Genomic DNA, 70,193 nt, shown 5'->3' on the forward strand with positions numbered 1-70,193 from the left:
GTATGCCTAGGGGCGCCTGGGGGGCTCAGTCAGTTAGGCGTCGAACTCTTGATTTCGGCTCAGGTCATGATCTCAGGGTTGTGAGATTGCGCCCCGCGTTGGGCTCCACGCTGGGCATGGAACCTGCTTGAAATTCTCTCTCTCCCTCTCCCACTGCCCCTCCCCCCTCAAATAAATAAATAAATAAATAAATAAATAAATAACCTCTTTTAAAAACCATATTGGTGTGCCCAATAACAATAGCACAAAAACGGTTAAGGGAAGAACTATATAGAGCTACAGCAAAGTGAAGTTTCTATATCATATTGGAGCCCAGTGAGTAGAAACATAAAATTGTTTCAGATAGGTTATGCCATGTGCGGTAAGCTCTAGTGGGACCTCTGAGCAACCACTGAGAAAAACATAGTAAAAAATCCTTGCATGAATTTAATGATACCCTAAGACACATTCACTTGAAACAAAAGGTGATTCTGAAAGAGGACCAAGGAACAAAACAGTCAGGAGGCATAAAGAGAAAGAAAAGCAAAATAGTTGATGTGATTCCAACTGTATCAATAATTATTAATCAGCATGAACCCTAAAACACATGCAGCAAAAATCGACAGAATCAAAGGCAGGAATAGAAAATGCAACAATAACAGTTGGAAGCTTCCATAACCCACTTGATGTAACAGAGAGAACGCTTAAACTGAATACCAGCGGGAGCATGGAAGACGTAATCCCATAGACCCCCCCGAGTTAACGAATATAGAACACTTTTCCTGACACATCATAATATTCTTCTCATCAAAATGCTTCTCGCATGAAGCGTTCTCCAGAATAGATGACAGATTAGCCCATTAAAGAAGCCTTTAGATATAGTAAAGGACTGAAATAACACAAAGTAAAAAACGCTGTGGAGAGAGAGTGGGGCCAGTTTTCTACCACTTTGATGCAGAGCAGCAGGAGTGTCCTGTGGACCCCCGGTCATGTTTTCACCCGGTGGTCACTTGGCAGTAGGATTACCAGTGAACACATGTCATTTACTTTGTGTTTTATAGTAATTCTATTTTTAAAAAGATTTGATTGATTTATTTGAGAGAGAGAGAGTAAAAGAGAGAGAGAGCACAAGCAGGGGGAGAAGCAGGCAGAGGGAGAGGCAGGCTCCCCGATGAAGAGGGAGCTCAATGCGGGGCTCGATCCCAGGAACTTAGGATCATGACCTGAGCTGAAGGCAGACACTTAACTGACGGAGCCACCCAGGTGCCCCTTGTAGTAATTCTTGAAAGGATTTTTATAAAAAGAAAAACAACTTGGGGAATGGACGGTGACATCAGAAAACAATGGAGAGATGCTAGAAATTATGGCAAATTCTCTGTCCTAATTGTAGTGTTAGAGATTATTCCTGGACATGGTCACAGACAGCCCCCCTTTTTTTTTTTAAAGATTTTATTTATTTATTTATTAGACAGAGATAGAGACAGCCAGCGAGAGAGGGAACACAAGCAGGGGGGAGTGGGAGAGGAAGAAGCAGGCTCATAGCTGAGGAGCCTGACGTGGGGCTCGATCCCATAACACCAGGATCACGCCCTGAGCCAAAGGCAGATGCTTAACTGCTGTGCCACCCAGGCGCCCCCACAGACAGCCCCTTAAAGAAGGTTCTGTCAACCATCTCTTTCCGAGCCACATTCTCATTCCTTTCAAGATTCCCAAAGTCCTCACCCTTATTGTAGCAGTTCAAAGTACCAGTCTTATCTGGAGCATATCTCGAAGGGCAGCCTGGGGAGGGCAAGGCAGGGTGCAGACAGAAAGAGCAACAAGACTTGGGCCCATGCCTTTATTAGGGTGTGTGGGTGGCGTGCTTTGGGGTTCCCTGGGCTAGGGCTGCATTGGTGAATGCAGACCAAAGAGTGGGGTTTTGGTAAGAAGCCCTATGGGGGGGTCTTATTGAAGGGGCGCATAAGGCATGCTGGTGCTGGGAGGCAGGGGAGACCGTGGATGACAAGAGCGGTTGGAAGCCACGGCAGGAACTTGCGTTCGCCTGGACTCTGGGGCTGGGATCTAGACACGCACTTGCGTGAGGGGCTGGCGTCAGCACCCTGCAGGCAGCTCGGCCAAACCCAGTGGGTGACAGGGCGGCATCCAGCCCTGCTGACGGGGGCCGCTGTCTCCTGGAAATCTGTCTTGGATTTCATTTTCTAAGGTGACTGGCATCCACTAGGGGAGGGGCCACTTTTCCTCTCTCTGAGAGCCACACAATTCCACTAGTGGGCCCTGGAGCTCTGATTTGAATCTTCTGCGGAATTTTCAGATGAACTTATTTTAATTAACTAACCTTTGTAACCTGAATAGTGAGGCAAAGCCGGTAGCGTTCGCCCCTTCTAGGCCAATAACATATATGTAATCATGATCTCTAAGCAATGTGGGAGGGCTTCGTCCCCTTGGGCTCTCCATTATAGGAGGGTCATATCGCACACTCTGTCCTCGATCAGGACGCCTGTGTGTGGAAGGTGGCAAGATGGTCAAAAAATCAAAATGGTAAGGGAAACATTCATGGGGTGAGCAGATGTGAACGATGCCTTCTGTGAGGTCAGAGGTGTGGGGGTTACGAACAAGGAGCCTTGGAGGAGATTTGATAGTTTAGGGTGTAGTGCAGGATTTAGGCAGCATTAGAGACTGGGGTAAAATTTCTTATTGTTTAAAAGCTTGAGGACGGACACCTGGATGGCTCAGTCGGTGAAGTGTCTGACTGGCTCAGGTCCTGATCTCAGGGTCCTGGGATTGAGCCCTGTGTCGGGCTCCCTGCTCAGCGGGGAGTCTGCTTCTCCCTCTCCCTCTGCCCTCCCCCCTGCTCATGCTCTCTCTCTTTCTCAAATAAATAAATAAAATCTCTAAAAAAAATAAAATAAAAAGCAAAATCTTGAGGAGCATGTCTCTGAGTAGGCCATTGTGTCTGTCTATGTCTGGCCACAGGGGGCCTGGAAACTAGGTGGAAATTTCATGAGATTCTATGTTCTAGAGCCCACGACTGAACACTTGGCCTAAATCTATAATGTCTGGTGGGTCGAAGGGGATGAACACATATCTGGTGAAGAAGGAGATCACGTGATGGGAGGCAGCATGCTGGAGAGAGGTGCCGCAGGAGTCTGGGTAAGGTATCCGTGATGGTGGGTGCATACCTACCAGGTCCAGCAGGGGGCAGCAGTGGCCCAATGAAGCACCTTTGCCATTTCCAGCAGTGTCTGTTACCCTGGGGCCCAAGTCTCCACTTGGGAGACCTTCAGAGTTTTGTTTGGGAACAAAGGAAGTAATTATCTACCACCACTTTGGCTCTGTACCGGCTGTGTCTGCACACCCAGTCAGTGAGGGCTGTCAGTCCCCAGTGGCCTGATGTAATATGGGCCCACTCCCCTAGCGGGTATGCCAGACTCATGTCTGGGGCAACGTCTGGTACTCTGGGAGGTCGTTCGTGTGGGGTCTGGAAACACGCATATCTTTTGGATAAGGATCTGCAATGTAGTTATAAAATGTTTCTGNAGTTTTGTTTGGGAACAAAGGAAGTAATTATCTACCACCACTTTGGCTCTGTACCGGCTGTGTCTGCACACCCAGTCAGTGAGGGCTGTCAGTCCCCAGTGGCCTGATGTAATAGGGCCCACTCCCCTAGCGGGTATGCCAGACTCATGTCTGGGGCAACGTCTGGTACTCTGGGAGGTCGTTCATGTGGGGTCTGGAAACACGCATATCTTTTGGATAAGGATCTGCAATGTAGTTATAAAATGTTTCTGGGGGTGCCTGGGTGGCAGAGCGGTTAAGCATCTGCCTTCGGCTCAGGGCGTGAACCCGGCATTATGGGATCAAGGCCCACATCAGGCTCCTCTGCTATGAGCCTGCTTCTTCCTCTCCCACTGTCCCTGCTTGTGTTCCCTCTCTCGCTGGCTGTCTCTATCTCTGTCGAATGAATAAATAAAATCTTAAAAAAAAAATGTTTCTGATGTCTGCGACATGTGTGCATGTGTGTGTGCGTGTGTGTGTGCGTGTGCAGACACGAATGACCGTAATCAGCACANAACCCGGCATTATGGGATCAAGGCCCACATCAGGCTCCTCTGCTATGAGCCTGCTTCTTCCTCTCCCACTGTCCCTGCTTGTGTTCCCTCTCTCGCTGGCTGTCTCTATCTCTGTCGAATGAATAAATAAAATCTTTAAAAAAAAATGTTTCTGATGTCTGCGACATGTGTGCATGTGTGTGTGTGTGTGCGTGTGCAGACACGAATGACCGTAATCAGCACGTGTGAATTGGCTCTTTCTCTCCAAATGGAGGCACCCCGCATAGGCTTTCCCTCCATCATGACATTGCCCTTCTGCCATGGTCTAGGCCAGACGATGAGCCCATTGGCTACCGCTCAGAAGTCAGTAAAAAAGAGTGTCCTTGGGAGTCTCATTTTTGTGGCCCGCGTCGAGCCAGGCACATCGTTCCTGGTTCTGCTAGTTGGACCGAGCCAGGACAGCCCTCCTGACTAGGGATCGGCCACTAGCAGGGTGATACGCTGCAGTCTTCCAGCGGCCTGCCTTGCCTACAAGGATGCTGTTACTATCAGTGAAACACGCCAAGTCCCTTTCCGCTTTAGATAGTTGGTGCCAGTGGGCTCCCCAGAGGCTGGCAGTGGGGGTGGCGCTGGCCGCACCTCAGTGCCAGTGGGCAAGGGGCTCAGCATGGGGGAAGCCACATCCGCCTGTAATTTGGAAAGGCCCTTAACATGAGGGTTAGCCCTTTCCTGAAGGGCCCAGTGGGCCGCAGAGGCCGTGCCATGCCTCTGCTGGTTGAGTCTCTGACCCAAAGCAGGGTGGCACCCGTGCGTGAAGCAGTTNAGGATGCTGTTACTATCAGTGAAACACGCCAAGTCCCTTTCCGCTTTAGATAGTTGGTGCCAGTGGGCTCCCCAGAGGCTGGCAGTGGGGGTGGCGCTGGCCGCACCTCAGTGCCAGTGGGCAAGGGGCTCAGCATGGGGGAAGCCACATCCGCCTGTAATTTGGAAAGGCCCTTAACATGAGGGTTAGCCCTTTCCTGAAGGGCCCAGTGGGCTGCAGAGGCCGTGCCATGCCTCTGCTGGTTGAGTCTCTGACCCAAAGCAGGGTGGCACCCGTGCGTGAAACAGTACGAACTGCGAGCACGTTGACGCCTCTGTGACAGGGCCCAGTAGGCTGCCAAGATTTGGTGCTCATGTGGTGCGTGCCAGGCTGCTGTCTAGGGCAGACAGTTGGTCCAGAACCCATGGGCAACCCAGCGGGTATAATCAGGTGTCGCCAGGAATTCAACTCAAAAGTCTGAGCTCAGAGGGACTAATGGCAGGGCCTGTGGTAAGGCAGCTGACTAAGGTTCTCCCCGACGGAAAGAGGCTGATTTGCTTGCAAGGCCATCAATGGGCCTACGTAGAATGGACATGTGTGGAATGTGTGGCCCCCCAAAGGTGAAGAGGCCTCACACGTGTTGTGCTTGCTGAAGCAGGAGGCTTGACAGTGTGGTCTTCCCGAGTGGCATTCTCCAAGCACCCCCATGGGAGAAGGTCATCTATATGACATCGAAGGTGGCAGTGGGTTAGTTAGAGTGGATTTGGATCTTGTCTGCATGGGCTATGGCGATGGAGGGCTATTCAGATCCCCTTGGGCAGCCGAGGAAAGGGATACCGGGTGGCCTCAAAAGTGAAAGCAGGGGCGCCTGGGTGGCACAGTGGTTGGGCGTCTGCCTTCAGCTCAGGGCGTGATCCCGGCGTTATGGGATCGAGCCCCACATCGGNATATGACATCGAAGGTGGCAGTGGGTTAGTTAGAGTGGATTTGGATCTTGTCTGCATGGGCTATGGCGACAGAGGGCTATTCAGATCCCCTTGGGCAGCCGAGGAAAGGGATACCGGGTGGCCTCAAAAGTGAAAGCAAATGGAGACTGCGAGTCTTCGGTAATTGGAACCCGACAAACCATGTTGGCTACAGCTAGGACAGCAGAGAGGCTCTGAGCCTTTGCGTACCAGCTGTTATCTCTGCAACACTGGGAATGGGGCCTTAATGGCAGGAGCCTGTGCGTTTAAGGTTGGATAGTCAATTCTTAGTCTCCATTCAGTGGCGGTCGGTTTTAACAGTGTCCAGGGCTCTTAAAGGGTGAGATGGTAGGCCTGATGACCCCAGGGTCAAGCATATCTCTAATGAAAGGCCAAAGGCCTTCTGTACTTTGCTTCAGCCAATATTTTGGTGTATTTCACATTTTCACTAGACGAGGCAACTGGACGGGTTCTCATTGGGCAGCTTCCAAGAGAAAGGCCAGGAATTTGGGTTTATTCCCAGACATGTCACTGAGTGAGGGCCTTTGTACCTCTCATGGGAAGAAAGAGAGCTAGGGGGCCACCACCACTGGCATCTGTTCTCGAAATATGGTGCCAGTAGACACATGTAGATTAATATTCACTCCCTTCAGAGTTTTACCTGCCGTGCCTTGTAGACGGTAGGAAGTTTGCTTGGGGAATTGAGAAGGGTTATTTGGAATTATCATGACTTGAGCTCCTATGTCTAATAGGATCACCAGAGTTGTAAATGGGTGTTTGTCCCTAGGAGGTGGGGCAAGCTCCAGAGAGCCACTGAGTTCCTAGGGGTAATGCTCTGGGGGACTGCTAAGCCACAGTTGGGGACATTTATTGCGACAGAGGGGACCTTGAGACCTTGGGCCATTGAAATTGGGCTCTGTAGTGAGGTAACTGTTTGTTTTAGGGGGAAGAGTTTGCACCAGGGCCGTCCAGATACAAGGTCATTAGAAACACCAATAAGGCACTCTGCTTTTTAGAATCATCTTAAGTGATTAAGATGCTTCCCAATAGGATAAGCATGGGGCCCTGGGACCAGGAAGTGGGAAGGGTATTCTACAAGGAGCGTTGCAAGACCTCGCACCCAAGGGCTGGCATTGGGGTTGTGGGCTCCCTGTGTGTGCACTGTAAACTCTCGGAGTCTGTGTGTTTCCTTCACAGCAGACCACCATGTATATTTCCTCCAGGACTCCTGAATGGAATAGGAGGCCCTATGAAGTGAAGGAGCCCAGACTTTTAATTGCAGGGGGAGGAGGGGTCCCTGTAAGAAGAATTCTCTGGATTTGGGGTTGATTTGTGGGGCCTTTTTAGAATTAGATGTAAAATCCAGATCAGCTGGGTTGCCATGTTCCAAAAAATGAGAAACCCGCTGGAGCGTACCAATCTTATGGAGTAGGCGTTGGGCCTCCTCTAGTGTCTTCCATTGGCTTTGAGCCTTTGCGGTGACAACCACGACAACGGGGTGGGCCGTGTACATTCTGTGGGGAGCATGGAAACTTCCTTGGGTGTTTTAGATACCAACACCAGGTGTTCAAGCCATTCATAGCGCGGGCCATGAGCTCTTGTGCCACCATGCCCCAGAAGTGGGACCGGTGTTATCCCATAGGGCTGGGGTGGGGACTGAGGTGTGACAGCAGCAAGGTCTACAGCAACGGAGGGACTGCAGACCCAGTCTGCGCTCGCCTTTGCGAGGAGCCATGCCTTCCCCAGCCAGGGTGTCCCTACCATACTGGTCAGGACTCTGAGTCCTCGTGTAGCCTGCCCATACAGCAGTCAGGGAAGAGAGGTCTTCCTCTTCTCCTTCTAAGGGCACTGCCTGGCACATTTATATGGCAGCCCACGCTTGGACGCGGGTTGCTACTCACATGTCCCACCCGTGAACTAATGCAACAGGACCTTGAGAAAAATCATAGTTAATTTACCTAATAGTTGGCTCTGCTTAGAGTTGTGAAATACACTCAAAGTCTATTCCCTGCTGGGGGAATTCGTCCTCTGTGGGCATGAGCAAGCAGAAGACGTATCCACCACCAGGCTCTGAACTGAGTTCAGGGCATTCTCCCCTTTCCTTTAAGTATAATGCATGTTCATAGCCAGAGAGTTTTATTGACCCGTCCTGTAGAATCCCAGAAGTCTAACAGCATTCCTTCTTTTCTCCCTCTTTCTTGTGTCTTCAGTCGAGGCCGGCAATGTTTCTTCCAGCATAACACTCTTTAAAAATGTGTTGGCCTCCCATGCAATTTGCAGGAGCCCAAGCCATTTGACAACCTGTCCTACCCAGATCTTTCCTTGTTAGCCATATCTCCCCTCCTGACTTCTGCAGTGATGGTGATTGATTTTATGGGTCACACTTAAAATCACTTTAGCAAATGGTGGCCCAGCCACACTTCTGATGTTCTTTCCAGAACATTCTTTCTCATTTTTTGCCCTATGTGTATGCTAAGAATTTTCCAAGTAGTCAAGTTCTGGTTACTGTTGGCTTACTACTTCTTCTATGTATCTCTCTCCTCTTCCTTGCATTTCACTATAAGAAGCAAGAAGGAGCCAGGTCACACCTTCAACACTTTGCTTAGAAACCTCCTCAGTTAGGGGCGCCTGGGTGGCACAGTGGTTAAGCGTCTGCTTCGGCTCAGGGCATGATCCCAGCGTTCTGGGATCGAGCCCCACATCAGGCTCCTCCCCTGGGAGCCTGCTTCTCCCTCTCCCACTCCCCCTGCTTGTGTTCCCTCTCTCGCTGGCTGTCTCTCTCTGGCTGTCTCTCTCTGTCAAATAAATAAATAAAATCTTTGAAAAAAAAAAGAAACCTCCTCAGTTAAATATTCAAGTTCATCACTTACTAGTCCTACTTTTCACAGAACACTCGAATACAATACAAATTCATTACTATTTTATAACAAAGGTGTTATTTCTCCTCCAATTTCCAGTAACATGTTCTGTCCATCTGAAACCTCATCAGAAGCATCTTTAACAGTCGTGTGTGTACTGATACTCTATTCATGATGGTGTATGCCTTCTCTAAGATCAAAAAAACTTTCTCGAAAGCTCTCTCTTTTTTTCTTCCTGATGTCTCAAAAGGATTGCCTTTAACATACATATTTCTACCAACAGTGTCTTCAGGGCAATCTAGGCATTTTCTAGCATGTACTCCAAAACCTTTCCAGCTTCTACCCATTACTAGGTTTTAAGACCACTTACTTCTATGTTTTTAGGTATTTGTTACCGAGAGGTAGGACTCCATATAACAGTACCCAAATCTGACCAGTACCCAGGACAAAGAACAGTAGGGATAGAAGTTATACATAAACCCAACAACAGAGGCCCCCACTGACTAAGTCTGAATTAGCTACTGTCACAGCTGAGTGTCAAAATGCTGGATAAACGACACAATGCCATTTCTCCAGGAGACCAACGAGAACATGGACGCCAAATTGGTCACACTAGGTCTCTGTCAAGACCAAAAGGCAGTGATTCATCCTGACTAGAATCAACCCAGACTCTGGCTAAGTATTTCTCTTCCATGCCTTTACAACTCAGCTAGAGGAAATGTTCAAAGGCCCAGAGAAGCACTTGATTCACCAGCATAAACTTATTCACAGCGCTTCGTTGAGCCACAGAAGACATGTGGTGTGAAGAAAAGGCATGGAAGTGGGTTCATGACTGCCAGATCCCCTTGTTGAAATTCACACTCTGCCACGCAAAAGCTGCCACGATCATCGAGCAGTGGGTTGGCTTTGTTCAATTTAAAGGGCACTGAGGAGCCAGCTAGGAGATGATAGTACGCAAAAACTGGAAATTATTTCCAAATTGAATTACATCCTCTAAATCAATAACCACCCTATGGTTCTTCATCCCCCACAGGTAGAATAAATAGTTCTGGGAACAAAAGGGTATGAGTTGAAATAGACCCATTTACTAAACCCCTAGTACTGCACTTGGGGATTTTGTTCCCTTGGTCCCCACAAATCAGGCTATGTATATGAGCATGGAAGTCCTGGTATCCAGAATGGGAACCTTTCCACCAGGAAACACAGGAAGAGCATCATATATTAAATTATGCCTACCCCACTGTCACGTCCATTTCCTGGGCTAAGAGGCCAGAAGTCAAAGAAAGGAATCATCAACTGATTAATAAACCCTCAACATCAGCAGGAGGTACAGCTGATCTTTCTAGAATGCCTACATATTCTTTTCCTCCAGAGTTGTTCCATTGCGGTGTATGTCGTGGTACCTCTCTGCCCAGCTTTGATGGTAAAGGGACATGGGAACTTGCCAGCCCCTGGAAAGAGCATGGTGTGTAGAAAGTCTGACCTCTCAAAGATTAGGCCACTGTTCCTGGTATGACTCGTAGGCCAGGACTGTAAGGAGTACCTAGAATATGTTATAGCAGAGAGAGAGAGACAAATAACACTCACAGACCCGAGATTAGCTGTAATGATGGGATCTGTAGTTCACATCTGTAATTCACAGATGGGATCTGTAGTTCATAGACTAATTTCCTTTTTTTTTTTTTATAGATTTTATTTATTTATTTGACAGAGACAGAGACAGCCAGAGAGAGAGGGAACACAAGCATGGGGAGTGGGAGAGGAAGAAGCAGGCTAATAGCAGAGGAGCCTGATGTGGGGCTCGATCCCACAATGCCAGGATCACGCCCTGAGCCGAAGGCAGACGCTTAACCGCTGCGCCACCCAGGCGCCCCATAGACTAATTTCCTTTTGTAAGTTTTCCCTGAAGTTATTCCATGGTGATTGAATTTATTATATAATGAATTGACCCAGCACAAGAGATAGACTGTGTGGGTAGTTACGGTACATCACCTAGATACCCCCAACCGCGGGGAGTTTGGGCAGGTGACGACTCGTGCTAGGATTCAGCCCCTGGAATTGCCCTCGGTCAAAGCAAGGTGTATCGTTCAACGTTACACCCCAGGGGCACTGCCTGCATCCAATAATCAGTCAATGTGGGGTTCCAATGGCTTATTCTGTGCCTCAATTACAGACATTTGTGAAAAGTCTAGCTTGCCTTAAAAAGCGCAAACTTCTAGCTATAAAATAAGTAAGCAATAAATAAAGAAAATAAACCTCCAGCTGTAAAATATTTTTTAAATATAACTGGTGGCAGCTGAACAGAATCTAATCTTTGGTTCACAAATTAATGGTGTCAAAGGAATGAATAAAGTAGAAAGTACCTTTGAATAACACAATTTCATTCTATGTATTGTGGTGTGATCTCTTATGACCATCCAGAGATTTTCTAGTTTTCTTTGCACAGAATGTTATGTATTCTGGCTAATTTTCTAAAAGTGCGCATTTAAATCTTACAAACTGAAGTTACATATCAATTTCTAATGCACTACGATTTTTTCTCAGTTATCTATTAAGATGACTTAATCATATCCTTACATGGTAGAGAAACTGGATTGTTTCTGTATAGAAGACTATTTTCACGTGGATGCTATTACAGGCATTTGGGAGTTTATGTTGTAGGAGGTATTCTTAGAGGTAATAATGAATCATCTAATATTACAAACTTACGAACTATTTGACTTTTCAAATACATACCGCACTGACGTTAATCATTTCTAAAAAGCTAGTAGAAACATTTTGTCTAAATAGGGCGATTAGCGTCAGATTTATTTCAATGCCACTGAGCAAACAATTGCATTTACTTTAAATAAATTGCAAAATTACCAAATCTATTATTTGTGTTGTTGAACAAAATACATTACAGTTGTCAACTCTGAATTTCACACAGGCTGGTGTGTTTTTTTGTTTCGTTTTTTGCTTTGTTTTTTACTATGCTTTTGGAACTCAGTCTAGCAAAATTAGAGGAAAGGACTTCAGATTTCTGCTCTGGCTTATAAAGGGTACGAAAGATGCCATTTGTATCTTCACAAAAAGGAAAAGAAAAACTGCATAAACAAAAAAAAAACCTATTCTCAGATCCATGTGAGTGTTGAAGTCCAAGGGCACCCACCATTTGCCCAAACTGGAGAGAAAGAAAGCTACATAGAATCACAACCTGTCGGGAGCAGGAGCTCCCTGCTGGAGTTGGTAGGAACATTTACACCCTAATTGAAAAATCACCACAGTGTAAAACCAATTTGGGATTTAAATGCTCTGGGGCTGCGAGGCTCCCACAGATTCATGGAGCCCCACCAAGTTCTCCTTGTGCAGATCAAATAAAATGGCTTTTCTTTCCAAGAGGAAGAGAAACAAAGTAAACATTTTGAAATCTACCCAGAGCCAGAGTGACTGCTCTTGGCTCTACTCTCAGTGAAGAAGGAGGGTTCCAAAGAGAAACTAGGTTACCAAAGATTTATCTGATGTGGCGAAAGGCCATCAATCCGCTTCAGCCCTTCTAGCCTTTCTATCTCATATAAAAGGAGAGAAAAAGGAAAAAAACAACAACAACCAATAATGAAACTCATCTGAAGATCACAGCACAAGGACTCTTACTGCCCTCCCCCCGAAGAAAAATAAATAAATAAATGTATTCATAATATTATATAATGTTCTCCCTCCCCAGCATCCAACCAACATCAACAGGGCTCTGGGCCAAGAAACAGTGGATTACTGGGGAGAGAGCTGCATGACACAGATTCCATATAAGGAGTTTCTAGGAGATTCCATATAAGAAGACCCAAAGGCAATAAGAGAGAAGAACAAAGCTGAAAAAAAACCACGTACACTAGAGGAGATTGAAGCCTTAGGCACATAAGATACAGAAAACACTAAACACAGCCTATCATCTAGCCAGATTGACATTAAACCTCACACTGAAAGCCTATTTTTCTCAATCTGACCACCTGATGGATCAGAGAAACAGCGAACCTCAGAGACAGTCTCAGATAGGGCATAGATTTTTGGAATGATCAGACCAGGAATGTAAAATAACTGAGATTAACATGCTAAGGGCTCTAATCAAAAAAGCAGGCAATATGCTAGAACAGACAGGTAATATCAGCAGAGAGCTGGAAACTCTAAGAAGCAATGGAATGGAAATGCTAGAAATCAGAAACTCTGTAATGGAAAAGATGAATGCCTTTGATGGGCTCAACAGCAGCCTAGACACGGCGAAGTGAAGAATGAAATAAGATGAAATCAGAGAGGAAAGCAAACCATAAGAGACTCTTTTTTTTTTTTAAGATTTTATTTATTTATCATTATTATTTTATTTATTTGACAGAGAGAGACAGCCAGCGAGAGAGGGAACACAAGCAGGGGGAGTGGGAGAGGAAGAAGCAGGCTCCCAGCAGAGCAAGGAGCCCGATGCAGGGCTCGATCCCAGGACCCTGGGATCACGTGCTGGACCAAAGGCAGACGCTTACGACTGAGCCACCCAGGCGCCCCAGCCCTGAGAGACTCTTAACTCTAGGAAACAAACTGAAGGTTGCTGAAGGGGAGGTAGGTGGGGGAGGGGGTAACCGGGTGATGGGCATTAAGGAGGGCACGTGATGGAATGAGCACTGGGTGTTATATGCAACTGATGAATCACTGAAAAGTAATAATACCTCTGAAAGTAATAATACACTATATGTTAATTAATTGATTAAAAAAAAAGAATCCATAAGCTTGAAGGCTGGTTAGTGGAAACGTTCCAAACTTAAAGGCAAAGTGAAGATAGAACTTTAAAATATAACAAAATAGGTAACTGTGAGACAGCAGCAAACAGTATAATATTCTTGTAATGGGAATGTCAGGGAGAAGAATGAGGGAAAGGACAAGGAGAAACTTGAAAGTAATCGTGGCTGAACATGTTCCCAAATTAAGGACAAACACCATATCAAAAACAGTGGAAAGGCCTTAAGGAGATTGATTTCTTTCAAAAAGAGACACACACATCCAGGCAGAAATTATACCATTGTTGCCAGAGTTTGGGTGCTGGTAATTGGGATTGCATGTTAATAGTCAATAGAACTATTTCTTTTGGGAGGTGATGAAAATGTTCTAAAATGAGGTAATCGTTATGGTTTCTGAGTTTTCCCAGATATTAGACTTAGCAGAAAAAAATACTCCAAAGCAGCTATTAAATATGTTCACAAAATACGTCTGAGAATGAAAGACAGACATGGGAACAATGACTTCTTTAAGAGGATATCTCAGTAGAGAGAACGCGTGACTTGGAATGTACAGTTGCTGAAGTGTTAAACCCACCAAGTATCTCAATGGTAGATTTGAAATGGCAGCAAAACGGAATCCTCGACCGTGAAGCTGGGGCATGAGGGTTTATGCCACACGACGAGCAGAAAGAAAACACGCTGGCGGATTCTCCAAGACAGCGCAACGGCCTTTAAGGAACAGGATGTAGCCTTTCCAGATTGGCTTCTTTGATGTAATAATTTACATTGAGGGCTCATCCATGTCTTTCCCTCTCTTCCCCCCCCAAAATTGTATTATTTATTTATTATTTTTAAAAATATTTTTTTTTCAAAAATTTTTTTATTATATTATGTTATTCACCATACAGTACATCCCTGGTTTTTGATGTAAAGTTCGATGATTGATTAGTTGCGTATAACACCCAGTGCACCATGCAATACGTGCCCTCCTTACTACCCATCAGCAGCCTATCCCATTCCCCCACCCTCCTCCCCCCCGAAGCCCTCAGTTTGTTTTTTTAGAGTCCATAGTCTCTCATGCTTCATTCCCCCTTCTGATTACCCCCCTTTCTTTCTTTTTTTTTTTTTTTTAAAGATTTTATTTATTTATTTGACAGAGAGAGACAGCCAGCGAGAGAGGGAACACAAGCAGGGGGAGTGGGAGAGGAAGAAGCAGGCTCATAGCGGAGGAGCCCGATGTGGGGCTCGATCCCAGGCCTCTGGGATCACACCCTGAGCCAAAGGCAGACGCTTAATGACTGAGCCACCCATGCGCCCCTTCCCCCCCTTTCTTTGTCCCTTTCTTCTCCTACCAATCTTCCTAGTTCTTATGTTCCATAGATGAAAGAAACCATATGATAATTGTCTTTTTCTGCTTGACGTCTTTCCCTCTCTTGATAGCTCATTTTTTTTTTCCTTTTCTTCTCTTTTAGGGTGATAGCCACTTGTCTGGATGGACCACAGTTTATTTACCCCTTCATCCACTGGAGGACGTCTTGGTTGAGTCCGGATTTTGGCAGTGAGGAAGAAAGCTGCTATGCACATCCGTGTGCAGGGTTTTGGGCGGACATAAGTTTCCACCTTATCTGGGTAAATACCAAGAAGCATGACTGTTGCGGTATTTTCTCCTCAATTCCTCCAGAGTCCAATAGCCACGTGTAGGTTTCATAATGTCTGTTGGAAGGTCATTATTTCTGTTCCTCTGTCATCCACCGCAGGATAAGACCCTTAGAGACCTGGTCTTATCCACTGCTGGATTCCTAGCACAGAAAAGGTCCTCACAAATGTTATCTGAAGGAATCAATAAGTCTGTGAAAGTCAACTTCTTTGGGAGCTTGCCACTGGCTTAGCCTCTGTCCTCTGTCACGCCCCACTCTGCCCACATTTCGAGTTAACTTATTTTTAGTGTGAATTTGTGGTCTGATTTGAGGTGAAGCAGAATGCCACTTTCCACAAGGGAAGGATTGCACCATACGTCACGTGCTTTAGTTTACTCAGGGTAACTTTCATGAACTCTTTCCATCAAAATTCAGCACTACACAAGCCAAGAACTGAACCTTCAGTACTTTTCACAGGAAAATCAAAAAATGGTTCCCTTTTGAGTCTCACAAGCAACACGGTCTGCAAAGAACTGGGAGGTTTATTTTATGTTATTTACAGATGTGGGGATCAAAGTCCAGTGCCATTTCAGGGCACTGCTGACGAAAAGAATTTTCACAAAGTACACCTTTAAACAGTGCTGCTGGTCAACTGCTGGAAACATCTCAGCAAAATACTTCTCTGGGACTTTAAAGAAAACGGCTACCCACCTGATCCACAAACAATTTGGAGAATCAGCTTCCGTGGTCCTGGTGGAGGTGAAGCGGGGTCCATTGAGGAAAAAGTGGGGTCAGGATCAACACACGCTTGGTGTGACGTAGTGAATGGAGACCCTTCTCCCTTTGAATTGTTCTAAATAAAGTCATTTCACCTTTCACTGGGGATCACCTGTCCAGCCTCGATGGCCTTTCAGGACCTCCTGGAACAAGTTGGAGGCCTGGGAAGATTCCAGATCCTTCAGATGGTTTTCCTTTGTCTCTCCAACCTCTTAGTGTACCCTCATATTTCACTGGAGAACTTCACGGCAGCCGTCCCTGGTCACCGCTGCTGGGTCCACATCCTCGACAATGACACTGTCTCTGCTAATGGCACTGGGATCCTCCGCCAAGATGCCCTCCTGAGAATCTCCATCCCACTGGACTCACACCTGAGGCCAGAGAAATGCCGTCGTTTCATCCATCCCCAGTGGCAGCTCCTTCACCTGAATGGGACCTTCCCCAACACAAGTGAGCTGGACACGGAGCTCTGTGTGGACGGCTGGGTATACGACCAAAGCTCCTTTCCTTCCACCATCGTGACTAAGGTAACAGGTCCTGTTTACCTCTTGTGAGTCCACAGTCTGGGTGTTTAGAGGCAAACAAATCATGAATATGCTTCAAGGCTTTAATCACTATATAGGTGGTCATTTTTCATTATTTCAGAAAGTGTTCTCTATGTCTTTATTAAATGCCATTAATCTATGTATTTAATGAGTCGAAGAACTAAAAGATGTGGCCTTGCAATTATATGGCTTTTATTCTTAGGAAGACCAAAGTTTAAGCAAGTAATTTATGTAATGTGTTAAAAATGTTACGCTTGTGAATTAGAAACATCAGGATACTGATCAAAACCTCCTAGCACAGACTGTGCCCCTGAGCAGCCGTAGGACATCTGCGGTAAGACTCTGCCATCAGGAAATGTTTAAAGCTTCTCAGATGATTGCATTCTGTGGCCAAGGTTGAGAATCACTTCATACGAAATAAAACAAGGCATTAATGTAGCCAACAGGTTTAGATGAGTCTTCCTGGAGGAAGTTGTATTTAAGCTGATAGCTGAATGATAAAGGTCAGCTAATGCAAAAAAAAAAAAGAAAGAAGAAAGAAAGAAAGAAAGAAAGAAAGAAAGAAAGAAAGAAAGAAAAAAAGAAAAGAAAGAAAAGAAAAGAAAAGAAAAGAAAAGAAAAAGAAAAGAAAAGAAAAGAAAGGAAAGGAAGCTGGAGAGGAAGAAGGGGGCCTGACATAAAGAAACTTGAAAGTCATTCAAGTTCTTTCAATCAGATTTCCACTGAGGGGTTATAAGCCGCTATGCAGTGTTCCTTTGGTGGTTTCCTTCTCTTCCAGTGGGACCTGATATGTGAATCTCAGTCACTGAAATCAATGACCAAATTCTTATTCATGGCTGGAATGCTGGTGGGAGGCATCATATTTGGCCATTTATCAGACAGGTGAGTATCTCTGGATCACTGGGGTGTTTTGCTGAACTAACAGATCATTCTTCCATAAAGACACACTTATTGTCAATTACACTGTCTTGGGGCTTCCTTGGTCCCCAGGGATCTAGAAACGCAAGGATATCATTGTCAGTGTAGCGAGCGCTGTTTTGTCAGCTGTGAGTGCCATCCGTGTACAGGACACAGAAACAGCATCTCCATCAGACATGCGGACATTTTAGGAGAGGGTTTAGAGAGGAGGTGACACAGCATGCCGTTTAGGAAGATGGGGAAAAGTCACCTATGGGAACAGAGAGTAGGTTTCACGACATAAGATTCAGTGTATTTGAAGACGGAGATACGTAAAATGGTGTTTCAGACTTTGGCCAGGGGGCTGTGTTCCGTCCCTCCTGGCCTCTGTGAGCTGAATGCTTATGGATTTCCAGAGCCTGGTCACCATGTCCCTGTTTCCCAAGTGTGATGGGCAGACATTCCTACTAAACTGTTGTGTCCATAGCAATGTGTCGTGATGGTGTATAGAAAACATGTTTCCAGTGACCTTGATTTTTGTTTTCATCAAAACAGTGCTTTGAAGGTAAGTTTTCAACCATGTAATTAATCTAATGACGACTGCTGTCACCATTTGTGGTGTTAGAAATTGGAGTATTTTGTGCCCGACAATACCACTTCCGAATTAGAAAGCCAATTGCTAACACCAGGCATGTCTCCTCTGGGGGTTATGGAGAATTAAGGTTCCCTTACCACCTACCAGCACAATGCCATCTGTTATGTCAGCTCAAAACTGAACTCTGAAGGTATGACAGTAAATGTAGCTTATAAAATTGTTCCGAGTCAGAGTGTCCATTTCTAACAGTTCCATAACACAGAACCACCCACTTACAGAAATAAAAATAAAGCCATATCATATCTCCGTGGCTGATTCATTTTTTGAAAAGGGTGCCAAGATCTTTCAGTTGGTAAAATATAGCCCTTTCCACAAATGACAATGTGATAACTGGGTATCCACATGCAAAATAATAAAGTTGGATCCTTACCTAAAGCCATAATAAATATTAACAAAAAATGGGTTAATGACTTAAATACAAGAGCTAAAACCATAAAACTCTGAAAAGAAAATGGAGGGGGGGGTGAATCTATATGACTTTGCGTTTGGCAATGAATTCTTTGATATGTTACCAAAAGCACAAGTGATGAAAAAATTGATAGATAGATTAGTCTTCATCAAAAATTAAAAACTTTGTACCTCAAAGCACATTATCAAGAAAGAGAAATGATAACTTATGTAATGGGAGAAAATATTTGTAAATTATATATAAGCCAAAAAATAGGAAAATAGACCAATGGAATGGGTTTAATATTCAGTATATATGAAGAACTCCCACTCTCAACAACAAAAAGACAAAAACCCAATTTTTAAATGAACAAAGGACTTAAATATACATTTCTTTTAAAAAGATGGACAAATGGTGCCTGAGCACATGAAAAAAATGTTCAACATGATATTGAAAACAATGTAAGCCAAAGCCACAGTCAAATACACTTCATACCTACTAGAATGGCCATAATACAATAAAACAAGATGGGGGGGGCACCTGGGAGGCTCAGTTGGTTAAGCGTCTGCCTTCAGCTTAGTTTATGATCCCAGGGTCCTGGGATTGAGCCCCATGTCGGGCTCTCTGCTCGGTGGGGAATCTGCTTCTCGCTCTCCCTCTGTGCTCTCTTTTCTCTCTCTCTCTCTCTCTCAAATAAATAAATAAGTAAAATATTAAAACAACAATAAACAAACAAGTAAACAAAAAACAGCAACACAAAAACAAGACAGAAAATAACATGCATCCACAAGGATGTAGAGAAATTGGAAGTCTACTGACAGGAAGGTAAGATGGTGCAATCACCGTGAAAAATAATTTGGAAATTCTTTAAAAAGTTAAATGTAGAGTAACCATATGACCTAGCAATTCCATTGCTAGGTATAAAGCCAAAAGAATTGAAAAAGGCACTCAAACAGATATTTATCCAACAATGTTATTGCAGCACTGTTGACAACAGCTGGAAAGTAGAAACAACCCAGGTATCCATCAATGGATGGAGGGATAAAATGGGATCTGTACATCCAATGGAATGCTTTTCAGCCATAAAAAGAAATAGAGATTTGGCCCATACTATAATATGGATGAGCCATGAAAATGTTAGGCAAAGTAAAATAAGACAGGTAAAAGAGGACAGATATTGTATTCACTTGTATGAAATATCTAGTTGACCTAATTTGTTGGTATATAGTTGCTCACAATATGTTCTTAACATTGTTTGTATTTCTTTGGTGTTGGTCATGATCTCTCCTCTTTCATTCATGATTTTGTTAATTTGGGTCCTTTCTCTTTTCTTTTTGATAAGTCTGGCTAGAGGTTTATTGATCTTATTAATTCAGAGAACCAGCTTCTAGTTTCATTGGTCTGTTCTAGCGGTCTTATGGTTTCTGTTTCATTGATGTCTGCTCAATCTTTATTATTTCTCTTCTCCTGCTGGGTTTAGGCTTTATTTGCTGTTCTTTCTCCAGCTCCTTTAGGAGTAGGGTTAGGTTGCGTATTTGAGACCTTTCTTATTTCTTGAGAAAGGCTTGTAGTGTTAGATACTTCCATCTTAGGACCACTTTTGCTGTATCCCAAACATTTTGAACAGTTGTGTTTTTCATTTTAATTTGTTTCCATGAATTTAAAAAAAAAATTCTTCTTTAATTTCCTGGTTGACCCATTCATTCTTTAGTAAGATGCTCTTTAACCTCCAAGTGTTTGTGTTCTTTCCAAATTTCCTCTTGTGATTGAGTTCAAGTTTCAAAGCATTGTGGTCTGAAAATATGCAGGGAATAATCCCAATCTTTTGGTACCAGTTGAGACCTGATTTGTGACTCAGTATGTGATCTAGTCTGGGGGATCTTTCATGTGCACTTGAGAAGAATGTGTATTCTGTTGCTTTGGGATGGAATGTTCTGTATATATCTGTGAAGTCCATCTGGTCTGGTGTGTCATTCAAACCCCTTGTTTCCTTATTCATCTTCTGCTTAGATGATCTGTCCATTGCTGTGAGTGGAGTAGTAAAGCCCCCTACTATTTTTGTATTATTATCAATGTATTTCTTTAATTTGGTTATTAATTGGTTTATATAATTGGCTGCTCCCAATTTAGGAGCATAAATATTTATAATTGTTAAAGCTTGTTGGATAGACCCTTTAGTATGAGATAGAGTCCCAATTCATCCCTTACTACAGTCTTTGGTTTAAAATCTAATTTGTCTGATATGAGGATTTCTACCTCAGCTTTCTTTTGATGTCCATTGGCATGATAAATGGATTTCCACCCCCTCACTTTCAATCTGGAGGTGTATTTAGGTCTAAAATGAGTCTCTTGTAGACAGCATATGGCTAGGTCTTGCTCTTTTATCCAATCTGATATCCTGTGTCTTTTGATTGGAGCATTTAGCACATTTACATTCAGAGTAACTATTGAAAGATAAGAATTTAGTGCCATTGTATTACCTGTAAAGTCTCTGTTTCTGTAGATTGTTTCTGTTTCTGGTCTATGTTACTTTGGGACTCTCTTCGTCTACAGGATCCCCTTTAATATTTATTGTGTGTCTGTGTAGTTTCTTTTTTCTTTTTTCTATTTTTCTATTTTTATTGATTTTATTGATTTGGCAGGCGTTCTCTCTACCTCTTGGACTTGAATGCCTGTTTCCTTCCCCAGATTAAGGAAGTCCTTAGCTATGATTTGCTCAAAGATACCTTCACCTCCTCTCTTCTTCCTCTGGGACCCCAATAATTCTAATATTCTTTCGCTTTATGGTATTGCTGGTTTCTCAAAGCCTCCCCTCATGGTCCATTAGTTGTTTTTCTGTATTTTCCTCAGCTTTGTTCCTTTTCATTATCTTGTCTTCTATGTCACTGACTCTCTCTTCTGCCTCATTTACCCTAGCTGTTAGAGCATCCAATTTAGACTGCATCTCAGTTAAATCACTTTAAATTTTGGCCTGATTAGATTTTACTTCTGCACTAAGAGATTCTCTAATGTCTTTTATGCTTTTTTCATATCCAGATAGTAACTTTATAACTGTTATCCTGAATTCCAGCTCTGACATTTTACTTATATCTATATCAATTACATCTGTGGCAGAGAGTATTACCTCTGGTTCTTTCTTTTGTTGCGAATTCCTCCTAGTCATTTTGCCCAGAGAAGAATGGATCAATGAGAGAACAAAATCAAAAATATCAACCACAACCCTAGCAAAATATACACTAGACAAACCCGAAGAGATCAGAAACAAACAAATAAACAAAGGGAAAAAAGAGAGAATATAATCTCCCAGGTGGACAAAACAGGGTTATCTGGTCCTGGGTGTATTTTGGTCTGTTTGTTAGAAGACCTAAACCCCAAAATTGTAAAGAAAGCAAAATTTATATATAGATATAGATATAGATATATATATATATAATACATATAAAATATATACATATATACAAAAATAAAATTGAATACAGTGAAAGGAAGCCAAAAATGAAAAATATATCTATAAGATGTAAATGTAAAAATGAAAGTCAAAAAGGACTTAAAACAAAGAGTTGATAAAATAAGAAAGTAGTTGAAAAGGCAGCTTTCTTCATAATTGCCAAACCTTGGAAGCAACCAACATTTCCTTCAATAGGTGAATGCATAAGTAAACCATGATACATCCAGACAATGGAATATTGTTCAGTGCTAAAAATAAATGAACAATATAGCTATGAAAAGGCATGGGGGAATCTTGGATGCATACCAAGCAAAAGCCAATCGGAAAAGGCTACACACTGCGTGATTCCAACTATATGACATTCTGGAAAAGGAAAAACTGTGCAGACCGTAAAAAGATGAGTGGTGGGCAGGGAGAGAGAAATTAATAGGCACATCACAGAGATTTTAGGGCAGTGAAACTACTCTGCAGGATACTGTAATGGTGGGTACATGTTATTATACATTTGTCAAAAACCATAGAATGTACAACACCAAGAATGTACCCCAATGTAAACTATGGCCTTTGGGGGATAATGATGCATCACTGTAGGCTCCATTGTATCAAATGTCTCACTTGGTGCAGGATATTGATAGGTAGGGATGCTATGTGTACACGGGAGCAGGATATACGGGAAATCTCTGTACTTTCTGCTCAATGCTGCAGCCAACTTAAAACTGCTCTAATAATAGTCTATTTGAAAAAAAGAAATACAAAAAGTAGTTTAAAAAAAGAAAGAAAAATAAGAAAACGTGGGTTACAAATTCTAAAATGCTAATTACCTGGCTCTTTACAGGAACTATGTCCTGCCTCCTGGTATAACAGCACTCTGAGGCTCTTTTTTCACTTTCTTCAATCATTATTTCTTTCTGTTCTTTACCTTCTATGACCTCTATTGATCTTCAAGTAGTCTCTCTCGTGTCCACATGATTGTTAACTCCATCCAGTAAATTTTTGTATTAGAAACTGCTTTTTCAGCTCTTGAATTTCAGTAACTTTAGCTTACCTGTGTTGCTGTCTCTCTGAGAAGGCCCATTTCTAAGCTTTGAATTTCATATGTTAAAATCATAGTTGATTTCTCTCTTTGAGGGTAGTTATAGTACCACTTTAAAATCCTTGCTGCTTAGTCCCAAACTTTGTCTACTTTTGGCCGAGATCCAAAAGATTTCCATTCTCTAGGAAATGGAGTTCCATTTTCTTGGTCCTTCACATAGCGGGATATTACGAATTATATCTTGAATATTATAAATATGAAGTTGTGAAGATTCCATTTTCCATTATTACTCATCAGTCATACTGATTCCTCTATTTTAGCAGATATTTTTCAAGCCTCGGGCTGAACTAAAATCTATTTTTTTAAAAGATTTTATTTATTTATTTATTTATTTATTTATTTATTTATTTAAGAGAAGTGGGGGGAGAGGGAGAGGGAGAAGCAGGCTCCCTGCTGAACAAGGAGCCTGATGCGGGACTTGATGCGAGGACCCTGAGATCATGACCTGAACCGAAGGCAGACACTTAACCGACTGAGCCACCCAGGCGCCCCTGGAATCTATTTCTTATGCAGAAGCTCCAAGCTCAGTTCAGATCTTTGTCTATATTGACCTGTTTTCTGCACATGCATGCTCCAGGGGCTATTTAGGGGATGTGTGGTAGATACGGTTTAAGGATCCTCTCTTTGTCACTTTCCCTTGCTGGGACCCTCACTCTCTTTGATGTTCCCAGTTTACCACCATCTGTAACCTGGTTCCCCAGGTCACAAGGTATATGCCACTCACTTCACTTACCGTGTGGATTGCACCTCACTTCAGGATAATAGCTGTGGAAATAGGATCTTCCTTGTATTGGTCTCCATCTGCCCTCTTTGGAGAGAGAGAAAACACTCCCCACCACAATCTATCTTCACTCTCAACTGAGCTCAGCTAGTTGCTTTTTGCGTTCTGTACACATGTCTTTGCTGATGGAGTGAAAGGCAAGCAGTAGGGTTTAAGACCTTACTCCTGGAACCTGAGATGTACCCACCCGAGCCTTTTAAGATGATTATTATGATAGGATCTTTTAAACCTCATTCTTGATGCTTCATTGATGATTAAGTGGGAGAGCCAGAGTGGTGGTAGGGAAAGCATCTAAGAGGCTATCAAAAGAATCCTTAGGAAAGATGATGGGAGTTTAAATTAGGAAGGTGTCTTAGAAGGGGTAACAAGTAGCTTCTTCGGAACATAATTTGTAGCTAGATGCAACAGAGTTTCCTGATGGTTTCTGATTTTTAAGAAAGAGGCTTTGGTGTGGCAAGTAGAGGATCAAGGATCGTATCTGTATCTTCATCCAGAGCAAATGGATACACACTGATACCATTTAGGGAAATGAAGGAAAATAGGAAATGAAGCACATACAGAGGAGAAAGTCAAGACTTCTGTTTTCGGTGTAATAAACTGGAAGTGCCTGTTAGTCAGGCAGCAGGAGATTTCAAGTAGAGGAAAACAACCTTGAGTATGGACCTGCTTGAAAGCAATCTGTCCCAAATATAACCCCCTAGCCAAGATTATGCTCAGCTAATGAATATCCAAGCTGCCTTCTTCCCATGACCCTCCCATTAAAGGGTAATATATGGCCAAGCAAGGAGGTTCTAAATATTTATTTATTTATTTATTTATTTATTTATTTATTTATTTGGGGGGGAGGGGCAGGCGGAGAGGGAAATAGAGAATCTCAAGCAGACTCCCCGATGAGCACAGAGACTGCCACGGGGCTTGATCTCAAGAACCTGAAATCATGAGCTGAGCCAATATCAAGAGTCGAACACTTAACCAACTGAGCCAGCCAGGCACCCCTAGAAACTATTTGTATTTTTTATACATGCATGCTAAAAAAAAAAAAATTAGAAGTGATGTGTCACGTGATTTGTAGCTGCCATTCAGATGGTTCAACAGAAAAGAGTTCGTGTGTGGTGTGTGTGTGTGTGTGTGGTGTGTGTGTGTGTATTCACAAAGGCAAAGAAATAAAGCAAATATAGCAAAATGCTATCTAGTGTTGCATCTGCTTGAGATTTACAGCAGTGTCCATTATAGTTTTCATTTAAACTTTCATATTCGACAACTTTCAAAATAGAGCTAAGAACAAGTCCACTCAAGTGGGAGCCACATACATCAGAAATATGTGTTTTAAATAAAACTGGTAAAAGTCCATATGTAATTTTGTAACCTCTTTTTATACATATGTTTACAGTTCTACATGATGTTTTCTTTTCCAATTAAAAAAAATTTTTTTTTAGACAGAGTCTCAGGAGGAGGGGCAGAGGAAGAGGGAGAAAAAGAATCTTAAGCAGACTCCACACCCAGCGGAGAGCCTGACTTGGGGCTCAATGTCACGACTCTGAGATCATGACCTGAGCCAAAATCAAGAGTGGGACACTTAACTGCCTAAGCCATCCAGGCACCCCTCAAGTAAAATATTTTTTATTTTTATTCTCAAAATAAATTTGAGAAACCTATACCAAAAAAGAAAACATATGAAGCTTCTCCAGTTATCTTCACCAAACACAATTATTCAAACATTCTCGTGTTGGCCGAGGTAGCTAGTTACAGTAAGAACCCCAGACACAAAATTGGGATTTTAATTAAATCATGATTCTCACTGTCCTCACAGTGTGGTGTGGGTCATGTGGCCCCCATCCTCTGAGCAGTGGCTCAGAGAACCAGAATCTTCCATTGTGTGACTTTTTCATCTGCACTTTTTTTGTTTCCAGCCATGTTGTCAGAGAGAATGAGCAGGACCCAAGTGGACCTTGTATGGACAGGCCTGGAAGTGGCCTTGGTCACTTCTGTCCTCAATCCATGGTCAGAATGCGGATGTATGACTCTGACTTAAATATAAGGCTGGGAAGAGTCATCTTCCTCTGCATCTGGACAAAGAAAAAAAAAAGCAATGGTGAACATACAGCCAAATTGCACAATTAATGATTGATGGAACAATAGTCTTAATATTTTGCACAGCACAAATTTCTCTTCCTTTGACTATAAACCACAGATGGTTGAACTATACTCATTTCATGAGACAGCGTCCTCATTAGTTTGGCCACGAATTCCTTTCATGTATGTTTGTATCTGTTTCATTTTTTCCTTATGCCCCAATCCCAGTTCCTTCTTCCCAATAGGGGTCATTATAACGCATTAGCTATATTTCTTTAAATTCATATGTGTTTTTTCAAAATAAATGACATTGGCTTACCTATATTTTAATTCACATATGTATGTACATGTGTTATTATCTCATTCTTTTTCTTTGGTACACCCAATGCTATGTTTTTTGAGGTGCATATACATTCCTATGTGTACTTCTTGTTCATTCTTCTAATGCTACATGGTGTCCACAGTGAAGATCCATGACAAAGCTCTTCATCCATTTTTTGGTGATGGACAACCAGATTGCTACCAAATGCCTGTGGCTCTAAATATCACTATGTTTTAAACATTTTTATTTTGTTTATTTATTTGAGGGAGAGAGAGAAAGCACCAGCAGGGGTGAGGGAAAAGCAGACTCCCTGCTGAGCAGGGAGCCCGATGGCAGGGCTCGATCCCAGGACCCCAAGATCATGATCTGGAGCTGAAGGCAGACGCTTAACTGACTGATCCACCCAGGCGCCCCCAAGATATCAGCGCATGATACATCTTTAATACAGCTGCCTTTCATTTTGATGGACCAGACTTTCCAATAATTGTTATTACATCATTTCATTAATCATAGCATTTCTTTACCTAGATTTTATTCCATTTTGAGTGGAAATACAAATGTATCTAATATAAATACTCAGAATATAAAAGATTTAACACTGCATTATAATGGAAATATTCTGCAAGCATAGCAAGGATTGCAGGGTTTTTGTCCCATCCCACTGTTTGTCTACTACTGGTCAAACAGAATTGGCACAGGTGTCTCATCCTCGTCGTCCAGAGAAAGGTCCTCTATTCCAGAAAACTGTGAAACACAGGATTCTCCTTCCTCTTCAAAAATACCTTCTCGCTGGGGCACCTGGGTGGCTCAGCCAGTTAAGCATCTGCCTTTGGCTCAGGTCATGATCCCGGGGTCCTAGACTTGAGCCCCATGTCTGCTTCTCCTTTCTCCTCCACCTGCCACTTCCCCTGCTTGCTCTCTCTCTCTCTCAAATAAATAAATAAAATCTTTTAAAAAATAAAATAAAAATACCCTCTCCTTCTCTGTTTCTTTATGCTCATCTTACCTAATCCTCTCCTCTGAGAACTCACTCAAAGTTCTCCAAGTTGTGGTTCCATTCTTATTTTAGGGAAATGTGTTGTTCAAGGCCTATAAAGCCAGACATCTCAGAGAGGGGCTCTAATGTAACCCAACAGCAACTTTGCTGTAGTGTTCCTTGGATGTCCCTTTCATATCGCTTATCCAGGACCCGCATGGGCCCAGAGTCCCAAGTGCAGAGTTAGAGCTTATCTTAGTCAGCTCAGGCTACCACAATGAAACACCGGAGACCAGATGGCTTAAACAACTGAAGTTTCTTTTCTCAAGTTCTGGAAGCTGGGAGGTCCACGATCTAGGTGCAGAGAGATTTGGTGTCTGGTGAGAGCTGTCCTGGCTTCAAGGCAGCTGTTTTTTTGCGATAGCCTCACATGGCAGAAAGAGGAGAGCAATTTTGCTTCGTAAAAGGGCGCTAACCCCATCATAAGGACCCCACCCTGATGACCTCATCAAAACCAAATTAGCTTCCTTGAAGCCCATCTCCAAAGACCATTTCACTGGGTATTAGATCTTCAATATATGAATTGGGGTGGGGGCAGGGGATGCAGCTCAGCCCATAGCAGCTCCCTCGTGTTCTAGACACTGCACAGACTCTGCTGTGTTAAGTGCCTGTGATGTGTTCAACTTTCCAGAATTGCAACCCATCTCATATGGCTTCCGTTGGTCTCAAAGATCTGGTAACAGGCTGGGGCAGAAGTATTGTCATACTTGTATCTATTTACAAACAGGGAGGGTTGCTTCGGGGAAGATCTCCTGTTGACTAGCTGTCGATTCTTTCAAATGTCAAGGTCAAAGTTCCCTCATTGAAACACGTGCTAACTTTCACAGAGTGCCTTCTTTTTGTTAATTTTCCTATCAGGTTGCTCTTACCCCCCATCTAACCTGTTCCCGTTCCTCAGGTTTGGGAGGAAGTTCATTCTCAGTTGGTGTTTCCTCCAGCTGGCCGTTGCTGACACCTGCACAGTCCTTGCTCCCACCTTCGTCATTTACTGTGTGCTACGTTTCTTGGCTGGCTGCTCCGCCATGAACATCATTACGAACACTATTATGCTGCGTAAGCAAGCGTTTTGCATCTTTGACATTTTCCAAGCCGTGACTTTGACTTTGAGATTCCAACTTTTTAAAAAATTTTTTACAATAATTTTTTATTATATTATGTTAGTCACTGTACAGTACATCCCTAGTTTTTGATGTAAAGTTCCATGATTCGTTACTTGCATATAACACCCAGTGCACCACGCAATACGTGCCCTCCTTACTACCCATCACCAGCCTATCCCATTCCCCCACCCCCCTCCCCTCTGAAGCCCTCAGTTTGTTTCCCAGAGTCCATAGTCTCTCATGGATCATTCCCCCTTCTGTTTACCCCCCCTTCTTCTTCCTTTTCTTCTTCTATCAATCTTCCTACTTCTTATGTTCCATAAATGAGTGAAACCTTATGATAATTGTCTTTTTCTGCTTGACTTATTTCGCTTAGCATTATGAGATTCCAACTTTGACGCCAAAATCCTGTTTGTGTTTTCCTTCAGTTGTGGAATGGACCGTGCCCCGATTCCAAGCCTTGGGAATAACAGTGGCAGTCTGTACTGCTTGCGTAGGACAGATGATCCTGGGAGGACTGGCTTTTGCCATTCGAGACTGGCGCACCCTTCAGCTGGTGGTTTCTGTACCATTATTTGTCTCTTTTCTTTTCTCAAGGTATAAGCTTTCTTTTGTCCTTTATCTTAGCGGATCCTGGGATGCAAGGTCCATGGAGTCAGGTCCTAAGAACTCTGTTTGGTTCTTAGTGAAGAACTTGAACACATGCTCTCCTAATAAGTGTCCTATGTACAATTCGAGAAGCTGAACAGGTAGGGTTGCCAGATAATATCAAGGACACTCAGTTAAGTTTGAATTTCAGGTAAACAACATTTTTTGGTGTATATTATTCCAAATATTGCATGGTGCATAGTTACAGTAAAAATTATTCATAGTTTATAGGAAATTTCTATTTATCTGAGAGTTCTGTATTTTTATTTACTAGCCTTAGAGAACACAGGGTGTCTCATGCAAGTAAAATTTCAAAGAAACAACAAATACTTTTTCAGTGGGAGAAGGTCCAAAATATCGCACGGGACATAGTTACACTCAAGAATTACTCCTATTCACTGCTTATTTAAATTCAGATTTAACTGGGCACATTATTTTTATTTGCCAAACCTGGAAATATTCTCCAGGATAAGACTGAAGGGGCAATGTGACTCCTGCTTTATATTGCCAGTAGTGGAAATGTACTGCATGGGGAGAGGTCATCCTCCCGGTTTTCTAGTTAGGGTACAAGAGATCATAAGTTTGTATTTTCTGGTATATCAGAACAAGAGGTAGGTATTAGATGGGAGGGGAAAGGCATTTCGGGAAAAGAATATGGACTCATGAGAGATTTGGCTGCACCTCTGTCTTCTTTGATCAGGTGGCTGGTGGAGTCTGCTCGATGGCTGGTTATCACCAACAAATTTGAGGAGGGCTTAAAGGTCCTGAGAAAAGCTGCACACAGGAATGGAAGGAAGAATGCTGGAGAAGCCCTCACCGTGGAGGTGAACAGGAATGGGAGTGGGTTATGGGATGTAGGGAACCTGTGACCTGACATAGGCATTAGTTGGTGTCCATAAGGTGAATAAAGGGTGGGGACACGAGTCTGGCTATGGGTCTTCTTACTTCATTGTTCTGGTTGTCAACAGCTGTCCACGTTGTCTGAGCTAATATAAAGAGAGGATATCCTGTTGCTGGGAACTGAACACAGATATTTTTACTCAACAGGAGCAGATAGCTCTTAGGGTTTACGATTGTAGAGATTGTGTATGGATTCCGGGAAACAAACTGAGGGTTTCAGAGGGGAGGGGGTGGAGGAGGGGCTAGCCCAGTGATGGGTATTAAGGAGGGCACGTATTGCATGGAGCACTGGGTGTTATACGCAAACAATGAATCATGGAACACTACATCAAAAAAAAAATTGTGTATGTGTTAGAGGAAGTAATCCAAAAGAAGCCATTTCTTTCCATTCATATTCTGATGGCCTTTTTCAAGGATAGTAAGACCAGTAGAAGGGCGGCTTAGTGACCCTGCAGAATAGAGCATGTTAACTTGGTCATACAGTCTTCCGTTAATGGTATTTACCGCGTGACTCCCGGGGCCCCTTCTGTTCTCTCCGGGAAATACTGTATTGGCCACAAGAGTCCAAATCTCTGCTTTGTGGAGTTTACATTCTACTTATTACAAGTTCCAAGAGCATGACTGAGTGGAAATGCCTCTCCCCACCCCCACCCCCACCCCCCGGGGTCTGGAAGGCAGATACTGCCATGGATCATTAAGTAAACCATTCATCATGTCATGAACTTATACATTATTTATCAAAAAATTATAATGTGTCAGTCATGGTGCTTGACCGTGCATGGCAGTATGGGTCAGAATTCCACATTTCAAGGAACTTTAGTATTAATAAGAGAAAAATCAAGACATCTTAAAATTAACACATGAGCTCTATCTTCTTAAATTTTTTAAAAAGATTATTTATTTATTTATTAGACAGAGATAGAGACAGCCAGCGAGAGAGGGAACACAAGCAGGGGGAGTGGGAGAGGAAGAAGCAGGCTCCTAGCGGAGGAGCCTGATGTGGGGCTCGATCCCATAACGCCGGGATCACGCCCTGAGCCGAAGGCAGACACTTAACCGCTGTGCCACCCAGGCGCCCCTACCTTCTTAAATTTTTAACTGTATGATACAGTATCATTAACTCTAAGTACAATGATCTCTAAAACTTTTTCATCTTGCATGACTAAAACTCTATACCCATTGAACAGCAATCTCCCATATTCCTTCTCCCTGGTCCCTGGTAACCACCATTCGATTTATTGTTTTATTATTTTATATACTCTATATAAATGGAATCATGCAATACTTGTCCTTCTGTGACTGCCTTATTTCATATAACAAAATGTCCTCAAGATTCATCTGTTGTAACATCTAGCAGGATTTCCTCTGTTTATGGATGAACCATATCCTGTTGTATGTATATGCCGCTTTTTCTTTACACATTCATCCACTGATGGACATTTAGTTTGTGTCCATGGTTTGGCTATTGTGAATCGTGCTGCAGTGAACACGCGGGTGCAAATATCTCAAGATCCTGTTTATAATTCTTGGGGGTTTAACTTTTCTGTTTGCAATGATAGGGAGATGGAAAGGATTCTCATAGAGACAAGGAAAAATCATCTCCCCTTGTTTAATTGAAAAAGGAGAGGATTAGGGTCTAGACAGTCAAGGAGGAGCAATAAAACATCGCTGGAAACATGTTCAATGGCACATCTGAAGGATTTTTCTTGAAACAACTTTATGCAAGTGATGAATCACGAAATGCTACCGTTGATACTAATAATACAGTATATGTTAACTAACTTGAATTTAAATAAAATCTAAAAATTTTTTTATTGAAGTATGATTAACATACAAAGAACTGTACATATTTAATACAGATAATTTGATGAATCTGATAAGTACCCATCCAAACATCAGCACCACAACCGACGCTGTAAAACATATCCGTCATCTCCTAAAACCTCCTCCTGCCCTCTTTATTCATTATTTTTGTGATAACACTCAATTGAAAACCCACTAATGGCAAATTTTCAATATATAGTACAGTATTCTAACTATAGACAGCGTGCTATACAGTAGATCCCTAGGACTGATTGACCTCATATAACTGAAACTTCATACTCTTTGACAAATATGTCTCCATTTCCCCCACCCCCCAGCATCTGGCAGATACCATTCTGTTCTCTGCTTGTTTCAGGTGTTACATCTTAGTCTTTAACCCTTTGTGAGTTGATTTTTGTGTACAGCATAAGTTTCCGGTTTCATTCGTTTTACATGTCAATATCTAGTTTTCCAAAACACCACTCATGGAAGACACTATCCTGTCCCCACTGTGACTTCTTGGCACCACTGTCCAAGATCAAGTGACTGTGTGTGCTGCGCTTATTGCTATTCTGTTCCATTGGGCTATGTCTGTTTTTATACCAGTACCATACTGTAGCTTTGTAATATATTTTGCCATCAAAACATGTGATGCCTCCAGCTTTGTTTCTGTTCAAAAATTCTTTGATTGTAAGGGTCTTCTGTGTTTCCATAAGAACTTTAGGATTGCTTTTTCTTTCTTTTTTAATTTCTTTTTTTAAATTTTTTATAATAATATTTTTATTATATTATGTTAGTCACCATACAGTACATCCCTAGTTTTTGATGTAAAGTTCCATGATTCATTACTTGCGTATAACACCCAGTGCACCATGCAATACATGCCCTCCTTAATACCCATCACCAGCCTATCCCATTCTCCCACCCCCCTCCCCTCTGAAGCCCTCAGTTTGTTTCTCAGAGTCCATAGTCTCTCATGGTCTTTTTTTAATTTAAATTCAATTAGCTAACATATAGTACATCATTAGTTTCAGATGTAGTCAATAATTTATCAGTTGCGTATAACAACCAGTGCTTGCTTTTTCTTTCTTTTATTGAGGACTATTTGACACACAACGTTACATTAGTTTCAGGTATACAACATAGTGAATCAACAACTCTATACATTATGCTATGTTCACGAGTGTAGCTACCGTCCCCACACAATGCTAGTACACCACCATTGACTATATTCCCCATGTTGTAGTTTTCTACTTCATGACTTATTCATTCCATAACTGGAAACCTATACCTCCCACTCCCCTTCTTCCATTTTGCCCATCCCCCCACCTCTCACTCCTCTGACAACCACCAGTTTTTTCTCTGTATTTATTGATCTGTTTCTCTTTTTGTTTTGTTATTTAGATTTCACATGTAAGTGAAAGTGTATGGTATTTGTCTTTGTCTGACTTATTTCACTTAGCACAATATCCTCTAGGTCCATCCAGATTGCCACAATGGCAAGATCTCATTCTTCTTTTATGGCTGAGTAATATCCCATTATATATATACATCATATACATACATATATTATACACATACCACATCTTCCTTATCCATTCATCTATCAGTGGATATTATGTTGCTTCCATGTCATGGCTATTGTAAATAATGCTACAATAAACATAGGGGTGCATATCCTTTTGAATTAGTGTTTTTGTTTTCTTTGGATAAATATCTAGTAGTAGAATTACTGGATCCTATGGTATTTCTACTTTTAATTTTTTTAAAAAGATTTATTTATTTATTTATTTATTTATTTGAGAGAGAGAGAGAGAGTGCACGTGAATGAGAGCAGGGGCAGAGGGAGAGGGAGGGAAATCTCAAGCAGACTCCCTGCTGAACATGGAGCCAAATGTGGGGCTTAATCCCAGGACTCTGAAATCATGATCTGAACTGAAATCAGGAGTCGGATGCTCTACTGACTGAGTCACCCAGGTGCCCTTCTATTTTTAATTTGTGAGGAACCTCTATGCTGTTTTCTGCACCAATTTACATTCCCACTAACAGTGTTATATCCTCTTATTGAACTCCTTTTACCATTAGGTCATGCTCTTCTCTGTCTCTTGGTACGTCTTTGTTTTTAAGTCTGTTTTGTTTGATATAAGTATTGCTACCCCAGCTTTTTTTTTTTTTCTTCCATTTCCATGGAATATCTTTTCCGTCCTTTCACTTTCATGTGTATGCTTCTTTAGGTCTGAAGTGAGTCTCTAGTAAGCAACATATGGATGGGCCTTTTTAAAATTTTTTCCTTAATCCATTCTGCCATCCTCTGTCTTTTGATTGGAGCATTTAGATCATTTACATTTAAAGTAATTATCGATAGGTATGTACTTATTGCCATTTTGTTCATTGTTTTCTGGTTGTTTTGTAGTCCTTCTCTGTTCCTTTCTCCTTCTTTGGTTCTCTTTCCTTGTAATAGATGACTTTTTTAATGTGCTTGGCTTTCTTTCTCTTTATTTTTTGTGTATCTATTACAGGTTTTTGGTTTATGGTTTTTGTGAGGTTCGTGTATAACACCTAAAGATACAGTAGTCTGTATTAAGTTGATGATCACTTACGTTTGAACACATTCTAAAAGAACTTCATTTTTATTTACCTCTCCACATTTTATGTACATATTGCTGTATTTTACATCTAATTACCGTGTGAGCCCCCGTAACTAATTCTTTACATACAATTGATTTTACTACTTTTATCTTTTAACCTTCACACTAACTTCGTAAGTGATTGCTCCACTGCCTTTACTGTATGTTTGTTTTTACTCATGAAATTTTTTTCCTTCCAGAATTTTCTCACCTCTATGGCCTTTCCTTTTCCACTTAAAGAAGTCCCTTTAACATATATCAGAAGGCCAGTTTAATGGTGATGAACTTTTTAAAAAAAGATTAATTAATTAATTTTGGAGAGAGAGAGTGCGTGCACATGTGCAGGGGAGGGCAGAAGGAGAGGAAGGGAGAATTTTTTTTTTAAAGGTTTTATTTATTTATTTGACAGAGATAGAGACAGCCAGCGAGAGAGGGAACACAAGCAGGGGGAGTGGGAGAGGAAGAAGCAGGCTCACAGCGGAGGAGACTGATGTGGGGCTCGATCCCATAACGCCGGGATCACGCCCTGAGCCGAAGGCAGATGCTTAACCGCTGTGCCACCCAGGCGCCCCAGAAGGGAGAATCTTAAGCAGACTCTGCACTGAGCCTCACACAGGGCTCGATCTCATGACCCTGAGATCATGACCTGAGCTGAAACCAAGAGCCAGACACTTAACTGACTGTGCCACCCAGGTGCCCCTAGTGCTGATGAACTTTTAAAGCTTTGTTTGTCTGGGAAACTTGAATATAGGCCTCCTCTTCCTTGAATAATAATTTTAGCAGGTAGGGGGAGCTCCTTGAGTTCCCATAAATGACCTGGTATCACCTCGCTAAATTCCTCTGGAAATGCAACTCACATCCCTGCTTACCAAGAATGAATGGCCAGTGTGAAATAACCTCAGCATCTCCCAAATGTTCCCCTGATATTGGATGTGATTTGAGGCCAGTCTCATAGGCATGGGAGACCTCCTCTGGCCCGTATTTAAGGTAGCCTTGGAGCCCGTTCTTAGAATACTGCCCATAACAATGGCCCCTGGTCATGGGTTTCTGGTGTTAGTTTTAGGAAGGAGATGCTATCTTGACTCTTCTCTTCCAAAAAAAATAAGTCCAGCATTTTGCTGCTTGAGCAAGCTCTGCACCTGTAAAGGACATTGGTGATCTGGTAGGTCCTCACTTAGGTGACCTTACATTTCTCTGAAGTCCCTTCCTCATGGAATTTTTCCAATGGACTTCATGGTGTTGTTTCATTTGTAGAGGTGGGATGAGAATTAAGTCAATATTATTGGAATAATTAATAAGTATCTGAGGTGTGCTGGATATAACTCCATCTGCGTATTTATGACCTCATGTATGGCTAGAAGGTCTTCATGAAAAAGGTGCTATTATTTTTCTCTATGTATTTCTTCTCCCTCTCCATCTCCTCCTCCCCCACCTTCCTCCTCTTCCTCCTCCTCCTCCTTCTTCTATGACGGGGAAATTGGGGTTTAGAAATAATCACCATCCGCAAGGTATGCGCCTAGCATGTTGCAGGACCATTAAGTAACTCCAGATTGTAACCAACTTGGACATAAATTATTCCACATCAAGATCCCACCCTGGGTTATCTTCAGATTGAATTCTAGGCATCTCCATGGAGGCACAATATGCCAGGATTTCCCTCAAAAAGATTGAATGAAGAGCCAAAATAAAGGCTCTCAGGAGATGTCTTTTGTCCTGAGATGAACAGTTTCTTTGCAAAGGACGGCCGGCTGGGAACCAAGCTTAGCTGCCGGGTCTCTCTAGCATAAATGGGGCTTTGGACCTGAATCCAAGTAACTCACGTTTGATTCCCTTCCTGACCTGAATATCGAACATACACACCCTTTCTGATGCCCTGCAGCCCACTCAGATCTTGTGTTTAAAAAGTCCTTGCTGCTACATAATTTTCCTGAGGCTCCTTTATCTCCCTAATTCACCTTTCACATGTCAGGGCATTTTTGCTGTCTCGATTTGCTACTAACTATGACAGCAAGTGGTCTAGCGCATCCTCCGTGGGGACCTCCCAGTGCGCACATCACGTGACAACAGTTTCTTGTGGCGGTTGCTGTTGAAGGTTTTGAGAGCCGTCATGCAGGAGGAGCTGGAGGCAGCACAGAAAAAACCTTCCGTGCCTGACTTGTTCCGCACACCCGTCCTGCGCGGAAGGATCTGCTTACTGTCCTTTGTGAGGTAGGCTTCACACCGTGCGTGAAGAATATTAAAATCGTGGAGACATGAATCTATTCCTGTCAAAGGATACACCGTGTTGTAGGGACAGATTTGGAGACGCAACATGAGGAATCCAGAAAGATAATTGCGTTTTTTTTCATTACAGAAAGACTGACCCAGAACTAATTGTGCAATGAGTTTTGTTTATTATGTCACCTTACCAGGCTCAGCACCAGGAAATGGAGGCTGTGAACTTCAATCACAGTAGATATTTTCTCTTTAAGTTTCTTGTTTGTTTCCACTTCAATTGAGATAAAATTACAAACAGTTGGGATGCCTGACTGGTTCAGTCAGACGGGCATGTGACTCTTGATCTCAGGGTTGTGAGTTCCAGCCCCACATTGGGTGTGGAGATCACGTAAATAAATTTAAAAAAAATTTTTTTTAAGCGCACCAACGTATATAGCTTGATGAATATTTACATATGTAAATATGCAACCATCACCCAAATCAGGGTATAGAAAAAACTCTAAAACCCTAGATGGCCTCAGTATATTCTTTTTTTTTTTTTTTAAAGATTTTATTTATTTGAGAGAGAAATCGAGAGAGAGAGAGGGAGGGAGCACAAACAGGGTAAGGGGCAGAGGGAGAAGCAGACTCCCTGCTGAGCATGGAGCCTGATGCAGGCTCGATCCCGATCCTGGGACTCCAGGATCATGACCTGAGCTGAAGGCAGATGCTTAACTGACTGAGCCACCCAGGCGCCCCCCTCATTATGTATTCTTAAGAACAATACCCCCCACCCACCAAAGAAAGGTAACCATTATGACCTCCATCATTATGCAATATTTAGTGACAGTTTTTAAATCATCACCAGGTAGAATATTCCACAAAACAGATCACGCCTATTGTACTTGAACACCAACCACTGGCTGCCTGTCTGACGATATTTATGATTGTCGTTTAGAGCAGCTAGGATCTAAATGTAATGACATGTATCCTTCTTTTGTTCACTGCAGATTTGCAACCTACATGCCTTTTTATGGCCTGCTTCTCCACCTCCAGCACATTGGGAACAATGTTTTCTTGTTCCAGTTTCTCTTTAACATGGTCAACCTCCCCGCCAATTATGTTGCACTTTTGGCACTGAATCATATGGGCCGTCGAGTAAGCCAGATGATTTTCGTGTCCTTACTTGGAATCTCCATTCTGACCACCACATTTCTGCCTGAAGGTGAGAAAAGAGCACAGGTTGAAAAAAAGGAAATATCTCAGGGACTCGGGGACTGGACTCACACAAGGAAAGTAAGAATATGGTTCTAATGATTCCCCAAAACTGATCTGAAGATTTAGGACAGATTTTACCACTAAGCAGCTGGGAAAGAGTCCAAGCTTAGTAAAAGCTTGTTCAGCTATAGGGCTTTGCTCATCACATCTGAGAAGTACCTCGTGCTGTTTCTTCCTAAAAGTTTGTCTAGGAGAGCAATTGATCACTTGCCCTTTTGGCTTTGCCCCACCGCACTTGTAAATGACAGTATTGTGTCCAATATATATTAATTGCATCTCACCTGAGAACACAATACCGTCATTTCCTCGGTCCATTTGCTTTCTTATTACTACACCTTCAGGGACAATTTACTCCTGATGTCTACATATATTCTTGTATTAGGTCACCATAACTGGAATTGTGGTTTAGGGAAGACTTTTTGATTTCCAGAAAATAAAACTATCTTGTCTTCAAGCAGAAAAGTATGCAATAGGAACAAGGAGTGAAGGAGTTAAAGCCTCTCTTAGAATCAGTTTTACTAAATTAAATGATCCTACGTAATGAAGAGGTTGTCCCGTGCTTCGCTTAACTCCCAGCATAGCTGTGTCTCTTACAGTATCCCAGATTGGTAGCTCTGCCCTCATCTTGGATGTCAGAAATGATGCATGTTTTCTCCTTTACCACAGAGCGTACCCCAATGTTGCAACGCTCTCGTGAGATTTTTTTTTTTAATTATTGGGTAGAAAACTGACTCTGAGATTTCCTTCAGAGGTTTCCGAAGTCCAACAAGGTCTTTATTCTTAGATCTTCAAATATTACTCTAGATCAAGCTACTGTCCAGCTTACCCAAAACCTAAGACAACAGTTTTATTACTCTCTGCCACAGTACTAGCCCCACGTCAATATCGTGTACGCACCCAGGTTTTAAACTTCTCAAGGGCATCAGTGAGTTACAGCCCCCGGTAACTGTTCATATGGAGTCCTACTTTATACATGAAAAGCAGAGGAGACACTGGACAAAATAAATGAAAGCAAACTCAAGTTCCCCTCTTCGCCTGCGGCAAACCTCTGCTGTATAAGGGAGAGGTAATAAAATGACTCGGGTTTTTTATTCTCTGTTAAGTTGTAACATACAGGTAAGTCACATTTCTCAGCTACTCGTCACTACACTGTTCTCTGCCTCTGTGCATGTTCTCTACAATGTTAACACATGCAAACATCTCCAATTCTTCTTTTTCACCTGTATTTTGGCGGATGGTGATTCCTTTAGCTCTGATTTCCTGAGTCCCACTGGTCTTCCTTTCCAGAAATGCAGACCCTGCGTGTTACTTTGTCCGCTTTGGGAGTAGGACTTTGTTCTGCAGCGATCATGTGTTCTTCTGCCCATGGAAATGAGCTAATCCCTACCATAATCAGGTATGAATCGCATGGAAGCTCTAGGAGGGTCAAAACAGACCTTTCCCAGCTAATTAACACTCACAGTGGGAGGAACACTGAGGAGTTATATCAAAAGCACCAATTATAATAGTATTAATAGTAACAAAAATTAGAGCCAGATTTATTAAAATCTGACTTTGGCAAGGCACTGTGTTATTTTTTAACATATCACCTCACATAATCTACAGAACCACTCAATGGTAGGTGCTAGGGATAAGAGTATTTTTTTAAATAACGAAAGTATGTCTTTTTTTTTTAATTTAATTTTATTATATTATGTTAATCACCATACAGTACATCCCCAGATTCCGATGTAAAGTTTGATGCTTCATTAGTTGCATATAACACCCAGTGCACCATGAAATACGTGCCCTCCTTACTACCCATCACCAGTCTATCCCCTTCCCCCACCCCCTCCCCTCTGAAGTCTTCAGTTTGTTTCTCATAGTCCATAGTCTCTCATGTTTCATTCCCCCTTCTGATTACCCCCCTTTTCTTTATCCCTTTCTTCCCCTACCGATCATCCTAGTTCTTATGTTCCATAGATGAGAGAAATCATATGATAATTGTCTTTCTCTGCTTGACTTATTTCACTTAGCATTATCTCCTCCAGTGCCGTCCATGTTGCAGCAAATGTTGAGAATTCGTTCTTTCTGATAGCTGAGTAATATTCCATTGTATATATGGACCACAGCTTCTTAATCCAGTCATCTGTTGAAGGGCATCTCGGCTCCTTCCATGATTTGGCTATTGTGGACAATGCAGCTATGAACATTGGGGTGCATATGGCCCTTCTCTTTACTACGTCTGTATCTTTGGGGTAAACACCCAGTAGTGCAATGGCTGGGTCATAGGGTAGTTCAATTTTTAACTTTTTAAGGGACCTCCACACTGTTTTCCAGAGTGGCTGTACCAACTTGCATTCCCACCAACAATGTAGGAGGGATCCCCTTTCTCCACATCCTCTCCAACAATTGTTGTTTCTTGCCTTGTCTATCTTTGCCATTCTAACTGGCGTAAGGTGGTATCTCAGTGTGGTTTTGATTTGAATTTCCCTGATGGCTAATGATTTTGAACATTTTTTCATGTGTCTGTTAGCCATTTGTATGTCTTCATTGGAAAAGTGTCTGTTCATATCTTCTGCCCATTTTATGATTTGTTTATTTGTTTCTCGTGTATTGAGTTTGAGAAGTTCTTTGTAGATCTTGGATACCAGTCCTTTATCTGTGGTGTCCTTTGCAAATATATTCTCCCATTCCGTGGGCTGTCTCTTAGTTTTTTTGACTGTTTCCTTGGCTGTGCAGAAGCTCTTTATCCTGATAAAGTCCCATAAGTTCATTTTATCTTTTATTTCTCTTGCCTTTGGAGATGTGTCGTGAAAAAGGTTGCTCTGGCCGATGTCATAGAAGTTGTTGCCTATGTTCTCCTCTAGAATTTTGATGGATTCCTGTCTCACATTGAGGTCTTTCATCCATTTGGAGTTTATTTTTGTGTATGGTGTGAGAGAGTGGTCAAGTTTCATTCTTTTGCATGTAGCTGTCCAATTTTCCCAGCACCATTTATTGAAGAGACTGTCTTTTTTCCACCGGATGTTTTTTCCTGCTTTATCAAAGATTAGTTGCCCAAAGAGCCGAGGGTCCATTTCTGGGTTCTCTATTCTGTTCCATTGGTCGATGTGTCTGTTTTTGTGCCAGTACCATGCTGTCTTTGTGATCACAGCTTTGTAGTACAGCTCGAAATCCGGCATTGTGATGCCCCCAGCTTTGTTTTTCCTTTTCAACAGTTCCTTGGAGATTCGGGGCCTTTTCTGGTTCCATACAAATTTAAGGACTATTTGTTCCAGTTCTTTGAAAAATGTCCTCGGTATTTTGATCGGGATAGCATTGAAAGTGTAGATTGCTCTGGGTAGTATGGACATTTTAACTATGTTAATTCTTCCAATCCATGAGCATGGAATATTTTTCCATCTTTTTATGTCTTCCTCAATATCTTTCAAAAGTGATCTATAGTTTCTAGGATATAGGTCCTTTACGTCTCTGGTTAAGTTAATTCCAAGGTAACGTATGGTTTTTGGTGTTATTGTAAATGGGATGGATTCCCTAATTTCTCTTTCTTCAGTCTCGTTATTCGTGTATAGAAATGCAACTGATTTCTGGGCATTGATTTTGTATCCTGCCACCTTACTGAATTGTTCTATAACTTCTAATAGTTTGGGAGTGGATTCCTTTGGGTTTTCCATATAGAGTATCATGTCATCTGCAAAGAGAGACAGTTTGACTTCTTCTTTGCCGATTTGGATACCTTTGATCCCTTTTTGTCTTCTGATTGCTGTTGCAAGGACTTCTAGTACTATGTTGAATAATAGTGGCGAGAGTGGGCATCCTTGTCGTGTTCCTGATCTTAAGGGAAAGGCTTCCAGCTTTTCCCCATTGAGAATAATGCTTGCAGTAGGCTTTTCATAGATGGCTTTTATGAGATTGAGAAATGTACCCTCTATTCCTACACTCTGAAGGGTTTTAATCAGGAAAGGATGCTGTATTTTGTCAAATGCTTTTTCTGCATCAATTGAGAGGATCATATGGTTCTTGAGTCTTTTCTTGTTGATATGATGTATCACATTGATTGATTTGCGAGTGTTGAACCATGCTTGCATCCCAGGTATGAATCCCACTTGGTCATGATGGATAATCCTTTTAATGTACTGTTGGATTCTATTAGCAAGGATCTTGTTGAGGATTTTGGCATCCATATTCATTAGAGAAATCGGTCTGTAATTCTCCTTTTTGAGGGGGTCTTTGCCTGGTTTGGGGATCAAGGTAATATTAGCCTCATAGAATGAGTTTGGTAGCTTTCCTTCTGTTTCTATTTTTTGAAATAGCTTTAGGAGAATAGGTATTATTTCTTCTTTGAATGTTTGGTAGAATTCCCCAGGAAAACCGTCTGGGCCTGGAGTTTTATTATTTGGAAGGTTGTTTATCACTGACTCAATTTCTTCATAGTTAATTGGCCTATTTAAGAAATCTATTTCTTCCTGTTTCAGTCTTGGTAGTTTATAGGTTTCCAGGAAGGCCTCCATCTCTTCCAGATTGTTTAGTTTTTTGGCATATAGCTGTTGATAAAAGTTTCTAATAATCCTTGCAATTTCAATGGTGCTGGTAAGTATGTCTTAATGCACTTGTGCACTTGAAAGAAATTGCCAGCAAATAAGAGAGCACATTTGAAATGTAAGAGTATATGGTCAACCTTCATGGATCTAAACACTGTTGTGATATCTCCCATAATCGAAGAAAAATAATAAATCACAAATTACCTGTGTGGATTTAGACCAAATTATTTTTGTATTGTTTGCACTCCAAGGGCAACAGCTGCAGGAATCCTGGGAATCGCTGCTAATACTGGGGCAGCCCTGGCCCCGCTCTTGATGATTCTAACCGTGTATTCTCCCCACCTGCCCTGGATCATGTATGGCGTCTTCCCCATCCTCTCTGGCCTTGCTGTTCTCCTCCTTCCTGAAACCCGGAATCAGCCTCTGCCTGACTTCATCCAGGATGTGGAAAAGGAGTGAGTAAACCCTCTGATGAAGAAAGCAAGACACCATTCCCCTGGGAAAGATTAATGAATTTTTAAAATTTTTTATTTATTCATTTGAGAGAGAGAGAGCAAGAGAGCATCAGCAGGGGGAGAGGCAGAGGGAGAGGGAAAAGCGGACTTCCCGCCCAGCCGGAAACCGGACGTGGGGCTCGATCCCAGGACTCTGAGATGATGACCGGAGCTGAAAGCAGACGTCCAGCCATCTGAGCCACCCAGGCGCCCNCCCCTTTTTTTTTTTTTTTTTTTTTTTTGTGAGCTATATGCCCAATGTGGGGCTTGAACTCATGACCCAAGACCAAGTCGCCCTCCCTATGGATGGAGCCACCCACCGCCCCTCCCAGGGAAAGATTTAGACCTAGACATAGGCTACGTGGTCAGGGCATGGTTTAGCTACAGCCTCACCTCTCCTCCCACCGACCTCAGACTCCCCCGCGTCTCCCTAGGTCACACAAACCGGCTCGCCCAGCCCTCATCAGGTTAGTGAAAAAAATAGGTGCCTTCATGTGACAAACACACCCTGGAGGTATTTCACAGACACATCCAGACCCAGACACCAGACTGTCACCCCTCAGATCCCGGCAGCCCCCAGCTGGGGGAGTGCAGTAAGTTCCCCAGAGTGGCGGAGGACTTCCCTGGTCACTGAAGGATCTGAACGGGATCAGGGAGTCGACAGGAGCCCCTCCCCCAGATGGCAGTGTGTCTCATCTGCCTTCATCTCGGTCATCATCCTGGAGTCCTGGGATCGATGCACAATGCAGTCCCTTTGGGCTGCCTCTGAGATCCAGACCGGCTGGTTCCCACTGGGAATGCAACTGCTGAGAAAAGAGGGAAAGGAGGAGTAAATATAGGTTGGTTGGTTTTACACAGAACAGGAAATTTTATTATCTTGAATCCTCGTGCATTCAAACAAATAGCAAGCTTAATCAAGAGGAGGCAGAGGGAAACCTCACATAGTGAGGTGGATTTCTGGGCAGGTTTAAAACCTTTAAGGTTGAGGGCATCATTGTTCAGTCTTTTTTCAGATGGAGGGCTTCCCTTTTACTTGGCATTTTCACTTTAACAGTCGTTATGTTATGAAGTTCAACCAAAGTCTTTCACCTGTAAGGTTAAATGGAAACCAGAGAGTGAGAGAAACAATTTCTCCAGTATATTAAGAGTGTTAGAAAGAGTTTGTTTTCTTGTTCTTTCATATACATGGTAATATCTAACTTTGAAATTTTCTTCTGGACATCTTAATTTTTGAGTTTTTAAAAATGGTAAGACCATGAATTTTCTTGATTTGTAGATCAATGGTAGGTGCTAGATGACCAAGATACATGTACAAACAAGATCTCAGATGCTCTCGAAAACATATTTTGTGATATAGCACACATGATACACATTTCTTTTTGGGTTTGCTTAACCTTTTGGGATGCTGAAGAATGCCCAATTTAAAATATAGGTATTTGGGGGCGCCTGGGTGGCTCAGTCACTAAGCGTCTGCCTTCGGCTCAGGGCGTGATCCCAGAATCCTGGGATCGAGCCCCACATCAGGCTCCTCTGCTGGGAGCCTGCTTCTTCCTCTCCCACTCCCCCTGCTTGTGTTCCCTCTCTCGCTGGCTGTCTCTCTCTCTGTCGAATAAATAAATAAAATTTAAAAAAATAATAAAATATAGGTACTTTGGGGGCATGGAGACTACTCCAGAAAAAAAGGAAGGAAGGAAGGAAGGAAGAAAGGAAGGAAGGAAGGAAGGAAGGAAGGAAGGGTGCCTGGGTGGCTCAATCAGTTAAACATCCACTCCTGATCTCAGCTCAGGTCTTGATCTCAGGGTCATGAGTTCAAGCTCCACATTGGGCTCCATGTTGGGCATGGAGCCTAGTCAAAAAGAAAAGAAAGAAAGAAAGAAAATATAGGCATTTTTAAATGATTAAGAATTGGAAAGAATTTTTAAACTTTTTTGTACCGCCTTTGCCTCTTCCAAATCCTTTGGCATCCAGATCCCTTGACCTCCAAACATGAGAGTGAGAGTTGAAACTATGGAAGCTGCCTTCCCAAAACTAACTCAAATCCTTGGGGCAGGGGTTATGGTTTTTATCAAAACTGATGGGTCAAGAATCAGTTTTCTCTAAAGAGTGCGGGACGCAGATGCCGATTTGATGTCCTCTCATTTTTGTGCTTGTTTGCTGGTCTCATTGTATTTTACCAGGAGAGAAGGTCTAAGAAAAGCAAAGAAAGAAGATACCTTCATGAAAGTGACCCAGTTTTAAGGAGTTCCAGGAACTAACTGCTAATCAAAGAGCAAGATGGAGGAAGGAAAATCAGGATCATCCCCAGATATTAGAAAGATCTGTAAAATAAATAAAATAAAAAGATATAATGGAATCATGGATCTTATTCACAATTGCAGTACTAAGTAATATATATATATATATATATATATATATATATATATAAATATCTACAATTAATCATAATGAGAAGTTTGAGAAAAGCCATAATACTTGAAAACATTTTTTTATTCTCGAAGTCTCTTTGACGTACAATGTTATATTAGTTTCAGGTGTACCACATAGTGATTTGACAATTTTATACATTAAAAGTCCTAATATTTTAAAAGGAATCAGCCAGTAAAATATGTGTAAAATTGTAGACCTCTAGCATGTTTTTGGATAGAAAGGTAGAATAGTATTAAAAAACTTTGATTCTGCCCCAATTAATTGGTAGAGTAATTGATGGAGTAATTACAATGGAAAACTCCATTCTTTTGGGACAACTTGAAAAAGAGTGCCACATGTATCTACAAATTAATGATAGACAAAATGATTCAGAAAAATGAGGTTCATGGGGGGAGTGTGGGGCAGGTTTTTGGGGCAGCATATGCTAGAATGAGAGACAATGGGTCTAAAACACGAAGAGCAGATGTATTTACAAATCCAAATAAGTCCAGAATGATACGGTTGGGGCGCCTGGGTGGCGCAGTTGTGAAGCATCTGCCTTCAGCTCAGGGCGTGATCCCAGCGTTATGGGATCAAGCCCCGCATCAGGTTCCTCTGCTGGGAGCCTGCTTCTTCCTCTCCCACTCCCCCTTTGTGTTCCCTCTCTCTCTGGCTGTCTCTCTCTGTCAAATAAATAAATAAAATCTTAAAAAAAAAAAGAATGATATGGTAGCATGTTGGGCACTTGAAGTTTGATAATTAGGGCATCATAAATCAGTGGTAGAAATAAATAATTACATAATAAGTACCATTTACTGACTATAAATAAATGCCTAATAATTTAACTTCATTCTCTGAACCAAAAAAAAAAATACTTCATGTGATTGAAAAGATATATAGAACAATTAAACCATGTTATTCAATATGAAACCTGGCTATAAAATCTTGGAATTACAAAACTGTTCTGAATAGTAAAGCAAATGCCAGAAATGTAAGTAGAGACAGATTGGACTAAATGCTCATTTAAAACCTCTGTTGGACCAGCCCTAGAGAAATAGGAGAAATCTAGACTAATATTCATAAAAATGATTAAAGCTGTTAACTTCTAATGGTGTACCTTTATGAGATTTTTATTTGCTTTTTTTATAAGTCTCTGTATTCTAAGTTTAAAAAGGATAATGCAACATTTTTTTAATGATTTTTTATTATATTATGTTAGTCACCATACAGTACATCCCTGGCTTCTGATGCAAATGCAACATTTTAAAACATGATAAGGAATCATCAAAAATAAATTGCAGGGCACCTGGGTAGCCCAGTTAGTTAAGCATCCGACTCTTGATTTCAGCTCAGGTTATGATCTCAGGGTTGTGAGATTGAGCCTTGCGTCAGGCTCTGAGCTAGGCGTGGAGCCTGCTTAAGATTCTCCCTCTCCTTCTGCCCCTTCTCTACTCTAAAAAATTGCAAAAGCCAAATTAAAAATTTTCAAAATGGCCCTATATTAATATGTATATCTAATAAACATTCATGAAAAGAATACATAATTCAATATTAAATAGTCAAAAGACAGGAGCATATAATTTTCAAAAGAAAAGTCTCATAATAATGCAAAACTGTACAAAACCACTGGAATTTAAAGACATTCAAACCAAAATAAAATACCAACTTTTATTTTCCAAAAGAGCAAAGATTTGTAAATAGAAGTTTGTTATTAATGGCAGAATTATAGCATAACACATGCTATAGAACTGCTTAAAACATTGAATGGTGTCATTATAAAGAGCTCTAAAAATCTTTAATTCAGCAATCATTTATTCAGCATATAACAGTTATGAAGCAGTCGCTGGTAACCTGGGCTACAAAGAGGAAATGAGGGGTGCCTGGATGGCTCAGGACGGTAAGTGTCAGACTCTTGGTTTTGGCTCCGATGGTGATCTTAGGGCCCTGAGATCGAACCCAGCATGGGGCTTCACGATGGGCATGGTGCCTGCTTAAGATTCTCTCTCCCTCTGTCCCTCCCCCCTCAAAAAAAAAAAGACAAGATCATGACATCAAAAATATAAAAGAGGAAGGGTGAAGGGAAGGAAACTTGATAAGTAAATGAAGATAAATTGCTATCAACAGAAAAAGGATTATTTTATGAGATGTTTTATGTGGACTTTGCGGTAACCACAGCACAAAAATCTAGAGCGGAGACCCAAAGCATAAATAAAAGGGGAGACTGAGCAAATCGCCATGGAAAACCGCGAACTTACTAAAGTAGACAAAAACAAGAAAAAGAAACATGGGAGAAACAAAATAACCAGAAAGCAAAAGATGAAATGGCAGTAGTAAATTCTTACCTATTGATAATTACCTTAGATGAAATGGATTGAACTCACAAATCAAAAGGCACAGAGTGGCTGAATGGATTTAAAAGAATAATACCCAAATGTATACTGGCTGCAAGAGCGGAAGTGTGGAAGATGATGCTCCGAGCAAGTGGAAAGCAGAAGGCAGGTGTAGCCACGGTTATATCAAACAAAATAGAATTCAAGCCAAAAAGGTAAAAAAAAAGACCCACAAAATGCTATTATATGATATCAAAGGGATCAATACATCAAGAAGATATAATAATCATAAATATATATGCTTCCAACACCTAAGCATTGAAATACATGAAGCAATTAATAACGGATCTTAAGGGAGAAACAGACAATAATACAGTAACTATAGATTTCAATAACCCACTATCAGCAATAGACGGATCAACCAGACAGAAAATCAACAAGAAAATATTGGAATTGAACCGTACTCTACAACAAATGGACTGAGTAGACTAGAACATTCCACCGAACAGCAGCATAATACGTCCCCTTCATCCAACATTCAAAAATGTGTAGTCTCATACTTCTCTCATTTCTTTAAAATGTTGAATAGTTAAATGTTTAGATAGAAACAAAGCAATTAAAAATTTCATGGTTTAAATCCCTCAAACAAGTCAGACCCCACCTTCACTCCATTGCCGGAACTAGACGCATGCCGGTGCCCTTGTAGAAACAAGTTTTAAAACACCCTGGTGAGGGTGACTCAGGGTGTGGACATGGGCTTCTGGGACTCAGACAACTACTCTAGCTATCTCAGTTTTGTGCCAATTAAACACTAGTCTGAACCTAGACAAACCCACTCAGCATCGGTTCCTTGAATCCTTTCTCTTTGCATATCTAATGCAATAGCCCGAATTCCTTTATTCCTTGAGTGATCAGTAATCCTGTTTGCCTAATTATTTGCCTAGTAATTAATAACATCCCCTTTTGATGTCAAAAGTATCCCACTGAGCGGGGTGCCTGGGTGGCACAGCGGTTAAGCGTCTGCCTTTGGCTCAGGGCGTGATCCCGGCGTTCTGGGATCGAGCCCCACATCAGGCTCCTCCGCTATGAGCCTGCTTCTTCCTCTCCCACTCCTCCTGCTTGTGTTCCCTCTCTCGCTGACTGCCTCTGTCTCTGTCAAATAAATAAATAAAATCTTAAAAAAAAAAAGTATCCCACTGAGGATGAAAATTTTATGGTCACTCTACATATTCCTGACTGGAAAGAGACTTCATCTCGGAGGTTGGAGAAAGGAAATCATTGGTGATGCATTCAAGCCTTTTGATGATGATTAAAAATTTTATTATGAACCCCGATCAGAGACATTGACCTTGAGTCATATACAATATCATCCAGATTATTATTTGCCACACCCCCTTTAGGATCATAGAAGCAATAAATAATTGGGTAAAGAGAAGAAAATAATGAGCCATGCTCACTGTCACAGACTAGAAACAGTTTACTGGAGACTGCATAATGTCTGTCACAACAGCCCTTCCCTATTCCTACACAATATTAAAAGGACCCTCAAGATGTCAGTTCTTCCCAACTTCAACTATAAACCCAACGCATCAAAATCAAAATCTACGCCAATTATTTTGTAAATATCAACACTAATTCTAAGGTTTATACGGAGAGGCAAAAGAGATTCCTCAAAAAGTTAAAAATAAAACTACCATATGATCCAAATATTCTACTTCTGGGTATATAGCCGAAGGAAACAAAAACACGATAAATGGATGAAAGGATAAAGAAGTTGAATGGAATACCATTCAGCCGGAAAAAAAGGAAACCCCGCCATTTACCACAATGTAAATGGACATTGAGAGCATTATGTTAAGTGAAATAAGTCAAACAGGGAAAGACCAATACTGTATGATCTCACTTAATGTGGGCTCTAAACAAAACTAAACAAAACAGAAAAGCACCCATAGAAAAAGAAATCAGATTTGTGGTTATTAGATGTGGGGCAGTGGGGGGGATTGGATGGAGGTGGTCAAAGGGAACAATTTCCTGTTATAAGATAAATAAGTACTGGGGATACGTAAGTACAACAGGATGACTGTAGTTAACGCTGCTATATGATATATTTGAAAGTTGCTAAGAAAATAGATCTTAAATGTTCTCAACACAAGAAAATTTTTTTCTTTTTGTATCTGTATGAAATGATTGCTGTTAACTAAATTTATTGTGGCAATCATTTCACAATATATGAAATTCAAGTCTTTATGCTATATACCTTAAACTTATACAGTGCTGTTTGTCAATTAAATCTCAATAAAACTAGGAAAAAAATATGCACCGATCATCATAGTACCTAAATATCTTAAGCAAATACTAACAAATACAAAGGGAGAAGAAGACAGCAATACCATAATAGCAGGGGGTTAAAATACCCCATTTTCAACAATGGATTGATCATCCAGATTGAAAATCAATAAAGAAATATTGAACTTAGAGTATACTTTATACAAAATGGACCTAAGTATTTTATAGACATATGGAGAACATTCCATCAACAGCAGCAGAAAACACATTCTTCTCAAGCACATACGGAATGCTCTCCAGCATAGATCACATGTTAGGACACAAAACAAGTATGAGAAGATCGAATTCATATCAAGTATCTTTTCCGACCACAGTGGTGTGAGACTAGAAATCAGTAACAGAAGGAAACTGTTTGCATCAGCTTAGCCCCTAGCTTGCGGGGTCCCAGAGACCCCAGTACAGATATGGATCGGCTGTGTGCCAGCCACTGTACAGACTTTGTCCTGTGCTAAATGCATCTCTTCATACAAGGAGTATTTACTATGGGCTAAAATTCCATTATTGCAGCTTATTTCTTATTTGGTTTCAACTGGTGTCAAAGGTCTCCTGGTAACAGATTGGGGAAGAAACTTTTTTTTTTAAAGATTTTATTTATTTATTCGAAAGAGACAGAGACAGCCAGTGAGAGAGGGAGCACAAGCAGGGGGAGTGGGAGAGGAAGAAGCAGGCTCATAGCGGAGGAGCCTGATGTGGGGCTTCCCAGATTGCCGGGATCAAGCCCTGAGCCTAAGGCAGACGCCTAACCGCTGTGCCACCCAGGCGCCCCGGGGAAGAAACTTTTTATACTCAGTATCTCTATGAACAGGAGGGTTGCTTCTGGGAAGATTGGCTGCTGATTCACTGTTGATTCTTTAAAGTTTCAAGCGTCAAATTTTACTGGATAAAACATTACCTAAATTCCAAAGCCTGCCCTTTCTTCACACTTATTTTTTGCCAAAGGCTGTTATTATTCCCATAATCTAACTTGTACCTGTTCCCCAGGTTGGGGAGGTTACTTCTCATGCGATGTTTCCCCCAGCTCGCCTTCCTCATTTCCTGCTCACTGCAGTTCTTGGCTGGACTTTCTATCATGACCGTTTTTGCAAACAGTGTTATGCTCGGTAAGTCAACACTTTTGGCCTTGTACACTTTCCAAGCCTTGACTCTGACTTTGACATCCCGCCTTTGTTTGAACTTCCAGTCCTGTTTGTGTTTTTGTGTGGTTTTTTTTTTTTTTTTTCAGTTGTAGAACGGACAGTGCCCCGATTCCAAGCCCTGGGAATGACTCCGGTAATCTGTGTCAGTATTTTCGGACATTTAAACTTACGAGGTCTGGCTTTTGCCATTCAAGGCTGGTGTACTTTTCAGCTGGTGGTTTCTGTGACATTATTTGTCATCTTTCTGTCTTTAAGGAATGAACTCTGTCTTAGTCTTAGAGGACCCTGGGATGAAAGATGCATGGAGCCAGGGTATGTGGATTCTGTTTTGTTCTTGGTCAACACTAGAGCGTTAGCTTTACTAATCTGTGTGATTTGAGAAGCCAAACGGACAGGGTTGCCAGGTAATATCTCTGGACACTAAATTAAATTTGAATTTCAGGCAAACAATAATTTTTTATAATAATATCTCAAATGTTTCATGGCACATAGTCACTCTGAAAATTTTTCTTTGTTTGTGTGACATTTCTACTTGTTTGAGGTTCCGTATTTTTATGTGCTACCTGGATAAAATACAGGATGTCCCATTAAATTCAAATTTCTGATACATAACAAATGATATTTTATTATAAGTATGTCCAAAGTATTGCATAGAACATTGTTATACTAAATTTGAATACAAATTAATCTGGGCACACTGTACTTACATTTGCTAAAATTGGCACCTCCCCCAAATAAAAGGGGAACCAATATAACTCCAAGTCTGTACTCCAGGCAGTGAAGGTGCACTGCACGGAGGGGGTCATCCTCATATTTTCCTAGTTATGGTACAAGAAAAAGAAGATTAAATGTTTTCTGGTACAACTGAACAGCAATGGGTATTAGATGGGAGAGGAAAGGCATCTATCTGCAGGGGAAGAAAATTTCCTTCTACTCTTTTAGGTTCTATGGATAGCCTAAGAATTAAACTGACATATGATAGATGAGCAGGAGAAATACATACAAATTCATTTCATATTTTTACAAGTGCACGGGAGTCTTCAGAAGGAAAATGAAAAAAAGAAAAAATTAAGGAAAAAAAGAGAGAAAAGAAGAAGAAAGCGAAAAAAAAAAAGAAGAAGAAGAAAAAAGGGAAATGAAAATGCAAAGAAGCCATTAGCCCTAAAGGCTTATATACCTTTTTCACACACACACACACACACACGCACACATGCACACACACATAAACAAACAGTAAATTGTAAGGGATGAGACAAAACAAAGGGCCTGGGACTGGGGGCAGCAATTTGTGAGACAGCGAGTAGAAAATGTATGGGAAAACTAAGGGGAAAAGTTATTTTATTATGACTTATTTTATTAAGTTTGTACAGGTCCTTTTCAGCATCAACTCCCAGTCTCTACTGATAAGAATGTTCTTCTTTTTCTAACACAGAAAGGACATCTTTGTCATGGGAAATTTCATGACCTACTTTGAGGTAGAAAGAGGGAGGTTGGAGCTCTTCCTGCATCTGCTGTTTCTCACGTGCCTTCAGCTCAAAATAATCAATAAGCCAGAGCAGCATATTTGGGGTGGTGTGTTCTGAGGGCCTCTACATCTCAAGACATAGAATACGTGAAAAATGGGCACATGAGAATTGGCTGCACCTCTGTCTTCTTTGATCAGGTGGGTGACAGAGTCTGCTCTGTGGCTGATGATCGCCAAAGAACCTGAGGAGGGCTTAAAGAAACTTAGAAAAGCTGCACACAGGAATGGAAGGTAGAATGCTGGTGATGCCCTGGCCATGGGCATGAGGAGGAAGAGAGCTGGATATGGGTTATGGGAAGACATAACCTGATGTCTATATTAGTTATTATCCATAAGGGGAATGGAAGGTCTTCCTTGGACCTTCACAGGTCTTCCAAGCTCACTTTACTGGTTCTCAATGGGTGTCAACATCGTGTGGGTTAATGTTAGAAGGGAATACTCTGTTGCTGAAAGTATTGAACACACATCTGGCTCAATGGAGGCAGGAAGCACTGAGTATTAACAATTCTAAAGAGTGTATATTGGTCTCACTATGTGTAAGAAAAAGTAATAAAAACTAATCCATGCCTTTCCAACTAATGTTATGGCAGCCATTTTTTCAGAACAGTAAAGCCAGTAGAAGGAAGAATTAGTGACTGCATAGAAGAGAGCATAAGAGGGTTCCCTATTTGTTCATTCATCCACACACTCTCGTTTATGGTATATGTAGTGAGTGTCTACCTGTGGCAGGTTTTGTTCTATCTCTGGAAATATGTAATATTCCATAATTCACATATATCACATCTTCTTTATTCATTCATTTATCGATGGACACTTGGGCTGCTTCTATACCTTGCCTGTTGTAAATAATGCTTCAATGAGCATAGGAGTGCATATATCTTTTGAAATTACTGTTTTTGTTTTCTTTGGGTAAATACCCAGTAGGTGGAATTACTGGAGCATACGGTATTTCTATTTTTAATTTTTTGAGGAAACTTCACACTGTCTCCCACAGTGGTTGCACTGATTGACATTCCCACCAAGAGTGCATGGAGTTCTGTTTTCTCTACGTCCTCGCCAACACTTGTTATTTCTTATCTTTTTGATGCTAGCCTTTCTGACAGGTGTGAGCTGATATCTCACTGTGATTTTGATTTGCATTTCCCCAGTGACGAGTGGTGTTGAGCATCTTGTCATGTGTCTTTTGGCCATCTGGATGTCTTCTTTGGAGAAATGTCTGTTCATGTTTTCTGCCCATTTTTAATTGGATTATTTGGGGGCTTTTTTGATGTTGAGTTGTATGAGTTCTTTATATATTTTCCCAACACCATTTATTGAAAAGACTATCTTTTCCCCACTGTATATTCTTGCTTCATCTGTCATAGATGAATTCACCAGACAAGCATGGGTTTATTTCTAGTTCTCTATTCTGTTCTATTGATCTATGTGTCTATTTTTGTGCTATACTGTTTTGATTACTATATCTTTGTACTATATCTTGAAATCCGAGATTGTGATATCTCCAGCTTTGTTCTTCTTTCTCAAGATTGCTTTGGCTATTCGGGGTCGTTTGTGGTTCCATACAAATTTTAGGATTATTTGTTCTAGTTCTGTGAAAAATGGTTGGTGTTTTGACAGGGATTGCATTGAATCTGTGGATTGCTTTGGGTAGTACGGACATTTTAACAATATTAATTCTTCCAATCTGTGAGCATGATACATCTTTCCATTTGTTTATGTCATCTTCAATTTCTTTCATCAATGTCCTGTAGATTTCAGAGTATAAGCTTTTCACTTCCTTTGTTAAATTTATTCCAAGGTATTTTATTCTTTTTGGTACAATTGTAAATGGGTTGTTTTTAAATAACTCCTTCTGCGACTTCATTATTAGTGCACAGAAATGCAGCAGATGTTAGCTGTGAATTTGTTTGCTGAGAGTGTTTATCGTGAAAGAATGTTGAATTCTGTCAAGTGTTTCTGCATCTACTGAGATGATCATATGGTTTTTATCTTTCACTTTGTTAAAGTGATGCATCATGCTGATTGATTTGGCGATATGAAAGCATTCTCGCATCCCTTCTTATTCATCTTTTTAGTGACAAGGAAGTTGAGGCTTAGAGATGTCCTGTTACTTTCCTCAAGGTATATACCTAGCATGTTATAGAGCCATCATATGAGGCCGGGTTATAAAATCTGGGTGTAAATCATACTACACCTAGCTCTCCCCTGATCTCATTCTCAGATTTAATTCTAGCCATCTCATTCATGGAGCACAGCATGCCAAGATTTCTCTGCAAGTGGTAGACCCAAGAACCAAAATATAGGCTCTAGGGAAATTATCCTCTTTCCCGAAATGAACTTTTTTTTAAATTTTTTTACTAAAAGCAGCTAACTGAGAGCCAAGCCCAGTTGTCACGCCCATCTGATAAAAATGAAGCATTGGACCATATCCTAGTTACTCTTCATTTGGACCCATCCCGATCTAAATCTCTAGCCTATACACCCATTCTGAGGCCCTGCAGCCCACCTGAGTCTCACGTTAAAATGTCATTGTCACTACATAATTTCCCTCAGTCCCCTCTAACCCCCCAATTCACCTTTCATAGCACTTTCACACTTATCAATGCATGTTTAATGGCTGTATTTTGCAGGATACAGAAAAATAAGCCATCTGTCTTATCCTCCATTATGGACCTCATGATGCCTACCTTTTGTGAAAACTGAGTGATTTCTTCCTGTTGTTGAAGGTTGTGAGATGCAGAAGGACCTGGAGGCAGCAAAGATAAAACCTTCCATGTGTGACTCGGTTCACGCATTCAACCTGCATAAAGGAATCTGTGCCCTGTCCTCTGTGAGGTAGGCTTTGCAGGAATGTTCAAATACTGGGGATATTTTTCTGTCTGTTATTTCAGAGGATACAACACGCTCTAGAGACAGATTTGAAATAAAATGTGAGGAAGCCGCAAAGATAATTGCTGTTTGGAGGGAGCAAACAGGTTATGAAAAGACCAACACAAAACAAATTGCATAATGAGGAGTTTTATCACATGGCCCTATGAGACTCATCACCGGAGATGATGCTGAGATCTTCAATCAAGGACAGACCTTGCTTTAAGTTCCTTCCCTTGTTCATTTTCATTTCAACTGAGGTACAATTATAAACAGTAAAGTGCAGCTCAATTAATATTTCCATATGTGACTACATAACCATCGCCCAGAGGAAAATATCGGAAAAAACTCTAAAACTCTAGAAGGTCCCATTATGTATCCTGCACCACAAAACTCCCCACCCCTCCAATAAGCTTATCAACAATTATAACCTCCATGATCATACCATTATTTTATGATAACTTTTAAATCATTACCTTGCAAAGAAAGTGTGTTTAAAATGTACCCAGAGATTAGTTTTAATCAGGTATGGCAAGACAGGCACTCTTGGAAATGATTGTCATGAAGGAAGTTTATACCCACAGATCCCTAGAAAGAGAAGGCATGACAGTCCAGACAGGGCCACGTGGAGAGCACCAGGGTCATTCAGGAAGCAGAGAGGTGAATGCGTGGCCCGGCATCTTTACTGCAGTTTTGGTGGGAACACAAGAGGGTAGGTCCCCCAGTAAGGTTAGGACTGAATGGTTTGAAGAATTCTGATGGGCTCTGGGCTAAAGTGGTGGTCCCCAGTTGTCCAGTACCTTGTCCTGGGGTTTTAGAGAGGGGGAATATTGACATAGTGTGTGAGCTTGGTAAAGGAGATGGTTGGAGCGTGGGCTCGGGGTGGGTGGTTTGTGTATCAAAGATGGACTTACAAGGGGGTCTTTTGCTCTCTATGAATTAGCCAACCCTGGGAGAGGCAGTCTCTCCAGGATCAAGACTGAAAATGGCAGAGTTTCAAAAATACAGAAAATAAGAAAACACAATCAATGTGAATACGCTGCAAAGCAGACCATGCCTTTATATGTTAACACCCACCGCGGCTTCCTAGCTCAAATTACCGTTTTTTAGGACAGAGCATCTAAACCTTATGACATCTGTCTTTCCTCTTTTGTTTACCACAGACTCGCAACTGCCGTACTCTCTTATGGCCTGACTCTCCACCTCCGGCACGTGCGGGAAATTATTTGCCTGTTCCAGATTCTCTCTGGCTTCGTCAACCTTCCAGGCAACTGGGCTGGATTTTTGGCAATGAATCACCTGGGCCGACGAGTGAGCCAGATGATTTTTATGTTCCTGCTGGGAATCTCCATTCTAGCCATCACATTTGTGCCCTGAGGTGAGAAGAGAGCACGGGGTAGAAAATAGATTCTCGGCATTCCGCAGGGATTGCACGGACCACCAATCTGAAGCCAGAAGGGAAGCGAGGATGGTGTTCCAAGGATTTCCCGAAACCAGTCAGGGGGTGAGCACAGTTTCTGCTGTTACGTTGCCAGGACGAGAAACCCAGGTGAGCAAAGGTCAGCTTAGCTCTATGATTGACTTCAACACATCTTGGAAGTGTCTGGAAACTGATGCCACCTCTTGCCGGTGGGTTCTCCATGACAGTAATTGATCACTTGTATTTTGGCCGGTAACACTTTATATAGAAAGTGTGGAGGGTCTGGAGCTTGTCATTGGATCCCACGGGAGAACACAATACTGTCTTTCTCGGTTTGGGCTCTATTTTGTTACTATAGCTTCAGCGAACATTTACTCTCTGGTAAGGCACTCAGGTGCCTTCTCTCAGGTCGCGGTAACTGCCGCTCTGGTTTAGGGATGTCATCCTGACAGCAAGAAAATAAAAATTCCTTGTCTTCAAGGAGAGGAGTCCACGGTAGGAACAAGGCATTAAGCCATTAAGAGGCTCTCTTCGATCTCTTTAACTAAATGAAATGATTTTATATATAACGAATGGGGCGACCAGGGTGGTTCACAGGCTCCACCTAACTCCCAGCACAGCTGTGCATTTTACAGGACCCCAGATCTGGGCTCCGCATCTCATACTGAACGTCAGCAATGATGCAAGTTTGCTGTCTTACAACAGAGCCCACTCCAGTGTTGTAACGGGGAGAGCGAGCTGCGGGGAGAGACAGAGGGAGAGGGAGAGGGAGAATCTTAAGCAGGCTCCACGTCCAGCACGGAGCCTGTTGTGGGGCTCGATCTCAAGACCTTGCGATCGTGACCTGAGCTGAAATCAAGAGTCAGACACTCAACTGACTGTGTCACTCAGGCTCCTAGGATTTGCTATTTTATTATTACCTTCTGCAGTACTAGTCCCATGTCAACATGGCATAAGCACCTAGGGTTTAAACTCTGGAAGACACGGAGGAGTTTTCCACACTCAGTCACGGCTCACAGGGCAGCCCTGCGTTCTACACGAAGGGCAGACGAGACACTCGACTGAATCAATGAAAGCAGCTCCTGCTGGCCTCAGTTTCCCCTCTCTTCTTTTTTGGCAAATCTGATACACAAGAAAAGTGGATGAAAAAACTCAGACCCTTTTATTCACCCCCGGCCAGATTACGTATCAGTCCCGCTTCTCAGCAGACTAGCCACTGCCTGCGCTCTGCCTCTGTGCACTTTCTCTACAGTCAGTGTATTTTAGAAGCGCAAAAGCATCTCCCAAACAAGGCCTTTTTCACTTGTAATTTGACGGATTCTGATTCTTTCAGCTCAGATGTTTTGAGTCTCACTGTCTTCTTCTCTCCAGCAACGCAGACTCTGCGAGGGGTTTCGGGAGCTTTGGGAGGGGAGATTCTCCTGCCGCTGTCACCACTGTTTCCACACATGGAAGTGAACTCATCCCCGCCACAATCAGTAAGAATCTCTTGATGCTTTTTCAGGATCGAAACAGACATTTCCCAGTGAATGGACACTTATGGGGAGAAGAGAACCAAGATGAGTTGGTTGTCAAAAGCATCAATTATAATAGTAACAATAATAAGAAAACTGATACCTAAATTTTACTGAAAGCTGAGTTTTCGCCAGGCACTGGATTAAGTCATTTAATGTAACATTCTTGTGTGAGCTTCTGAATCACACCAAGGGTAGATGCTATGGTTAATGGCATTTTTTTAACCATCAAATTGCGTCTTAATGCACGATTGAACTTGAAAAAAAAATTGTTAGCCAATAAGAGAGGTTTCCAAAGCAAGAGGATGTCATCAACCTCCCATGTGTCTAAACACGTTGATGTGCCACCTCCCATAACGAAAGCAAAATAATAAACCACAAATTATACGTGTGGACAGTCACTATATATTTTATATTATTGTTTGCACTCCAAGAGCAACAGCCACAGGAATCTTGGGAACTGCTGCAGATTTGGAGCAGCCCTGGCCCCCCTCTTGATGAACCTAACTGTATATTCTCCCCACCTGCCCTTGATCGTGTAGGGAGTCTTCCCCATCCTCCCTGGTCTTGTTGTTCTCCTCCTTCCTGAAACCAGGAATCAGCCTCTGCCTGACTTCATCCAGGATGTGGAAAAGGAGTGAGTAAACCCTCTGGCCATCCCTTAGGGGAGCTGTGTGCTCTAGGTCTCTGATGAGGAAGGCAAGGCATGGGTTGAACCCAACATCCCCCAGGCTCAGACCGAGACTATTCCATGTGGCCGATGCCTTTGGTTTAGCTGCAGCCCCATCTCTCCTGACACTGACCTCAGACTCCCCCACAGCTCCTTAGGTCACACAGACTACGTCTTCCCAGCCTGCACAGTAAGGTTAGTGGTGAAGACGCCAAAATTGGGTGCCTTAGGGTGACAAACACACCTTGAAGGTATTTCACGAACACTCACAGATCCAAACACTGGACTGTCATCCCTCAGACCCTGGCAGCCTCCAGCCTGGAGAATGCAGTCAGCTCTCTGGAACAGCTGATTCCTGTGGGCCTGTATTAATCTGATTCTGATTTTCCAGAGGAAAAAAAAACCAGTAGAATGTGTACATATTCAGAGAGACTTTTATTTTAAGGAATTGGCTCATGAGATTGTGGAGGCTGGCACGTTTGAAATCTGTGAACGGGCAGCAGCTGGGAGACCCCGCCCCGCTTTCCACTCTTCCCAAACACTCAACTTCTTTCCTCTCTCTCTCACTATCTCTTCCAGAGAACCTCTAGTTTTCCCTGGGGACTTTAGGTTTTGAAAGCAAAGTCAGTCGTTCTTAACAAGCTTCTTCTATTTTTCATCTGCAAAATGCCTTCCAAGAGACAGGACAAAACAAAACAAAAAAAACACAGATAGGATAAACCGTAGGAGTGTGGGAAAGACACAAAGGAAATTCCGAAGAAATCATCCCTAATATTATTGGCTTATCCAGCCACATCCCCCTTCCTAATGAAATGTTTGAGGCCCTCTCATGAGAAGGAACAGGCAGAAACTATTGTTGTTCACCTTGAAGGATGGTGGCCAGTCCATGGATCCTGAGGTTTCCAGAGGAGAGTGGCCCACAGTTCTTCATGGGCATTTGTCAGTGGTACAAAGATTGAAAAATAATTAGGTAGGAAGTGATATCATGGAAGATGAGAGAGTAGGAAGCACCAGGAATCCATCTTTTCATCTGGACAGCAAAAGTACTGGCTCAGGTCGTGATCTTCGGGTTCTGGGATATAGCTTCACATCACGCTTCCTGCTCCACGGGGAGTCGGCTTCTCTCTCACTCTCCCTCCCTCTGCCCCTCCCCACCACTTGTCCTCTCTATCTCTATCTCACTCTCAAATACATAAATAAAATCTTTTAAAAAATAGAGAATCTATTCAAAGCTTATAGCTTCCAGATAAAGACTTGGCCAATCAATGTTTTTTCATTTTAGTCAATTTCAGCCACTCGCGCAGCATTGGCTACCATCAGGAACACCCGTCCTAGTAGGTAGCCATGTCCATATTCCTGGAACAGGCTATGGGGAGCCAGGGTGGGCAAAAAGGGTCTTGCCCTTCAGACGTGTTCAGTTCCCACATCTGATCACAGAGGTGCATACATAGAGGCCCACAGACCCCACAGGCTGAAGCAGCTCCCAAGAGATTTAAAGAGACAGCATCCCCCCCCCCTTTTCCCCTTCTGGGAGCTATACATTTAAGAACTAGGACAATCAAAAGCAACCACGTAGGGGTTCCCAGCTGGCTCAGTCAGTAGAGCGTGAAACTCTTAATCTTGGGGTTGTGAGTTCAAGCCCCATATTGGCTGTAGCGATTACTTTAAAAACTTGTTTTAAATCTTATTTTAAGAAAAGCAACCACATATACAAGGAAATCTAGACATCACCGTTCATGCTCAGGTAAAGTTCAGGCTCAGAAAAGAAAAAAAAGACCTTAAGACCTCAAGATTTCATCTTGAGTTGATCTCTATCATAGAAACATCCTGTAACAGTTTTTTGGGTGTTTTTTTTTTTTAAGCACTGACTCCTGGGAAAGGCAGAAAATCTGACTTCCAGTGTTACCATGTTAAGATTCAAATGTTAGGTTTATAGCAAAAAAATCACAAGAGATGCAAAGAAACAGGAAAGTATGACCCATTCAAAGGAATAATACAAACCAACAAAAACCATCCCTAAGGAAGCCCAGAAGATGCTCTTACTAGATAAAGACTTTAAGGGGAGTCTGGGTGGTGCAGTCAGTTAAGTGACCAACTCTTGATTTTAGCTCAGGTCATGATCTCAGGGTGGTGGGATTGAGCCCTGCATCAAGCTCCACAATCAGCAAGGAGTCTGCTTGAGATTCTCTCTCCCTCTCCCTCTGTCCCTCCCTGCTGTACTCTCTCTCTCTCAAATAAATAAATAAATTTTTTTTAAAAATAAAAAAAAATAATACATGGAATGCTAGAACTATATCTTCAAAAATGTATTTAAAAGGCCTGGGGTATTTAGCAGTGTTATATGTTATATTTTTATGCAAAACAATATTTTTAAGTAATAACTCATGTTTTATCTTTTCTACACACACACACACACACCACCCTTCATTTAACATCTTCACGTATGCACTAGAGTGATCGTACATCCTGCTTTGTCCAGCTCACACCTGTTATCCTGGTATAATTATCCAGGGTCCCCCTTTACTACCAAAAGTGTCTCAGTTTTGCTTTTATGATCATCCTACCTAAGGCCTTTCTTTTCAGGTCAAGCAGCTAGAAATGAGTCATTAAACCAGACTTGAGTTATCATGTCATGGGAGGGAACGTGTTAAAATAAATCAGCAAATTATTTACTTTGGGTTCAGAAATCTTTGTCCAAGTATAAAAAAAGAAGTAGGAAGACAACTTATTTAGCTAGTCCTGTCCTCCAGACCATCCCCTTAACCCAAAGACTAGCTAAGGTCCTTCTGAGCTGGGGAAGGACTGAGAGGAAGCAACGGGAGAGTCGGAGCTCACCCAGAACTCTGATCAGAGTTCACGCCCCACCATCCAAAATAGAATGATCTGTCCCACTTATCAAGAAGTCAAGGGTATAAAGAGGTACATTCATGGAGAGAATTTGAAAACAATCAGCAAAACTTACGAAGTCAGTCTCTGTTTTATGATCACCATGCATCAGCAATTTTAAATAATAAGGAATAGCAGGGAGATGGGTAGGAGAAGGAAGGGAAAAATGAAGGGGGGCGGTAAACAGAAGGGAAAATGAACCACGAGAGACTATGGACTCTGGGAAACAAACTGAGGGTTTCAGAGGGGAGGGGGGTGGGGGGATGGGCTAGCCCGGTGATGGGTAGTAAGGAGGGCATGTATTGCATGGAGCACTGGGTGTTATATGCAAACAATAATCATGGAACACGACATCAAAAACTAATGATGTACTGTATGGTGACTGACATAACATAATAAAAAATAAGTAAACAAACAAAGAAACAAATAAATAAGTGATAAACTCTTCCTACCCACCCAAAAAATACTTTGTCGGTCCAAGTTCTTTTTTTTTTTAAAGATTTATTTATTTGTTTGTTTGTTTGACAGAGAGAGAGACAGCCAGCGAGAGAGGGAACACAAGCAGGGGGAGTGGGAGAGGGAGAAGCAGGCTCCCAGTGGAGCAGGGAGCCCCATGCGGGTCTCCATCCCAGGACCTTGGGACAGGCCCTGAGCTGAAGGCAGACGCTTAACGATTGAGGCACCCAGGCACCCCTGTCAGTCCAAGTTCTAAACAATTGAGGTGATTACTGCTAAGTTTTAATAAGACATCAGTTTTGTTACTTATCACTTAGTACTGTATCCTCATGGGCACTGTTTCGGGCTCTGGCTGCTCTACGGTTGATTACAGATATCTGGACTCACACTCATTCGTTTCAAGGAGTTCTTAAGGATTCAGAATCATACCAGCTCACTTTGGGCACTAGCCTGTCTTCAGTCCCTGTGGCATGACATGTTCCTGCCTTTCCATAGTGAGTTCAAATAAATGATGAAAGCAGAGTGATTGGAAAAATAACAAACTTGAACTTGAATTACTTAAATTAAGTCATTTTTCTGTGGCCACCTGGAGTCTTATCTGTGTTTAAAATTTACACCAGTACAACAATGCCAACTGTGAGCTCTCACGTTTTTGTTTGGCAGGTGAACATTTCATTTTATGCAATGAAATTTTTTTACTGAATTTGAATAATATTTTCCAGTTGGAACTCACATTTTTTAAGTGCTTAACTCTTTTAAAACTAAAGAACAAATTAAGAAAACAAAATTACATAAGCGGTACAACAGTGGTTCCTTCTATTGTACCTTTTGCTGATGTTTCCATTTTGTCGTGTGTGGGTTTCGTTTTAATTTACTTACTGGACAATTATTTACATAAAATATATCGGGGTGTAACCAAAGAATCAAGTTCAAACTACAAGGCTGAATAAAAACTACTGAGCAAAGGTGTAAGGAGATGCGTTGGATTAGTGGTACTTTGCATTAGTTGTTTTATTTTATTCAATTGTTTTACTTGCTTGGTTATATATTCAAAATTCAATTAAAAATTTTTTCACTATTCTGGCTATGAATATTATTTGCTTATTTCATGATTATTACTGAAAATAATTTTGCCATATAGAGGGTGAAGGGCTTAAAATATGACCTGTTCCCTGTAACAAATATGCTAGATCCTGTCCCCCACTCCCCCCAAAATAGGTGAACTGAGAGTAGAACTCGCGCACAACTCCCAGGGAAAACGTTTGTCTCTTGACAGCACTCCAGATGTTCCCCTGCCACAAAGGTAAGGAAGCAGCAGAGTATGGACGGCTGCACCCCAGGAAAGGCGTGATGAGAGAGACCCAAGTCTCCTCCGATGGCAGCAGCGGATAGGCCAGGAGAACAGCGGGAGCTGAGAAGCGGTGATGGAAGGAGTTTCAGCGTCTTGAGGAGGGTGCCCCCTAGTGGAAAATGATGTAAACTGCACCTGTGGGAAATGAACGAACCACAGGTTCTTCCGCAAGGTGCACGCGACGGGAAGAGTTCACCCGCGACAGATGCAACCAATGGGGGAGAGGAAACAGACCGGACTCCACCCTCATCCGTGTCGCTTAGGTATCATCCGTGGGCAAAAGAAAGAAAATACGGGGAAATGGCTAGGTTTAAACCCTAAATGACTGAGGGCCGATGCTGTCTGCCATCAGGCAGCACTGGGAATCTAAACAGACGGAAAGTTCTGTTTTTTCGAAGTTACATTTTCGCAGAGCCTAGTTACTTGGCTTTAAAGGAAATCTCATCTGTGACACTGACACCGGTGTTGAGTAAACTCCAAACGCCCCCAAAACAGAAATCGTTTTTGTATTTGCCAACAGAATCGCATTGACAGCATATGCGGAGGGCAGGCAATACGGCGGTCTGCTGTCCTGTGGGCATCTCTTCCACTCGCCGAACTTCTCAGGGGTCTTTTTATCGTTGACTCCCCAGAAACCATCAGGGCTCCCAGAAAATGTTAAGTGTGGTAGAAACTGCCATGGGTGGCCTCCATGTGTGGTGTCCTGTCCACTCCCCACGGTCTTCAGGACTGAAGGATGAATTTCCCACTTTCCCACCTGCTAGGAGTGTTGACCGCTGGCAGCTCCCACCTGAGACCCCCTCTGGGAGCGTCACCCCTGGTCCTCGACAGTCTGCAACCGCAAGCCAATAAATAGAGGGTCCCCCTATTAAAGGACAGCCCCTTTGGCCTCACTGCAGGACAGCCCTGCCGGGCCATCAAAGCTCCCGAGTTTTGCTGTGACCGCATCGCGGCTGGGATCTCTCCGCCTAGTCCTGCTGCTTCGTTCTCCCCCAGCGAACTTCCTGCGGGCGAACCTCGGTCTCAGAGTCTGCCTCCCAGGAAGCCTGACCTGCAACAGTAGACTCTCTACAACGTGGCATTGAACTGAAGCCCCAAAAACTGTGAACCCTCATTTCCTATGGAATAACCTAAGGGGAAAATCTGTTAACAGGCACTACCCGTGTCTCGCTACATATGAAGCTTCTCTAAGGAAGACCGGCTGTGAGTCTGGATGGACAGATCAGCTTTTGGGCATCAGAGCATGTTCTGGGTCCTACCGGAAGAAAGCAAGCAAGCATCTAAGATCGGACGGTGTACTGTGGCTACCTGAGTCCTTCGCTTCCTAATCCACAATAATCACATGGTTCTGGAGAACTGGCCCATTATGTTATTTTAAAGCCAATGTCATGAAGCCCTAAATCGAGCTGTCCTCGTCTGCTCCGGGATTTGACAGTCACTTAAACCAGAATTCCTCGCTTTGCTTATGTTAGTTTGTTGAATTTTCCATCCTTGGCAACCAAGAAAGCCCTAAGACAGGTCTACTTGCAGCTCTGGGAATATCTAGAGAAAAAGACTTCAAGAAGCCTCTCCCAGATTATTTCCCCATATTTGGAGGATGACAGATCAATCACGATATATATGCATCTTCCCACAATTTTCTTAATATTATGTATCTGCCAGGGTCCTGGGGCTTGGAGTGTGGGTGTATGTTCTTGAGGGACAAGGCTGGCTGAGCCTCCCCCTCTCCACCCCTCCTGAGCCCTGCCTTGCAGAGTCTCTTCGAGCTGATGCTTTCCACCACATCAATCCTGAAGGGCTGATTCGTACGGAAGAGATTCTGATGTCCAGTGACTCCCTCGTCCCTCCCCAGACGGAGTTTTTCTCCACCTCTTGTAAAGAGGACACACCTCGTTGCTTCAGCCCTGTGAGTCGTTACTGTCGTTACTGCACGTGGGTAAACACAGCAGAGCACTTCCAGCCCAAAGCTGCACAGATCAGCTGCAAAAGTTCATCCTCCCACTCATCTCTACTCCTGCCCACCTCCCAGCCTCGGTCCGCTGTTAGGATTACGTGCGGACTCCGCCTCTGCTTGGTGGGCCCCGCGGATGAAGCGATCCTTGGCCCTGCACATTGTCCTCATTATGCATCTTTGGGCCTTACATACTCTCTTCCCCTAGTTATCTCTGGGTTCATTACCAAGCAGCTCTTAAAAAAAGAAAGCAGCTCTTGACCTCACTGTCCTTATTTTGCCAAGCGGAGACATTACTGTTACCAACATTTACCCACTTAAAGCTCTGAATCAAGCGGGTCGAGCGGGGGCAGCTGTTTCAGGGCCCACAGAGTCTGCAGGGAAGGTCAGAAACACATGCACCATGGGGTCAAGGGGGGTTCTAAAGCGTTTAAAACAGCGCCTAGAACGGCATGCACGCTCCGTGAATGTCAGTATTATTGTCGTTCGTCGTTAGTATTGCATTTTTATCAACGATTGGCGGAGCACGTCTGAGAGGCTTCTCTTGCAGCACACGCGGCCCTCCACCTCCACCCCCCGCTGCCTGCACGGAGCTCTGGGCCCCGCCTCGCCCACAGCTGCTCCAGTTTTATCCCGTGTAGACCCCGGCGGCTCGATGACGTCATCCCTGGAGAGAGGGTTCTGCGGCTGTGACATGGGAGCCTCAGGAGCCTTGTCTTTCTGACTCAGAACTCCTCACTGCCCCCCTGACCCCTGCTCGTCGGTTCAGGCCAGGGTGAAGGAAGCCTGTTGTGGCCTCTGCTGATTTTCTCGAAAGCCTTTCTTTTGCAGCAGAAGTACCCGGATGTATTCATTCACGAAGCATCCCCCACGCGGCTACAGACTCAGATATGCTATACCTTTGGGGTTGAACTTTAAGCAAACTGTCTGAAAGCAAACATAAAAATTAATCTTTTACATTTAACCTAGCAAACTGAATAACTTGAGTCACCAAAAGATTAAAAAAAAAAGCCACCATAATCAAGCAAAAAACAAAAACAAAAAACCCCCCAAAACCAAACCCAAACCACTTCCTCTGTGCCAGGAAGCAGCCGTGGTGTCCACAAACAGTTGTGTGACAGATGGCTTCAACCGCGCTGGGAACAGACAGTTCGAGAGAACAGAACCTTAAATGGCTCACAGAGCCTTCCCCGAGTTTGCATGACCTTTTATTGTTTTGCTAAAGTGACAAACGGAGTTTCGGTAGCAAAGGCATCGAGGGTCAGGATGGTCTCTGACCATCAGAAGGCAGTGCGTTCAGTTCCCACTGCCTTTACGTTGGGCCGGACCCTGTGTGGCATGACACCCAAGTCCCACAGATTCGAAAGCCAGACTTCCCTCGAAAATCTTTCTCTTTTGGAGCCCTTGTGCCCTGTTGGTGGGAATGCCAGCTGGTGTGGCCACTGTGGAAGACAGGATGGAGGGTCCTCGAAAATTTTTAAAAATAAGCCATAAAAAAGAATGAAATCTTACCATTTGCAACGACATGGATGGAGGTAGAGAGGATTACTGTTAAGTGAAATAAGTCCGTCAGAGAACGACAGATACCATAGGATTTCACGCATATGTGGAATTTAAGAAACAAAACAAACGAGCAAAGGGAAGAGAGAGAGACAAACCAAGAAAGAGACTCTTGACTGTGGAGGACAAACTGGTGGTCACCAGAGGGGAGGTGGGTGGGGGATGGGGACCAAGGAGTGCACTTATCACTGTGAGCACTGAGTCGTGTACAGAATTGTTGACTCACTATATTGTACACCTGAAACTAATATGACACTGTATGTCGTCTATACTGGAATTAAAATTCTTAAACTTCATTAAAAAATTAAAAATAGAATTGCCATATCATCCAGTAATTCAACTACTGGGTATTTACCCCCCCCCAAAACCCCAAAACACTAATTCAAAGGGATACATGTGGGGCACCTCGGTGACTCAGTTAAGTGCCTTTTTTTTTTAATTTGAGAGAGAGAGAGTGCAGAGTGAGAGAGAGCACAAGTCGGGGGAGGAGCAGAGGGAGAGGGAGAAGCAGGCTCCTCACTGCACAGGGAGCCCTACCTAGGGCTCAATCCCAGGACCCTGGGATCATGACCTGAGCCAAAGGCAGACGCTTAACTGACTCTTGAGCCAAAGGCAACCCAAGTCTGACTCTTGATTTCGGATCAGGTCATGATCTCAGGGTCAGGAGATGGAGCCCTGCACTCAGCGTGGAGCTTGCTGAAAATTGTCTCTCTCTCTGTCCTAGCCCCCACTTGCACTCTCTCTCTCTCTCAAAAAAAAAAAAAAAAGGACGCATGTACCCCTGTATTTATTGCAGCAGTATTTACAATAGCCAGATTATGGAAGCAGCCCAAGTGTCCATTCATAGACGAACGGATAAAGAAGATGTGACATATCTATACAATGGAATACTACTCATCCATAAAAAAGAATGAAATCCTGCCATTTGCAACAACATGGATGGATCAAGAGGGTATTATGCTGAGTGAAATAAGTCAGACAAAGAAAGACAAATACCACATGATTTCACTCATAGGTGAAATATAAGAAACAAAACAAAGAAAAAAAAAGGGAGAAACAAAAGACAGACTCTTAACTACAGAGAGCTGGTGGTTACCAGAGGGGTGGTGGGGGGGGGATGGGTGAGATAGGTGACTGGGACTAAGGAGAGCACTTACGACGACGAGCACTGAGTCGTCTATAGAATTGCTGAATCATTACGCTGTACACCTGAAATGACTATAATGCTGTGCGTTAATTATACTTGAACTAAAAAAATTTTTTAATTAAAAATATATACATTTCCATAAAAAAATAATAATAAACTCTCACTTTTTGACCAAGCTCCCCTCCTGCGTGACTGCAGGAGACCCAGTTCCCTCCCAAGGTTTTCCCAAGGGCATTGACCTGGAACCCCCCTGACGGGCCCCCTCCAGCGGTCCCTGGGCCTCTTGTCTCTGTAGCAGTCACTCTCTTGGGTGCTACTGCCTCGTGCCCTGGCCCTTCATCCCCCTTCTCAAGTCAGGGCTTGAGAATAACAAAAGGTGATGGTGAGCATTGGGCAGACACTGGGGAGCAGCTTATCTCTACTGCTGGCATCCCAGGGGACTCCCCTCTGTCCCTGTCTCCTCCCAGCCTCTGGCCTGCTGCCCCAGACGAGGGCTTCGTCCTTTTACTCAGTTGGCATGTTTTCCTGACTGACATGGTTTCTGCTCCCTATCTCCCACTCCCAGCCAGAGAAACCAGATCCCTTTACCGTCGGAATACTGTCTGCAGAGCGAATTCAGTGTTTCCCGAAGTCAGCCTTTCCATCCGTAGGCAAAACACCCAGAATGCATGTGGCCCCTGCTGGCTCATGTGTCACGGCTACTGGGCCCCCTACCGTGAAGGAACCCAGCACGGTCAAGTTCCCTGACTTTCCCCGTGATGTGCCCAGGGAACCAACCCCACCACTGACCCCACTCGCCAACCCCCCAAAGGGAAAAGGAACAAAAACACTAAAAAAAAAAGCACACGAGCAAGAGATCCGTGTGTAACGTCTCAGCAACATTTGTATTCCCATGACTTTCCCTTAGGATCTCCCGGAATGGCAGGTGTAAGCCTCACAGCTACAAGACCGGAAAGGTTCACCCAAGTGGTTCCACGCAAAGCAGAGATCTCAGTTTTGACCCTAGAAGGCAGAAACTGCTCCATGTTTGTAAACAGCACTTCAAGAAACCCTCTTTCCCCGCGCCCCCACCCCCCACCTGCCAAGTATAAGGTGCGCGTTCCAGAGCTCGCGGCTTCGTGGGCAGCTGGGAGGCAGAAGACGGCTGTCCGGCAGGTGGTCTCCGCCCTGTGCTCCGCTGTCTCGAGTCCCTCCAACCGACTCAGCTTCTCGCTGCTGTCCCTGAGCGCTGCCCATGGGTTCAGGCCAAGGCGGGGAGAGCCAGGGCGTGGCACATGGTAGACGCTCAAAAATGTTGGTTGGATGAATGAACGTAAACCCTGAGAGGCACCTGAGGCCCTTGGCCCCACGGGGTGCAAACCGAGAGAAGCCACAGAAGTGCCTAAGCGAGAGATGGGTGAGCCCTTAGTGTAGAGGTTACCAAACACTCGCTGTCTGGGGGAGTTGACTGCTTGTAAATCAAACAACATCCGCTTTATTGGATTAATGATTACTATGGTCTGGGAGGTCAGAGTCACCTTCAGAATCAAAACGTTCACGGATACATGACCGAGTTAATTCAAAACTAAGAGGAACAAACTTTATAAAACATACATTCCTGGTGGTTGGGTTCACTTCCAAGGAAGTCTCCACCTGGACCATAACGAAGGAGGCGCTGAAGGAAGCGGCATCGGGAACTCAGCGGATTCTGGAGGGGGACGGGGATGATTGGAGGGACTCAGGGTAATAAGGGCTTTATCCTCATCACGATTCACAGAAATGAGGGCATGTGCTCTGCCTACCAACCCCCGGAATAGCCACGCAAAGCAGAGAGAGAGGCCACTGGGAAGGGCAGATGGAAGACTGGGACACACACCCAGACTTCAGCGCCTAGAGAATAGGAGGATGCAGCCAAGTTCAGATATTAAGAAAAGAATGGGGGGTGGGGAATGGAAGAATTTCACTCAGGGTCTGCTTTGTCCAAATAGGAGAAAGGCTCATGGGCGATCCTAACAGAGCTCGTGTGAAATGCTCTGGG

At 42.7% G+C, this 70,193-nt stretch overlaps 2 protein-coding genes across 6 annotated transcripts; both read left to right on the forward strand.

Annotated features, from left to right (window-relative positions):
• Nucleotides 1–15,505: 15,505 nt before the first annotated feature.
• LOC100480700 (solute carrier family 22 member 9) lies at nucleotides 15,506–44,956 on the forward strand. Of its 2 annotated transcripts, XM_002925351.4 has the most exons (10): nucleotides 15,532–16,330; nucleotides 17,127–17,230; nucleotides 27,940–28,094; nucleotides 28,570–28,738; nucleotides 29,490–29,613; nucleotides 36,212–36,327; nucleotides 37,326–37,540; nucleotides 38,881–38,989; nucleotides 42,368–42,571; nucleotides 44,788–44,956. In XM_002925351.4, the coding sequence occupies exons 1-10, from the start codon at nucleotides 15,929–15,931 to the stop codon at nucleotides 44,846–44,848; spliced, it is 1,659 nt and encodes a 552-aa protein (XP_002925397.1). In that variant the 5' UTR covers nucleotides 15,532–15,928; the 3' UTR covers nucleotides 44,849–44,956. The 2 variants fall into 2 exon arrangements, with proteins under 2 accessions (XP_034501954.1, XP_002925397.1); XM_034646063.1 differs by lacking the exons at nucleotides 37,326–37,540; nucleotides 38,881–38,989; nucleotides 42,368–42,571; nucleotides 44,788–44,956 and having other exon boundaries at nucleotides 15,506–16,330; nucleotides 36,089–36,217.
• Nucleotides 44,957–50,382: 5,426 nt separating this feature from the next.
• Nucleotides 50,383–57,407, forward strand: LOC117796778 (solute carrier family 22 member 9-like). 4 transcript variants are annotated; one of them, XM_034646208.1, is made up of 4 exons: nucleotides 50,383–50,792; nucleotides 55,080–55,188; nucleotides 56,385–56,532; nucleotides 56,647–57,407. In XM_034646208.1, exons 1-4 carry the CDS (start codon nucleotides 50,693–50,695, stop codon nucleotides 56,668–56,670), a joined length of 381 nt encoding a protein of 126 aa, XP_034502099.1. In that variant the 5' UTR covers nucleotides 50,383–50,692; the 3' UTR covers nucleotides 56,671–57,407. The 4 variants fall into 4 exon arrangements, 2 of the variants coding, with proteins under 2 accessions (XP_034502099.1, XP_034502098.1); XR_004621438.1 differs by having other exon boundaries at nucleotides 50,383–51,140; nucleotides 54,984–55,188; nucleotides 56,385–57,407; XM_034646207.1 differs by having other exon boundaries at nucleotides 56,385–57,407.
• Nucleotides 57,408–70,193: the final 12,786 nt, after the last annotated feature.

Source organism: Ailuropoda melanoleuca, chromosome 16 (assembly GCF_002007445.2).
Source record: "Ailuropoda melanoleuca isolate Jingjing chromosome 16, ASM200744v2, whole genome shotgun sequence".
NCBI lineage: Eukaryota > Metazoa > Chordata > Mammalia > Carnivora > Ursidae > Ailuropoda > Ailuropoda melanoleuca.

What these genes read in the sequence shown, in the direction of transcription:
- LOC117796778 (XM_034646207.1), top strand. Translation starts at nt 50,693, where the DNA reads ATGCGATGTTTCCCCCAGCTCGCCTTCCTCATTTCCTGCTCACTGCAG. An exon ending in TGCAAACAGTGTTATGCTCG is followed by an intron (nt 50,793 to 55,079) that starts GTAAGTCAACAC and finishes CTGTTGTTGAAG; the next exon opens with GTTGTGAGATGCAGAAGGAC. An exon ending in TGTGCCCTGTCCTCTGTGAG is followed by an intron (nt 55,189 to 56,384) that starts GTAGGCTTTGCA and finishes TGTTTACCACAG; the next exon opens with ACTCGCAACTGCCGTACTCT.
- LOC100480700 (XM_002925351.4), top strand. Translation starts at nt 15,929, where the DNA reads ATGGCCTTTCAGGACCTCCTGGAACAAGTTGGAGGCCTGGGAAGATTC. An exon ending in CTTCCACCATCGTGACTAAG is followed by an intron (nt 16,331 to 17,126) that starts GTAACAGGTCCT and finishes CTTCTCTTCCAG; the next exon opens with TGGGACCTGATATGTGAATC. An exon ending in CTAATCCCTACCATAATCAG is followed by an intron (nt 38,990 to 42,367) that starts GTATGAATCGCA and finishes TTGCACTCCAAG; the next exon opens with GGCAACAGCTGCAGGAATCC.